A 60,793-nucleotide genomic window follows, 5' to 3' on the forward strand; every position below is an offset into this window, starting at 1 on the left:
TACAGAAGATGATATAGACTGTAGGGGAAGAAATGTTTTCCTTTCTACCCTTCTAGGTTCTGTGGCTGGTCCAATAATTAAATTGACATAGATAGATACAAAGAAGAAAAAACATACATTTGATTAGTACATACACATGGGAATTTCACAAAGATAGGAGACTTCCAAAGACAGCCAGATAATCGAGACTTCTATACCATCCTGAGCTAAGGGATGTGTTCGGGTTTGGGAATTCTAGGCGAGGGAGAAGGCAATTGAATGAATGTGGGGGGTAGAAAAATGGTAAACAGAGGTTGCCTTGCTATGTAGATGAAGTCACTCAGGTGAAAAAAAAGATGTCATCTCTGGGAGTTGCTCTCCCTGGAACAGGTACAATTTCTAAGAGAAATTCCCTTTATAAATGTAGATTTCCCTCAAATATGGGGACATTTATACTTTCTTTTAGGCTGTTAAGGGGGAGATAAGAGCTTTTCCTTAGTCATCTGGGTGTTGGTTGCCCTCAACTCAAAATAATCCACATAACAAAGTAATAAATTTGGGCGTAGCATATTCTGAATCCCTTCAAGGTAAAGTGTTTTAGTACAGTACTGGAACATGGCATGTATTCAATACACAAAAACTATGGCTTTATTTATTCTTGACACGCACTCTGATTTCTCACCATTTTTAGTCAGTCTGAGAATCACCACCATTATAGAATTGAAGATAATGTAAAACAAAAAGTCAATATGCTCTCAAACTGTAAAATTTTATGGAAGAGAAAAAAAAAAGAATCCCATGGAAGTCTAAATATTTATTTACAGCAGATTTATTAATCTCATAGTATTACCTACAGGCTCACATGCATCTAAACCTACTTCTGCACATGTATGCTTCCTGCACAAGAATGTCATGGTTACACTATCCATCCAAAGGGGCTTTGACATAGGTCTCTGCAGAGAATTTCATTGTAAGATCTCTAACCCTAGATCCTCTTGATATCTCTTTTAGGAATACAAGAAGTTTTCTTAGCTCTTTCCATGTAACTTATTTACCATTCTATAGATGATGACTTTTTAAAATTTTTTAAATGTTTATTTATTTTTGACAGAGAGAGAGAGAGAGAGAGAGAGAGACAGAGCATGAGTGGGGGAGGGGTAGAGAGAGAGGGAGACACAGAATCCAAAGCAGGCTCCAGGCTCTGAGCTGTCAGCACAGAACCCGACGTGGGGCTTGAACCCACAGACCACGAGATCATGACCTGAGCCTAAGTCGGATGCTCAACCGACTGAACTACCCAGGCGACCCTATAGATGATGATTTTACCATCTGACATTCAACAGTGTCAGAGTCTGTTCATTCTTGCTTGAATCTATTAACCAACGCTTGGCCAGTGCTGGGATATGACTGAACTCTGGGAATTTCCTGAGCCTTGTTCAAGCTGGTCCCAAGTTTGTCATTCATTCTTTTCTAGTCAGATTTCAATGTCAAGAATTGATATGCTAAATCATGTTTCCAGGTGGTCTCTGAAAAACCATTAATTCTTTCCCCAAACTTCCATGATTGACTGTTAGTATAAGTACAGTTGTTAAATTACAATTTCCTAATCATTACTGATAATTGGTAATGTGTTTATAGAGGTAATTGTTATTCTTAACTTTGCTCTGATTTATGATCAATAATTGTTTACCATTGCATTTATAAAATTAATAGTAAAATGGCCCTTGAAACAGTTTGATCTAGATGTACCAGTCATTTCTTCTTCAATGTAGTCTTCCTGGTAGAAGCTCTAACGAATCAAGTGTGACCTTTGTAGGAGAAGACACATAGGATAGTGTTTCATTGATTTAAAATTTCATTTTAAGCCCCTAAACCTCTCTTTCAAACTGATTAACTGCTTATGAAACAGCTGTTTTATTTCCTTTCCTCACATGTGCCCAAACTCCATGAAGCCATCTTTGGGTAGTGACATAGTCTTGAATGGGACCCACAAAAGTAATAGAGAGGAGTCTTTCTCCAAAATTGTTAGGCCTTATATTTGGTGTCAGAACTCTTCAGCATATAACCTTGTATAAATCACTTGACCACTCTAGGCTTCATCAATAAACAAGTACGAGAACACTTCTTCATCCAATCATCTGAGATTTATGGAAGCTCTTCTTTGCTAAATGTAAGTTTTATAAACTGCAAGGGCCTTATACAACTTTAAGTTGTTATTAGCCAACTTTCTTTTTAATCAATACATCGGGAATTTAAATTACATACACACACACACACACACACACACACACACACACACACACCATTGTAATCTCTACATGTTTTTTATTAGTTCCTTTACTAAATACCTGTGTTGCCTTCTGGTACAGATACAAATGAACTAATAGAACACATACACACATGGGATTCTCCCCAGTAGAGCTTCCCAACAAAGCTTAACTACAAAGAAATTCAGAGAAGAAGGTGAACCTGCTCTATAATACTCTTTGTGTCTATTCTAGATTTTTGATTAGCGCATTGCCTTATGTCAGTTATTTTTACCCCAGTTTCTGGATGCCTTAAGTCTAACCTCTTAGATTTTTCCCTACTATTAGTCTTCCAAATGCAGTCACTTTTTTGGTATGATATTGCCTGTGAATTAAGAACAAGATGATGCTCAATATTATCAACAATTATTTAATTTCTTGTATTTTTTACATTCATCTTTCCTCATGTGCTTTATCTCTTTATACCCCTTCTCTTTCTAGCACCTCATATTTGGCTAATGCTTAGCACATTCTCTCTGGAATAGAGTATTATGGAACTGGAACCTCAAAACAATAATTTAATGAGGTATGAAATTCAGGAACAGCTATTAGCAATTTTTTGTATGAATAAAGAATCTTAGTTTTGCCTCCTTTTGCTTTCCCCACACTGGCAGAATGGAGATTGGAATCCCCTTTGTTAACCTCAAAATTATGTTTTTAGCTAGATACAACTTTGGGCTAAGATACTTTACCTCTCCTTGTTTTGTTTTCCTAATTTATGAAAATAAGGGGGTAGATTTGATGACCTAGAAGGCCCTTTTAGTGCCTTTATCTTAAAGTTGGGTTCTAAGTCATAAAATATTTACTGTACCCCTGTGTGTAGTGCTTCTAACTCTAAAGACACAAAGAGTCATAAAGTACCCTCCCTAATCTACCAAAACTTCATAATCCAGCTGGAGGGTTAGCAAATGCTAATGTGAGGATAAAGAAAGATTCAGCGTCAAACTTGCTAACTCCTCCATGACTCACACACAAAAATGAGTGTGGGTTATGGGTGTGGACAGAAAGTCACTGTGTCTCCAAAGTATTGACAAATGGATTGACATCCAGACCTCACAATTTCAAAGTAAGGAAGATGTCCCTCAATTTAATAATGGCTACAGGACAATATTAAGAGGAAAAGAACAAAAGTTGTTTCTACTGATGGAAGGGAAAAGCTCATATTAAAAAAGTCAATTAAAAGGAAGAAAAATATCAGTGGTAGAGGTGGTACTCATTCAGTTTAAAACTAATGTTGAGTGTATCATGAAAATCTATAGTAAAACATTTCAAACTTTTTTCACTTGTTTCAGGGTTCTGTATTCATTGAACATGGAATGAAAATAAAAATCAAAGCAAAGCTTTAAAAGGACAGAGATATGTAGGCTAATGGACAATTTGTCCGAGGGAATGGCTTTTAGGGCTGAAATTTCTCTGTGTGTATTTTTCCTCAGGATTTAATGTTTTTAAAGATGGTGCCCTGTGAGTTACCATGACAACCTGTAGATATCATCTTTAGAAGGCTAAGGCTACAGATCTCAGCTCAAAGTATTATATCCACACACTTTTAGAAAAAGCCTGTGGATGCACTTTGGATGGGCTGAACAACAAACACATGGAGTGCTTGCTGCTCTAACGGCTCATTTCTCTGAAATATTTTAACATGGCTGAAGCTACTTCTATAGTGTTGATGGACACCCTCCCTCTCATTTCATCATTACCTTTAAAGTCTGAAGCACACTTCATTTTCAGCTCTTTGTTGAACTTCTACCAAGACAGGCAAATGTCAAGGCTAAAGCTCATTTCCTGTTTTACATGCTTCCTTCCAAAGACAGTAAAGATTCAAGTGTTGTTGGTCCTACTGCGATTTTAGAGCTGTTCTTTGTCATTGGGCCGTGTTTTCTCAGGATAGTATCCTTAGTCATAAAGCTGGGCAAAAAGCTGACAACTAATTTGCAGTTGCAAAGGAAAGGACTGGAGGGTACAGATGAGGTAAAAGTTCCCCAGGGCTTGGCTGGTTTCTGCCACCTTTGTAGTCCAAGGTGGCTGCCTGGGGCAGCAATGATTATGGATGCTGCTAAACAGTCACCTTCTTAGATAATCAAGTTCAGCAAATTCCCCCAGATGGAATAATGATTGTGATCATATGTTGTCTATGTGTTTTTCACTGATTAACCATGGGATGGGACACGAAGATACTTAGTTGAGTAATTGAAAACAAATATCTTCAACTAGTTTAGGTAAATGAAACATTTTTTTTTTTAGAACCCTCTATTTAAAAAGATACTGATAATGCTCATTGCTTGGTGGAATTATTTTGTAAGCAGTCTGAAACTCACACTGTCAGCTGCACTGAGGAGTGGCTAGGTGACACAGCGTTCAGTGACATGAATTTGATTTTTTTCCCCAAAGTTTCATTGGGTACCCTCGCTTTGGCTAATAGGGCATTTCTTTGCATTTACGAGGACAGATTTGTAGTTTGAATATCACATGGGTAGCTGAACCTTCCCAGACCAGAAGCACCATATGGCTGTGTTCAAAATCATTTGATGGAATGTGATACTTTGAAGTTCTCTCAGAGACTTAGTGTTTTGTAGTTTATGGCCATGGTAATCTCAGGCCTTAAGGATGTCAAATTATTTGATGAGTATGAAATAATTTACCCTAATTTTCAGTGATTTTTTTTGGTTATGATTATGATTATGATTTTGTAGTGAAGACTGAATTATATAAACATTGAATACCCAATGTTTTATTTGTAAGAATAATCTTTATATATCACATGATTGCTCTGAAAGAACTTAATGAGAATAACAGAACGGCCATAATTTAGTGTAATTAATGAAGCGAGAGTTCTTGTTAGGTCATTCAACTAATGTGACTGTTGAAGTAATTGGGCTGATTTTTATGGGCTTTGGTGTTGTCTTAGTATAAATGCATATTCCTAAGAGTTAATGGTAATTATGTTTTAAGCTTATGAGAATGCACTTAACAAATGATTTTCAAGGGTAAATTATCTTCATGAGGCAGAGGAAGATTGTGCTCACCAAATTCACTTAGGTAAGTGAAGAAAGGCTTAAAGGAAAGTCTGCATTACATTTCAAAAAGTATTGATACTGAAAAATGAACAATGAATAAGTTAGAAGAATATATTTGAAATGATTTTTAAGACTCATCCTAGTGAAAGTTGTGTTCCCAAATTGACAAACATTACCATCACCAAATAAGGCGGAGAAGAATTAGATGAGATGAAGCTAATACCTGGGTGTCTTTCTCCTTCTCTCTTATCTTTCTCTGTCTCTCTAATAACGCTGCAAAACAATACTGCAACATAATAGAGTAATTTTATATCAATTGGCCTGATGTAACAGAGGAAAAAGCATAGAATGAGATTATTGACAACACCAGTTTTTAATTCATCACTAAAAATTTTACTTTGAATTGTAACAGGAACCATGATTTTTACCTTATCACTCTTTATAAATATTCATGAGAAATACCATTTGCAGTTATAAAGTGTATAGGCAATACATTTGCCATTGGCAAACTGGACATTTCTATCCTGTGAAAATGTTAACAGACTGACAATTGTTACTAGTGAGAAAGGAGAACGGATTCAGAGTTCATGGAAAAGAGGAGCACTAGGGTTTGAAAAAAACTAAAGTCACATTTTTCCCCTTGTAGAAGGAATACAGCTTTGTATTCAGTATTTGTTGTTTGCCTCCCCTTCCCGACAGCAGCTTGGATTTTTCTCTGGGAATCTGTGTCTTCCTAATTTTCTTTCCACTTGGTATGAGTAGGGCTCCCAGAGAGACTAGGCCAGAGCACGTGACCAGCATCAATCAGTGCTTAGCATTCTCCCACATGCAATTAGTTTATTGTGAGCACATGACTTAAGGCAGACTGATCAGAATGGATCTTAGGAGTTTGGCTGTGCATGTGAACTTGAACCTAAAATATTCAGCCCCTAGAACCGGGACCTCAAGGGACAGCCTTTCTCAGAAGGAGTCAACACAGGAAGTATAATTTAGAAGAGAAATAGAATCCTGATAAACTACTTTGAGCCCCTGTATTTAGCCACCCTTGAGGCAATGCTTATCCCAGAACCACTGCATTATGAAAGCCAATAAATTTTCTTTATTTCTTAAGTTAGTTGGGCTGAGCTGTGACAAATAAATCCTAATACATACATTGCTCCCCACGGGAAAATTGGAAAACACAGAAAGGTGCAAAAAAATTATAATCACCTTTGATTCAATTTTAATATATTTTCTTTTCTTTCTCTTATTGCTACATAAACAGAGGCAACTTTGGTTACAATTTTCATGTATTTTTCCATTTTTTATCCCTGCATAGACATAAAAATTTTAATTTTTATCAATTCAAGTTATTTTTATGTATATGGATATATATTTTTAATATACAGAGATATATATCACAAAATTAGAGTTATGATATATTAATACTTTTATATTTGTTCTCATCTAACATTGTGTCATGAGCATTTCCCCATTTCATTAACACAATTTTTAATGGTGGAATGATATTCCATAATATACACAAAGTAACTAATTTAACTTTTCCATTATTTTTGGACATTTAGGTTATTTTCATTTTTTAAAAACCATGCTGTTTATGTTATTGGTAAGTAAATATTTGTCCAATTTTCTATTCTTTGGGTTGGTTTCCTTGCAGGGACATTATGGACCTTAAGTGGATGTATTTTTAAGGACTCTTGATATATATATCAAATTGGTTTTCAGAAAGTTTATACTAATTTATATTCCCAAGAATTTTGCCAAACTAGGGCATCATTATTTCTTATCATATTTACTAATTTAATAGGCTCTCATACTGTTATATTAGAATTTCTCTATTTTACTTTTGGGAGGTTGAATATTATTTTTTCATGTGCTATTGATCTTTACATTTCTGTAGTGAATCGATATTGCTGTCCCTTCCCTATTTTTTTTTTTAAGTTTATTTATTTATTTTGAGAGAGAAAAAGAGTGTGCGTGTTCAGGGAGGGGCAGAGACAAAGAATCCCAAGCAGCCTCCATGCTGTCATGGAGGAGCCAGACTCGGAGCTCAATCCCACAAACCCATGAAGATTATGACCTGAATCGAAGTCAAGAATTGGACGCTTAACTGACTGAGCCACCTAGGTGCCCTTTCCCCCTTTTCTTAGTTGTTGCATGTGAGTTGCTTTTATTTTTTTCTTAATGATTTTAGCCTCTTGTTTTTCAAAATCCGTGATTACAGTAAGTAATGTCGCACCATTAGCTATTTTGGTCCTTACTGGTCCCTCACAAATAGAGTCCTTGGGACCATCGACTGCCCTAATTCCAAACTAACCCTTGAATAGATGTTTCTTATCTAAAAGTAGCAACCAATTTGGCTTTCTCTAAAATGGAGGGTCAGGCAGTGAGTTTGGCACCAAAAGCTAAAACATGCAACTTCAGCATTGCCCATTGTTATTGATTTAACTGCACAAAGAAAATTTGTGTCCTGTTCATTATGCGGCATTGTAGCTCACAGATGTGATTTTTATTTAAGGCATTTGTTCGGTGTAAAATCCTGCTGGAGGGTTTGAAACAACTCTTTCTTCCCATAAACTGTCATCTACCTGCTTGCAACTTTATTTACTAGAAAGAACACATTCTGTTTTCTGAGGGTAGTGTTGATTTTTCTTCCAGAAGAGCAGCGCAACACCTTGTCAGTTCTTACTCAAAAGATTGTTTCCTCATATTTTGATGTTAGATCATTTCCCAGAGATGAGAGATAAGGAAACAACTTCTGAATACAAGTCTACAAAATCTCTGCTTTCAAAACCTGCTTTTATTGACTGAGTCAACTTGGCAGTGGATTTTATTACTATATAGTGCAGAAATCTCAATCTAAAGAAGGAGGAGGAGCCAGGTAGGGGGGAGGAAAAGGGGAGTGAAAAAGTTTACTCAGTTAAAACTTTTATGAAAAGCCAAAAAGTCTCAGTTCTGCTTTGCTTCTTCTGATGAAATCCTAATTGCTGACAAAGACTTGCTAATTTCACTATGAGAACCCATATCATGGGTAATGTATAATTTTGTAATAAAATATATCTCTTTTATTATTTTCTTGACCCCCACCTAATAATTAATCATCTAAAAGTGTTTAAAAAGTGACACAGAGTCATTTTAGTGCAATATTTAGTGCTGTTCCCCATATTTAGATACATTAATGGGGTTATAACATTGCTCTTCAGTGTGAATTACCACAAAACCTGAGCACTTCCCATTACATTTTCCTCACCATTTATTATCCAGCTTTGAATCTTGATTATATTTATTATAATATCTGCTAAAATTCCTTTCTGGCAAGTTAAAAGGCATATGTTAGGAAGAAGTACAAAATCTTTTCTTTCTCATGGTTTTAGCATATGTTTTGGTTCTGATCAGCCAAGATTGGATTTGATACCATTCTTTGTAATTTGTAAGTATAAGATAATATAAATATTATTATAACCATGTTTCAACTTAAAATTTCCTGAGAAGAAATAGGTAAGCGAGCCAACAATTTCAATACAGGGTGACAAATGATATTGATTCATTCAAGAAGAGGGGATTGAGATTTAGGAAGTCAAAAAAAAAAAAACCAAAAATGCTTATTTCCAGGGTTTCTCCTGCTGTGGCCTCAGAGCTGTTGGTTTTCTTCTGCCTCGTCCACTTCTCCAGGCAGAAGTACATCAGCGGTTGATTTCCCCAGAGCAAGAAAAGAAGCAGTAAAAGATTTGAAGGGATACGTGGTAGTGATACAGGGAAACGTGCCTCGAAGCTGCAGAACTGTGGGCTGGTGGGGACACCGCTTCATGACCAGGTAAGGAGAAAGAGGGAGGGAAATGGATGGGGAATCTGTTAGGAAGAGGGAGGAAACCTTAGAGAATTCAGAAAGGGAAGACTGGAGAGGCTCTGGCGAGGTGCTCCATAGAATGGAGTAAAGCCTGAGCAGAGATCGGTCCCAGGACCACTGCCTTAAGCCTATCTCCAGCAAGGAGCTTCTCTCCTTCTTCTCTCCCGCCGACTTACCATATTGCCAAACACCAGTGTGGTTCTGGCCTAGTCATGTCATTCCCGAATGACCTCCAGCCTCTCGCCCTCTGAGCTGTGATTCCTTCTGCACCAGAGGTCTCTTTCTTTCTTTCTTTTTTTTTTAATTTTTTTTTTTAACGTTTATTTATTTTTGAGACAGAGAGAGACAGAACATGAATGGGGGAGGGTCAGAGAGAGGGAGACACAGAATCTGAAACAGGCCCCAGGCTCTGAGCTGTCAGCACAGAGCCCGACGCGGGACTCGAACTCACGGACGTGAGATCATGACCTGAGCTGAAGTTGGCCGCTTGACCGACTGAGCCACCCAGGCGCCCCCAGAGGTCTCTTTCTGAAACACAGATCAGATCGTATCTCCTCTGATTTGAAAGCATTTTGAATGGGTGAAAGACGAGTGAAATGTCTCCAAAGAAATTGTATAGTAATTACATGGAAAGATGCTTACTGTTACAATAATTAGGGAAATGCAAATCAAAACGACAATGAGAGAGCACTTCACATTCATTAGGATGGCTATTATATATATTAAAAAAAAAAAACAAAACAAAACAGAAAATACCAAGTATTGGTGAGGATGTGGAGAAATTGAAACCCTGGTGCATTGGTGGTGGGAATGTAAAGTGCCTCAGCCACCGTGGAAAACAATAGCGAGGGTCGTCAAAAAAATTAAACAAGTAGTTCCCATTTGATCCAGCAATTCCACTTCTGGGTGTACGCCCCAAAGGACTGCAAGCAGGAGCTCAAAGATGTTGAGAGTCCCGTGTTCATGGCAGCATTCATTCACAATAGTCGAAAGACGGAAACAGCCTGTCTTTTGGTGGATGAATGAATAAACAAAATATGGTATACAAATACAACGGAATATTATTCAAACTTAAAAAGGAATGAAGTTCTGGCACATGCTATGACATATGTTGAACCTTGAAGACATTATGCTAAGTGAAATAAGCCAGTCCCGAAAGGACTAATATTGTGTGATTGCACTTCTATGAGGTACCTAGATAGGTAAACTCATAGAAACAGGAAGTCAAATGGCGGTTGCCAGAGGATGGGAGTGGGGGAGGGGGATGACTGTTTAATGACTAGAAAGTTTCAGTTTGGGAGATGTAAAAGGATCTGGAGACGGATGGTTGTGATGGTTGTACAACAATGGAAATGTACTTAATGCCACTGAACTGAACTCTGTCATTGAACCTGAAAGTGATTAAAATGGTAAATGTGATGTTGTGTGTATTTTAAAATAAAAAATCACTTTGTGGTCTCCCATTAATTTTGGGATAAAAACCCAGTTTATTAGCATGATATATCTATCTTTCAAGATACGATCCCCAGCTCATTTTTCCAGCGTGTCTAATGCTTGGCACTTCTTTGTCCTGTAAGAGTCAACTCAGCTTTTATCACCTTCTCTGGGAAATCTTCCCTGACCCACCTCGCACATCCCCCAGGAGTAGGCCCTACCCTCATCTTGCACGGGTGAGCCTCCTCTTATCTATCATAGCAGTCTGTGTACACTTTCATCTGTCATACTGAATTCAAAATTTTTAAATTTCTTCTTATCAGTAAGCCCCCATTAGGCTGTTAGCAACTTGAAGGTGGGGACTGTCTTTCATCTCTGTTGCTCCACTGCTTAGAACATGGCCTTATGCCCTGTAGATGCTTAATATACGTTTGCTATCTGAATGAAAGAATACAGCTGATTGGGGAAGAAAGGGAAATTCTGCAGCTTGAGCCAAGCATTCTGTCTGTAAAAAGGAATAATAACAGCACTCACCTCTCAGGATTTTTGGAGAATGATGTGACGTTGGTAACATTAGTAAAATATTTAGAAGAACACCTGACCCATAAGTACTCAATAAATGTTAGCGATTTTTCACTTTTATTGTTGCATGACCTACGAAACTTTTAAAATAAGATTCTCGTATTCCTGGTGCTTGGGTGGCTCAGTCGTGAAGCATCTGACTTCGGCTCAGGTCATGACCTCACGGTTTGTGAGTTCAAGTCCCACATCAGGTAATCTCGAGCCCTACTTCAGGTAAAATACAAGCCCCACTTTGGGTGAGCCCCCCTTCTGTCTCTCTCTCTCTCGCTTTCTCTTTCTCCCTCTGCCCCTCACTTGTGCCCTCTCTCTCTCTCTCTCAAAAAACAAAAAAGATTCTCATATTTCCTTTAGAGTAAGGATTGTCAAAGGGAAAGAGGGGGTAGAATTTAGCAAGGATATGCCAGAGACAGACACCAATCCCCCTGGATTCCAGGCTCTGCTGTGGTTTGCCTTCAGAATTGGTGAGAGGCATGCCTGCTTGGTCTGAGCAGATGGCTGGTGGTATGGAGGGCTCCTATTCCAAACCAGCCTTTCCTGATATGGTTGTGGCTTACACCACCCCCGAGCCTGTCAGCCTTGTTGATACTCAACCTCCTTCAGAGGTGGCACCTCCTTTGGGTGCACAGGGGACTTTCCTTAGGAGGAGGACCCTCAGGCCGCTTCCCACTTGAAGATCGCTAGTGTGCTTGACAGCCTGATCTCCCGCCCAACCTCACTCTCGTCGCCCAATACCACAGGTCCCACAAAGCAGGTGGCGTTTCCATTTGGGTTTCCTCTACTCCATCAGGGTAGTTTCTTGAGTCCAATTAAGAACAAGGAATGCGCTCAGACTGTATTTATTGCCAGATCCTTCCTGAATTTTCCAAGTTTATTTTTCTCATTTCTCCAAACTATGCAACTGTCTAAAGTGTGTATCAAAGAGGCATATGTCAAAGAACACTTCTAAAATTACACTATGATTTCTGCTGGTGGCCTTTTCTCCTTGCCCAGTTAGAGCTCAGGAAAAATCTGAGGAGATATCCAAAAGTATGTTTCATATGTGGGTCAGAGGTGTTTATTTTAGCTTAAAGGAAATAAGGGAAGATCCTGGATCCTGAAAGAAGAAATAGCTTTACCTGAGAGCACATAGAGGGGGCACTGAGAAAGCTCAAATGTTTGACCGGGCCTTTCTGCTTTTATAATAGAATGGAAGCAGGATCAACAGCCTGGAGACCAAGAAGATAAACATTCTGTAAGGTTTTGTGGCACAATGATTGTTTTTCTGAAGTGATTAGGACTAAAAGTCTGAAAACAGAAAGAGCCTGTGTGCTTGACTTTGGGGCCATAAGGAGGAAGGAAGCTGTGGGAATGTCAGCCCTTTGCACTGCTTGTTGTGTGTGTGTGTATGTGTGTGGTCACAAAGTGAAGAGTAAAGCAGACCAAGTCCTATAGCCATGACTAGGTGAAAGAAAGCAAATATAGGTGGCCCCAGGGCTTAACTCTGGAAAGACATACTTATGTGGTTTCCAAGTAAGCACTAATGGCAGTTGGCTCAAGAGCAGCCTTGAGCTCTACGAGAGGGAGAGAACGCTCTTGTGAATGTTTATGACATTTCTGGTGGTAAGTGCCTTTCATAGCTTGTCCCGTAAGCTGTGATTGGAAGGAAATGTGATCTCCTTTCCTCATAATTTTACACTCACTCTCTTTATGCTGGCAAAGGCCATGGCTGACTCTGCCATTCCCCTAATAAGACACCCTTGAGTGGCAGTGTGGTTCTGATGTTCCTTGAGCAGGCAGCTGGAGATTATGGTGAGGAGCAGGGGCATCTCTGTCCTCTGCAGGATGTGTGGAAGATGGGATTGAAAAGAAAATGATATAGAAGAGAACAATGGCATAAAAATTTAAATTTGGATGTGTCCAGGGCTATTCAGAAGGATGATATTTGGTCCAGGGCAGTGACCGCAGGGCTGGCACACATCCTACCCACTCACCTATTTCACTCTGACAGCTGTCATCTCCATTCAACCCGAGACAATTGAGAGAGCCAGGAATTACATGCTTTATTGCATTATCCAGGCCATTGTTCCCCTCTATTATTAAGGACATTGACCAGACTTACATCTCATGCTATATCTATTATGATTTGGACTCTGCCTACATGAATACTGAAGAATTGGGTCAGACTAAAATTTACTAAGTCCTGCAACCAAAATTTTAGCAAACTGTGTATATGTTAAAGGTCAGAAAATAGGTCAGTGAAATCTAAGATAATAGGATAATAGAAACTGTCTAAACTTCTGGTAGTCATACATTTTTTGAGTAAATAAATCAGAATGATAAATCCAATTGTTAGGAATATGGTTCTATATATTCAGTATTTATTTATATTGAAAATTTCAGATCCATATTGAAGCATTAATTTTAATACTTCAACACATCAAACTTATGTACATAATTGAAAGAGTAAATAACTACAGACTCCAGTGTTAAGAAACTTAAAAAACATTTTTTAATGTTTATTTATTTTTGAGAGAGAGACAGAGCATGAACATGAGCAGAAGGGCAGAGAGAGGGAGACACAGAATTCAATGCAGGCTCCGGGCTTTGAGCTGTCAGCACAGAACCTGATATAGACTCGAACCCACAAACTGTGAGATCATGACCTGAGCTGAAGTCAGACACTTAACCGACTGAGCCACTCAGGCACCCAAAGAAACTTTTTACTATGGTTGTTTTTATGTGATAAACAAGCTTTTTCCTTCTCTTTTCTCTAAATATTAGTGCTACCTTTAACTCATTGATTATAGTACACATAGTTTAATCTCTTAAAGAGCATGAGTATTGATATATTTATCTTTCTATATTCATGCACAGTCCTGAAACAAGAAAAGAGTCTTTACTCTATACAGCGAGATTTCACTGTGATGAACTCTTGTCATTTGATCTTTGTGAGAAAGAGGGTAAACAGTGTTAGGTCAGAGATTTTTATTTTCCATCTTCCTTTCCTGAAAAATAAAATAGTTGTGTATCCCTGGAGCTCTAAACAGTTCAGCAAATTGAAGAGTTAAATATGTGCTTAAGTGTGATTCCCAACCATCTGACATAGAGAAAAGGGACAATGTTTTGTGGTATTAGTTTAGATTCTGAATCTCTAACACTTGTATTTATAACTTAAATGATGCAAAATTTTCAAAAATGTTAAAGAAAATTCAGAATTGCCTACAGTTTTCATTTTAGAGGGTGTTTTATAAGAAATTCAAGAAGAAACAAAAAAAATTTAGCTGTACAACATTTTTATTTTTAATACTCAGTAGAAACCAGCATTAATTCAAAGGACAAAAAATAGACTGGGGGAAATATTTGCATTAGATATAGATGTGATAGATAACAGTATATCCAGAATATTTACTATTCAGCAGCAGAGAGATCTTTATAAATTAAACTATGTCAGTCTTTTGATGAAACTCTGACCGGCTCATTTTGCTGAGTAACAGCCAGCACAATTACTATGACTGAGGAGGTCCAGGGTAATCTGATGGACAGCTACTTCCTGCCTTCCTTACCTGCTTCCAGTGCCCCCCCTCCCCCCTGCCTTCCCCCCCACCGCCCACCCACCCCTGTCCTTGTCCACTCGGCCCCACCCACATTGGCTTTTTGCTGTTCCATGGATATACCACATCTGCTGTCATTTTAGAACCTTCCACTCTTGCTGATGCTTCCCTTTGGGATGCTCTTCTCTAGATATTCCCTTGGCTCCACCTGAAGATCTTTGCTCAGGTGTGCTGTTATCAGTTCCCTGAACAACTTACAAAAAAGAGCAGCCTCTCTCACCTGGGCTTTTCCTTTTCATTGTTTGTTTTCTCTTTGGTACTTTGACACATTCCTCCTACTTTTGTTTATTTGATTTTAGGCTATCTCTTTCCACTAGGCAGAGCATTTCATGAAGTCAGGGATTTTGTTTACTGCTCTATCCCTGCAAAAGTGCCCTGAATGAGAAAAAGATTAAATTCCATTGGAAAAATGGCTATAAAATTCACAGAAGAAATGTAAGTGGTCAATAAATATATGGCAAATGCTTAAATTTGCATAAGTAAAGAAAATATACAGTAAAGGAATAAGATACCATATATTTACCCATCAGACTGGCAAGAAGGTTGAAATCCAATGGCATCCAGTGCTGTCAGAAACATGAACCATTGGGCTCTCCCCTTGCTTGCTGGTAGATGCATGAATTGTTGCTACATTTGGGGAAAATGATCTGTCAGTATTTGTTAAAATGAAATGTGTACATCCTTAAGGAAGGTCTGGAATTCATGGAACCCAAAACTTAACATTTCATTACCTTCATTCATTTTTGCTTTTCGTTCACTATTCTTTAAGAAAAGTAATGGAAAGTTACAAGTACAAGACTAAGTCTAGACCATTTAAGGGGCCTGTACAACCAGGGCTCTGAAGCTGAAGCTTCATTGGCTTCCTAGCAAATCCTCCTCCATTATACGTACCCTCTGACTATAGCCCCATTTCTGGGAAGGAATCAAAATAAGAGCAATAAGGATTGAGAGTTTCGGTACATAAAAGATGTATGTATAAAGCTATTTACTACATTATTTTTAGTGGAATAGAAATTGGTGACAATCTTAATGTCTGTCAATAATGAGAAGTTCAAATAAATATAGTACATCTATTCTATTTATTTCTGTTAAGCTATTAAAAACAATATCTATGGTATATTTATGCAAAAAAACTGTAAAATAATGTGTTTAGTATAATCCAATGCTGATAAAATCAAGAGAGAAGTAAGAGAGAAAACAAAAGTAACACCACATCTGCCCATCTGTGTATATATTTACATAGATGTGTGTGTGTGTGTGTGTGTGTGTGTGTGTGTGTGTGTATGAACAATACAAAGATATAGAAAGACATACATTATTATCACTGGGTACTTCAGGTCAGGAGTGGGGGTGGTAAGGGATGGGGAAATAAATAGCAAATTTTTATTTATACATTATTGAATAATTTAACTAGTTTCAAAAAATACATTCATACTTTCACATTTCTTCCATAGCTTTATTGAGATATAATTGACATATAACATGTATAAGCTTAAGGTGTAAAACATTTAAGTTAAGCCACTTATGTATTGCAAAATGATTACCACCACAGCATTAGCTAACACCTCCATTCCATTCCATAATTACCACTGTGTGTGTGTGTGTGTGTGTGTGTGTGTGTGTGTGTGTGTGTGTTGAGAACATTTTTAAGATCTACTCTCATAAAAACTTTTAAGTACATAATACAGTATTATTAGCTATACTTACCATGCTATATATTAGATTCCCAGAACTTGTTAATCTTATAACTGGAAGTTTGTACCCTTTTACCACTACTTCCTAATTTCCCCCCTTCCTCAGCCTCTGGTAACCACTATTCTATTCTGTTTCTATGAATTCAGTATTTATTAGATTCCACATATGAGACCATACAGTATTTGTCTTTCTCTAACTTACTTCAGTTAGGATAATGGCTTCAAGTTCCATCCATGTTGTTGCAAATGGCAGGATTTCCTTCTTTCTTGTGGCTGGTTGTTTCCACATCTTGGTTATTGTGAATAGTGCTGCAATAAACATGGGGTTACAGATAGCTCTTTGAGATCCTGTTTTCACTTCCTTTGGATATATGCCCTGAACAGGAAATGCTGGATCATATGATTGTTCTATTTTTAATCTTTTTGAGAAACCTCCAAACTTTTTCCCATGGTAGTTGCACCAATTTACATTCCCACTAAGAGTGCATAAGGATTCTTTTCTCTCCACATCTTTGTCAGCACTTATCTCCTGTCTAATATATTCATACTTTCATAATTTAAAAAAGGAATACACATTTTAACAGAAAAAAAGAGACAGACCTGTCATTGAATGTAGTGTTGGTTTTACAGTGGAGATGGTTATACTGACAAAACATATTTGATTTGTTGCTCATTGGCATAGAGCTGGGTAACGTGCAGCACTTCTCTTAGAAAGCAGACAGAGACAAGAAAAATGTTAAGAAAATTAAAGGTTAGGGGTGTTCATTGAGGAAATGATAAGATGCAAGCTATGCTTAAAAAAAAGAATGGATGATGAACTAAAGGATAACATTACAGCAGAGAATTGGCATAATCAATAGCAAACAAACACTTTGAGAGGCAACTCTTAGGTCAGTGACCTCAAGAGGGGCAAACACCCAAGGGTCAAGATAGACACTGACCAGATACACTAATTATGATACAGTATCAAAATTAATGAAGGGATATCACATGCCAGGTGCTGTGTTGATTACTGTGGCCTAGCTGAGTTATAGTCAACCAATGAAGTGGACACTTTTACTACACCCATTTTATAGAAGGGACAATTGGTTCTGACAGGTTCACATGACTAGAAAATGGTGGAGCAAAGACCCAAGCATAGGCCTGTCTAATCCAAGCTCTTGTGCTTAATTGCTATGATAATTGGCCTCCTAGAAATATAATAAGTATATGCACTTTTTTGGATCTTATATCTATCAGGCAAGAGGTATTAAACAATTAATAAGAGGCCGAGTTGGCCTAAGAAAGTACTTTCTAGTAAGAACTTGCAGTGTTAGAGACATCGAATATGTAACTTCGTGTAGGAGTCGAGTCACATCTGAGCCACCATTTGTCCTGCACCAAGGGCTGGATGAATTCTAATAGCAGCACGTAGCATAGATTAAGAAATTGGTTTTATTGGGCAAAGGGCAACTTACAGAAGCCAAGGGTCAGTAAGAGAAGAGAAGGATCCTTGTGTCTATTTAATAACAGGCATCAGGGTCTGTGTGCTCTGGGCCAGTGGTGTGGGTCCACATATACCTATAAAGATGGCAGCCCGTTGACTTCCATTATTACAGATGAACATATGTATTGAGAGCCACATGTGTTGAGCATACAACATGGGTACAAAGAAGACTCTGGAACTTCCAACTTCAAAGAACTTAAAGTTTGGTTGGAAAGTCAGACAAGGAAGCAGATATTGTGATTGTGATGTAGGGGCTATGACAAAGGCAGGTTCTGGGTCCTTGGGGTGTGAAAGAAAGGCATCTGATCAAATTTTGTGCAGTTCAGGAAAGGCTTCTTAAGAGAAGTCTTTCTCAAGGAGAATCTTTACCTCAACTACTTCAAGTTAGGGGAATAGACTAAATGAGTACTTTAGCCCTTCCTTACACAGAGTTCTGCGACACTGAGCACAGAGGATGGAGTCTATGGAAAGGACTTCACCTCCACTTCTAGGCTTTCCTACTAAAGAGAAGAGAACAAAAGGGCTTTGAAGGACCATGAGAGAGAGATGGCTAGGGTGACCATCTCTTCAAGGGTTTTTTGGAGGCTTGCTGGATTTAAAAATTCTAAACTAAACAATGCTAATAAAATTGTTGACCGCTGCAGTAAATAACTGCTAAATTGTTGTGGGATCTCTGACTTTGTCAGAGCTTCTAGATTTGAGGAGGTAACTGTGTGCTGGTCTGAAGTGACACTTGATCTGGAGATGGGTATGGAAAATGAGGTCCTCCTACAATCCTCCCTGGACTTGAGATTTTCTATTCCACCTGCCACCTGTTTCTTTCTAGAGATTAGGAAAACAAGCAGCCTCTTGGACTATCAGACTGAGCTAATGGCTGTTTCAAAGCCATCGGCCAAGAAAATGAAATTGTTTATACATTCTTTCTGTGGTGTTGCCTTCAAATTTCTTGATTAAAAAAGAAGGGAAAAAAAAATAATGACCTAAGTGAACACAGGAGGAGGATGGAGGGATAGAACAGATGATATTTATGACTGACTGAGAATTTCAATCCCAGCAGCTAAAATGATGAACTAGGGATCACTGGAAATGGAAATAGTTGACTTAACAGATGGTAGGCGGCTCTTGTCAGAGAAGTCTGTTCTGAGCATGAGCCTAATTGAGTAGTTCATATCTGTATAAATTAACATTTTTTAAAGCTACAATATTCTCAGGAGAATTTTCAGGGTAAACATTTAGAGTTTTCCAGGTCTTTTCAGTGGAAAACGTGTCATTGGACAAAGGTTAATTTCACCAGTTCAAAAATTATACATTGGAAATTCAAATGGGCCATGATCTGTCTTAAAAATGATGCAAACATTTGAGAGCTGTAATGCACTTTTTTTCTGGCTCTCATGATGTTCTACTGTAAGTTCTGTTGTCTGAACAGCTCCTTGGGGCAAACATCTGCCTACTTGAAATCTTATTAGGAAAATAACTTCATTTAAATCTTTCCTCATAGCCCCTCTCATGCAAATTTCAGTGTATAGTCAGGCAGGCCAGGGAAAATTGAAGTAATTAAGTATGTCTAAATTAAACTATTTTGTTATTTTTATGTTTATTCTATAGTAATTTTTACACCCAACTACACATTTAACACTGAATATCCATCGTTTCTCTTTTTCTTTAGATTCCTTAAGATTGGTCCAGTAACACCTAGAGCTCATGCAATACTGTTTGGGGGCTTGTTGTTCCTAGAGACTGTAAAACTAGACACTGCTAATAAATTGACAGGTGTAAGTCCAAGTGTAGAACTCACACAGCAGCACGACACTTTTTTATTTCTAAGAGAAGAAAATCATGTAAGACAGGGAAGCAACAACACACAAAAAAATGCTAATCCCAGCTCATAAACACGAGAAGGAAGAGAAATTCATAGTAGATTGGTGATACTTGCGGTTTAACCAAGAATTCTTAGGGTCAGGGGTGCCTGGGTGGTTCAGTCAGGTAAGCGTCCAACTTTGGCTCAGGTCATGATCTTGTGGCTCATGAGTTCAAGCCTCACAATGGGCTCTATGCTGACAGCTCAGAGCCTGGATCCTGCTCGATTCTGTCCTCTCTCTCTCTTCTCCTCCCCTGCTCACACTCTCAAAAATAGGTAAACATAAAAAAATTTTTAAAAACGAATTCTTAGGAACAAAAAAAATTATTGGTAATGCTTGTCATCTAGGGCATTAAGTAAAATTCAAATGATCTCCTTTTCCATTTTAAAATTTTAACAGAAAATATTTATCCATGGTTAAAAAATATTCCAAAAGAATAGAAGGATGTAAAATAAAATAAAAACTTCTCTCCCAATCCTGAAAGTCTTCTACCTGACCCAAGCTTCATTCCTCCAAAGGCACAATTTTTTTACCTTGACCATTTTGATTCTCCCAGTGGCTACCTCTGTACCTCTAAATCACGGGATTACAGCAATACTTTTTTTTTTTGGGGGGGGGGGGTTTAAACAAATTAAAAGTACTCAGTAACATCCCATTGTGAAAGATGACACATTCAGCCTACTTCAGTTTCTCTCCACTTCTCCCACTTACTCCTTTTTGTTAATTATGTTATAAATTTTGGATTTTGTTTTGGTTACCTCTATACCTCTCTATAATGTACTCAATTCTTGTCATCCATCAACTTTAGACAGTCTCTCCAGACACCTATTAGGAGAGAAAATATGGCTTCATCCAATTATATTCCATTGCACTCTAATGAAGACAGCCTTAACAACCCACAGGCCAGTTTTCCCAGTCCTCCCTTGGTGGATTATAACTTTTTTAGAGAAGAGTTTCGCAGTTTTAGCTGTGAAATACCACCGTGGTTGGGGTTTGAGAAGTAGTGGTGGGGCAGACCTCCTGGCAGGGGACTCATAGATAGACCTTCAATTGCCACCAGATTTTTGCTTTCTCATTCTCCTCACTAAGTCCAACTTCAAGCTTCTCCTGAGCTTACCACAAAGAGTGTTTACCACTTCTGATGCTAATTAGGGACTTCCTGCATTCTTTTTTATCTACAAGGATGATCTCGGTAAATTTCCATCCTCTGAAAATTTGTCAAAATCTCTGGCTGGGCGGTATACTCACTCATTCTCAATGTTATTATGGATCTGTTGCTTTTGTGCTTCTTTGGGGGAGGGGGTGAAGTACATATGCAAGGGCCGCCTGCCATCTTGAATAGAAAGTCTTAATTTTTGCATTCCAATCTTTCCTCTTTAGTCAAAGCTTTTGACTTTCTTCTGCTTATGTAGAGATTGGAATGAATACAGTCACTCCCTCTTCAAATACATGGAATGTCTTCCCCTGTCTTCACCCCTTCCTTGTCCTTCAGCCCTCTCTGACTCAGTGCCAAACAGCTGAACTATAGCCTTGCTTCCCACTACTTTCTCACAGACCCTTTGCTCCCATCAAACTGAATTGTTCACAATTTCCTGAAAATAACTTTAATTTCCTGCTTTTATGTTTTTGTGCTGTTGTTGTCCTCCCCCCCACCTCCCAGAGTGCTTCCTCACCTCAATATCTGCCCCTTTCAACACTATGTAGCCTGCAGAAGTGCAAGTCAAAGACCAGCTACTTCGATGAGTTTCCTCTGACCTCAGCCAGTTGCCCTCTCTTGCTTCTCTGTGATCTCACAGCTTGTTGTAGAAGTTTGCATCTCTTTGTGGGATTTATCACATTCCTTTCAATTGTGGTTACTTGTGCAGTATCTCATCTTCCTTCACCCGTTGCCTCATGGAGGAGAGGGTGTATGTCTTAATAAAGTTTGGATTTTCTACAACTCCTAGAACAGTGGGAGCCTGACAAGGATTTGCAGGGTTCTCACTGGAGAAAATTGCCATATATTCTGCTCCTATATGTTTACCACAGATGTTTCTTAGGATTCTTTCTGCTTTCTCAACAATTTGTTTTAATAATTTTTAGTATGAATTCATTGCTACACTCGGAGGCATCTAGGTTAGATGTTCTATACAAAGGATGGATGGGAGTTTCAGCATGGGGTGCACTGCAGGTAATGGGAAGTGACTGAGAAATAAAAACAGCTTGTGAAGAAACTCTATTCTTTTACCACAATGGCATCCTCAACATTTGGAACCACCACTGGTATCATGGGAAGCTTGGAGTAGAATCTTTAGAGGTGGATGGGATCATAGCTGAAAAGTTGGCCACTTTCCCACTTACTCCAATGCTGGAAACTCCATGAGTTAGTCAGTTCTGCTTGGTGTGCCAGAGTTACAAATAACTCTTTGTGACTTACAACACACATTTAGTTTTAACTCACTTTGCATGCCAGGTGCAGGTCAGCCATATCTCTGCTCTATGTGTCTTCCTTGTGGGGTCTGGGCTGAAAGTCAGCCTGTCTGAGAAAGTTTGGCCTTGTGGCAATAGAAAAAGAGTCATGAAAACGTTCTGTGATGATTTTGTAAGTTTCCACCCAAAAGGGGCACAAAACACTATTACATTTCATTGGCTAAAAGAATTCACATGACCAAGCCTAATGTCAAAAGAAATACAATCTTCCGAAAAGGAGGGAAGAGAATAATTTAGAAAAATTACATAGGGGTGCCTAGGTGGCTCAGTCGGGTAAATGTCCAACTTGGGCTCAGGTCATGATCTCGCGGTTCCTGAGTTTGAGCCCTGCATCTGGCTCTGTGCTGACAGCTTAGAGCTTGAGGCATGCTTCAGAGTCTGTGTCTCCCTCTCTCTCTCCACCCTTACCCCACTTGCACTCTGTCTCTGTCTCTTTCGAAAATAAATAAACATTAAAAAAATTTAAAAAAAAGAAATCATATAAACTAGCTCACCCCAGAAAATAAGTATTAGTGACAATGACACCAGCAATAATAAATTCTAAGTGAATAATAAAAGCTACAAGTGGGAACCTCCATGGATGAAACATTAAGTCACATCATACTTTATTCTTTAACAGTGCTAACACCTAATGGTAGAAGACATACTTAGAAAGCTTAGTTTATTAGCCTAAGGCCACCTGGTTAGTTAGAGAACCAACCAAGTCTTCTGGCACCCAATGAGAAGGAAATAAATCCCATTATAATGCCAAGGTAAAGCTGTGGGGCTTTGCACAATTATCCCAGCAATGTGTAAAATGTGCCTCCAAAGCCCTGCATTATTCATAGCTTTGGTTCCAACTCTTCATCCGAAGCTGCCTTGGCAGTCTCCAACCTTATAGCTTCTGATCTCTTACCTTCCTTTGCATGAAACTTGGGGTTGTCAACATTGTTATCTGACACTGTCTTTTGAGAAGTGTGTTTTTTAGTTTTGTTGTTTTGTTTTGTTTTGTTTTTGCTCTACCATCTTCTGTTGCCCTGAGTAACCCTCCAGAGCCTATCCAGAAATCCTGGAATCTCCTTCCCATCCTGGTTATGGCACCAGCAAAGACTGAACCCCGTCAACCCTTACGTGACTCATTTTAAACGAGGTTTGGCAAAGTCAAGCTACTCTTAGTGACCCTTTATAAATATTCATAGGCAGGGATCTTTCTGATAATTTATTATGAATAGAAATTGTTCCTCCTTAGTTTCAAGTTGTCATCTGTTAGGCAGTCCTGGTATTTCATTTTAATGTAAAAAAGATCACTTAGTGATATACTCTGATAATTCCTGAAGTCTGTCACCTATCATAGGAGAATAATATTGGCGGTCCTCCAAAACTTACCCGAGGCAAAGCGCTATCGGTAAAGAAAGTAAATATTCTAGGAAAAGGAGGTTGGTTTTTATAGCGAACAACCCTGAATCATACATTGCAGAATGTTAATATAATTAGCAGCCTGTTTATCAACATATCTGCATCATGAGTGTGTGAAGCGTATTGACAATGAAAGGCCTTGCTTTTCTTCGTGATTTAAATTGCCTGTAAAATTCATGAGCGAAAAGCAAAGCAGGGACCAAGGCTGGGGCATGAGTTGGTTATACAAGTCATCGGTAATGAGTTTAAACGCATTCTTTTCTTCCAGCCGCTGGCCTGCCTGTGTGTCAGGCACACAGAGCCGGTTTGCTTAGAGTTCACTTTAACTTTGATTTTACATCAAAAGTGGAGCATCACTTTGTAATCATTAAGTGTTTTGCTTAGCTATTAAATATTAAAGTTCCTCTGATTGCTAAGCCCATAATTAAGAGAGGAAGGAAACCCGTAATGTTACAGATGTTTTCCTATTTGGTAATCACGTGGTGAAAGTAAGCAGGAATATAGATACAGTAGTTGTTTGGTATGAATGGGTACCGCTGAGGAGACTCGGAGATAATAAAGAAAAGCAACTGGGACGTGTGACTGTGATAGCAGAGGAAGGAGAAGGCCCATGTGCATGCAGGAATTTGGGTGACAGAGGAAAGGTAGTGGAGGGTTCTCTGGTTGGATATTAATAATCAGCAACCGTGGGCTGGATGCAGAAGTGGTTCAGGATTCCATTTTTTTTGGGGGGGGGGGGCCCTGAGCATACTGTTCAGAGCTTCACTTTTCTCACCTGTAAAATAAGAATAATAATGTCTTCCCTATAAGACTGAGAAGAGAATTCAAGGAGGAGGTGGGTATAAAGGCTTTAGCATTTGATGATTTTAGCTATCATTACTCACTTGTCTATAAACTCCATGAGAACACGGACTTTGTCCAATTCGCTGCTATGTTTTGGCCCAAAAGATATAATATATATATATTATATTTATATAAGTGAGGATGCCTGGGTGGCTCAGTTGGTTTAAGCATCTGACTCTTGGTTTGGCTCAGGTCATGATCTCACAGTTTGTGAGTTTGAGCCCCATGTGGGGCTCTGCGCTGACTGTGCAGAGCCTGCTTGGGATTTTCTCTTGCCATCTCTCTGCCCCTCCCCCTCTCATGTGTGCGCACTCTCTCTTTCTCAAAATAAGTAAATAAACGTAAATATATATATATATATATATATATATATATATGAATAAAAAGATATCTGGCTTATAATAGACTTTCAACAAACATGCATTGAAATAATGAGTACAAGAAGGGTAATAAGTGAAAGAAATGAGAAACTTAAAACAGTATATTGAAAAGACTGGTTTATGAGAAAAAAAATTAAGAAAATTCTGGTTAGGTAACAAGAAACATGTATGTGAAAAGGTAAACTCCAGGACAAGGCAGACATGTTCCAAATAATCGTATAGAATTAGCAGAAATAATAGTCTTGAAGGAAAGTGTTATTTTGGGAAATCCTTTTAACATTACACTTTATTAGTCTGGAGAACGATGTTCCTCAGTGAAGGTAAGGGGCTGTTCTCATTAGAGCACGGTTAATGTTGTGGGGATACGTAACCCCGCCACTGCACTTTGCTTGACAAAATGACTCCACCAGATGGTTTTCTGCCTCTGCCTCTAGTTCTCTGATAATCTATAGGCAAAAAAAAAAAAGGGGGTTAAGTGCTTCTCCCAAGAACCCTAGAGATATGGAGTCTGAAACAAGGTGTTTGACCCTGTACCTACACGTGTTTGCTTGAAAGCATGACATAACCAGGTCCCATGATGATGTGTTTGTACACTCATAGTTGGCTGCTTTCGGAATAATCCCCAGCATTTTGCTACTGAGTCTGCATTCTGACCATTTAAGGTCCCCTGCACAATAATGCATTGTGATTGGACGATTCTAGTCTTTTAAGACAATGTGTTAGGTTTTTAGCAGAATGATAGTATTTACCTCAAAACAAACCTAAAGTCAAGTCATGGCATTTTAAGATATTGTAAACCAAATATGAGATGTAAAAGGCATTATTGAAGGTATTCGGGTGGGTCAGTGCTGTGCCTTTGAGTAGGATTCTAGGATGAAAATTTTCATAAGACCAAGATTTCAGTACGAGGGCTAATGTGTAATTATGATCAAAGTCAAAATGATACAATATTCTGGGATATCTGCAGGCTGCTTTTTGCTGGGGTACACATAGTATTACTCAGTGCACATTAAATAATAGGTTATATAGTGCTTAAGGCAAAGCAAAGTGAAATTATTTGCTTTTTGTTGAAAAATGAGTCACTAAAGACTCCAGAAATTGGAGTCTAGACAGAGTGAGTGAATAAACCAGGCAACAGATGAGCCAATCACTGCAACTGATCCCGACAGCTTTGCCTGCATCAATCTGCACTGCTCAGAGAGGCCATCGAAATGACTAGATCAGAAGGGCAGCTTCCCTTGTGTCTCCAGGTGGGTCCTTAGGTTCGTGTACCTGCAGTAAAACCACTGAATGAGGAAATAGAGCATAAACAGCACAGCAGCGCTTTGACATAACAGCACCTTGAACAATGATGCTCCTGAGGAGCAGGATTGAGGGTGGATGTCAGTTGGCTCCAGAATTTCTGTTTGGTGACTTTTTATGGGAATTGATCTGCCCACAGATCAACTGGCATTATTCACTTCGCGGTTAACCCAAACTCACTGGGGACCCATTGTTTCTCTTCTAGTGTAAAAGCGGCTCTCCTTTCCCAAGCAACTCATGCCTTGTCTCAAAGGAGGGCAAAGTCTTTACTCAGAAGTATAATATTCCCGTACAGGAGAGGAGAAAAATGCGGTTCCCAAGTTTCCAACAATTAGGAGGCATCTCCCTTCAAATCTGGAGGCAAAGGCTGTCTCTGGATTTGCTCACTGGGCCTCTCTGCATAGTCCAAAGCCCTGCACCTAACAGTGATGTTGACTTAATCACATTGACATTCTCTATAACAGGTATTCTTTGGAGAAGGTGGTTTCTTAAACAAAGCTAAGTTTTGCCTAAAGTGATTTCATTCGGCCATTTTTAGGAGCCAATGCCAAATTCAGTGCTTCTCCTGCTTTAACTTTATAAGGTTTGTTTTCTTTCTGTGTGAGTTTCTTCATCAATAAAAAGAAGATATAAACACTACTTCTAATCTTGTGATTGCATATCAAAGACACAAGAAGGCAAAAAATCCACAGCAGAATAATAGACCATGCAGGGGGCTGTGAGGTTGGGTGCTTTGTTTATCAGACAAATCCAGCTGCTCCCAGGCTTGGTTCTACCAAGAACGCGCGGGTGGGGAGGCACTGCTGATCTGGGCTGGAGCCCTGGGTGTGCTTTCCTCTTGAGCATCTCACTGTGGATCTGGCTGTTATTGACCAGGCTCTGGTTGAGGTCTCCCAACCTGTACCTCACCCCACTTTTCTCACTGAGACCCCTTTCCTCAAGGCTTGAACAAATACTGAGAGCAGGACTGAAGAGAAACAGAAGACAAGAGTGCTCAGTACACATTTAATAACAGTGCTTTTATTTTAATAGTAAATATATCCTCCACACATCCAGAGTGAGAGCCTGGAGGTTTGGGGAGGGTGTGGATATGGGTAGGTGGTACCTTCCATTCTACATAATGGAAGGGCAGACTTGGAGCATTCCAAAAGAACTTAGTTGCTGATTGAAAACTGAGGGCTCCTAGTGCATGATGACCTTCTCTCTGGGGCCTTACCTGCTATCTCCTGGGGCTTTACTGTCCTTAGCAGCTCAGTCCCTCTTCCCAGACTGTTCATAGCTGGTTACTCTGGCACCCAGAGTGCTCCTGTACCCATCCCAAGCTGCTGGTCCTGGGGCAAGCTCCTGGCTTCATCTGGGTCCTTTTATTCTCTTTTATTCCTCACCTTTCCTGCAGTGCTCTAAGATGCTGATTTATAGCATTCTAACCAAGTTGCCAGGAGAGTCCCTGCTTTTGTCACCCTCTTGCCCTTCCAGCCAGCTACCATTCTCTACCTCATTGTGTTGGGAGCCAGGAACTTCCTGGGTTTTGATTTATTTGTTTTTGGTCCAAAGACTGCCAGGTTAGACAGCTGATGAGCTGGAGGCATGGTTCTTGGTTCTGTTTCTTTTCTTTCCCATTACCAGGCTGAAAGAAAAAAGGCTGTGTCATTAGATATCTTCATCTGCTTCTTCCCACCCTTGGATACGTTTAATGGCTTTTAGAGGAACAAGTAGAAGTTTTAGCAAGTCGGAGTTCAATAAAGTTCACTTATTTTATCTTCAAAGCAGTGTTCTAGGTCATAGAGGTGGGTGGAGGCTGGCAGCGATTGGGAGGTTCCTATCCTCACTGGTTCCTGAGGTCACTGTGCTGATTTAGAGAAAGACTGACCACTAGTCCTTGAATCCAATGCAAAAGGTCAAGCATTTTTTATGATTTAAATATTTTTGTAAATAAAAATTTTCATGTTTTTGTCTAAAACAGAAATTACTCTCAGATGCCCAGATTTTTCTTTTGTGTACTTAATAATTAATCCCCAATTTGCCATTCACTCCCGTGCTCAGATGACAACTATCATCTAGATCTGCTGTTTGTCTCCTCTTTTTTATGGTGGAGTCCCTGGCAAATAGGAAGCAGGCAAACACATCAAAACTTGTTTTTTTTTAAAGACATCTATAATTTCTGAAATAAAGAAGCAACACATAGCAAATAAACATGAGAAGATGCTATTCATCATGTGTCATCAGGGAAATTTAAACAACAATGAGGTACCACTACCCACCTGTTAGAATGACCAAAATCTAGAACACTGACAACACCAAATGTTGGTGAGGATGTGGACCAATAGGAACCCTCATTCATTGCTGATAGGAATATAAAATAGTAACACTTGTACCACCACCTTGGAAGACAGCTTGGCAGTTTCTTACAAAACTAAACATACTATTACCATACCATCCAGCAATCTTGCTCTTTGATATTTACCAAAAGGAGTTGAAAACTTACATCCACACAAAAACCTGCACACAGATGTTTGTAGCAGCTTTATTCATAATTGCCAAAACTTGGAAGCAACCAAGATGTCCTTCAGTAAGTGAATGGATTCGTAAACTATAGGCCATTCTGCAAATAAAATGTTATTCAGTGGTGAAAGCTATTAAGCTATGAAAAGACATGAAGAAAATTACCTGCATATTGCTAAGTAAAATAAGTCAATCTGAAAGGACTACATACTGTGCCTCCAATTATATGAAATTCTGGAATAGGCAAAACTACAGAGATAATAAAAAGATCAATGGTTGCCAGGGGTGAGGGAGAGGGGGATAAATAGGCCGAACACAGGATTTTTAGGGCAGCGAAAATATTCTGTATTATACCATAACGGTAGATACATGTCATTATACATTTGTCCAAACCCATAGAATGTACACCAAAAGTGAGCTCTGATGTAAATTATGGACTTTGTGTGATTATGATGTGTCAATGTAGGTTCATCCTTGGTAAAAATGTATAATTCTGGAGAGTGATGTTGGTAATGGGAGAAGCTATACACGTGTGGGGTCAGGGAATATTTGAGCAATCTCTGTACCTTCCTCTCAATTTTATTATAAAACTAAAATTGCTCTTAAAAAATAGAAAATGTTATTTTAAAAAACATGAAAGTAGGATCATCTCTGGGGAGTTGACACAGAGGGACAGAGTCCTGGAAAATTAGTCTATATGAAACAGCCACCATTTGATACAGAATAAGGAGCTGGAGAAAGCCTTTGGTGTTCTGAAATCCCTACATCGTCGGAATGATGGGTATCCATGAAAGGGCTTGGTCTAGAGGAACCGATCACCACAGGTGCATCAGGGCCCACACGATTCCCTTAGGTGACCTGATATGTGCACAAATTCTCTTATATTAATGACCATTTATATGAAACTAAGCTATTTAAGCAGGTCTACACTTAAGGAAAGGTATTGATGATTGGCCAGTGACTGGCCAGTCCCACATTCATGTCAATTAGTCGGGTGGATGGTGTTCATCCCAATCATCTGAGAATAGCAGCGTGGAGCAGGTGTCCATCCTGTGGATCACAGACAGACCCTGGGGGGCACTGGCCTTGATGGAAAGGTGGGGGGCGTGGCGTGGAGTGATATGTGGGCTCCATGCTGATGAGGTCTTGAGGGGATGCTGAAAGGGAAGAAAGAGCTGAAGAAAAAGAAGTGAGATGAAGCCAAAGTCAAATATGTTCGTTTTCAAAAGTTGCTGCAGGATGGCCCTAAGCTGGGGAAACCAGGGGAAGTTCATTTTCTCACTTTGTTCTTCCCCCTTTCACCCAAATGGGCCTAGAAGTAGTATTCATCTGCATTATGGGTTAAATAAGCATTGAGATTTAATCACCATGTAGAATATTGTTCCCATGGGAAATATGTTCCAACTTCCAAATGACTGACTAAAGATGCCAGTCTTCAAAGGAGTGGGTTAGTTGCCCCTGAACTAACTTTTTTTGTGATCTTTATTGATTTTTGAGACAGAGAGAGGGCATGAGTGGAGGAGGGGCAGATAGAGAGAGGAGACACAGAATCTGAAGCAGGCTCCAGGCTCTGAGTTATCAGCACAGAGCCCGACGCGGGGCTCAAACTCACGAGCCCTGAAATCACGACCTGAGCTGAAGTCGGTTGCTTAGCTGACTGAGCCACCCAGGTGCCCTGCCCTGAACTACCTTTAATGGAACTCATAACTAAATATAAGCACTCAGATTGTGGCAGTTCATGACTGAGATTATTTCTAGACTCTTGACCTCCTTAAGTAAATTTTTTATCCCTTCTCATTTTGTGGTGCTAAGCTCTCTATATATTGTTTATGTTAACATTTCTAAGTTGATTTTTAAGAAATCTCTTTATTTTTCCCAAGTCATAAAGCATCTATAATTTGAAAAACAAATCTGAATGCCTTAATTATAGAGAACCAACAAATAATGTGGATTAACTTTTCACTAGAGGCAGAAATACAATTAAGCTAAAATCTTAATTACCAATGTGGTCTGATCTGAGGCACCCATCATACTTCAAGAGCCCACAAATCTCACCTGCCCTCTCTACCCACATTGCAGAAACCATCATTGCTACCCTTTCATTCTTAGCTTAGGGGTGCTTTATTGCCAAAGGATTCTTGTGTGGTATGGGAGGAGCTGAATTTACTCTTTAATGTAACATGGTCAACAGCACATGTCCTCCTAACCCAGGAGGAAATTAGATGATGTATATGAATAAGCATTGTATATTTTAAAGTATTTTTAAAACCCACACATCTTTGGAGAGCAAATAATTAAACAGCAAAATCAAGCAACTCTACATAGGGAAGATTTCTTATTCTATGACATGGGAACAGTGATAGTAACTTCCAGACAGTAGAACAGTTTTGATTATTGTTTTGTCTTTTCTTTTGTTTGTTTTACTTTTTTTGTAGCTCTCAGCCTAAAAGTTATCTTATGTCCTTTAAAAGCTATATTGGAACACATAACCAAATATAAGCACTCAGACGGCAAAAGTTTATGATTGAGATAATTTCTAGACTTTTGACCCTATTAAGTAAACTTTTGATCCCTTCTAGAAAACAGAGCTTAAAACAAAACTTACATGATGATACTTTATTGAGGAGTGAATCCCAGGAAACCAGGAGTGAGAAAGAAATGGAGTGAGGCTAGGAAGGAGGGTGAGCAAATACAAGGGAGTGTGTTTCAGAGATGCCTGCACTCCTGTACAAGAGATGAAGAAGGGCATTATGTAATAATTACAGGGTCTATCCATCAGGAAAAGCTAACAATTATAAATGTCTATGCACCGAATATGGGAGCCCCCAAATATATACAACAATTACTCATAAACATAAGCAACCTTATTGATAAGAATGTGGTAATTGCAGGGGACTTTAACACTCCACTTACAGAAATGGATAGATCATCTAGACACACGGTCAATAAAGAAACAAGGGCCCTGAATGATACATTGGATCAGATGGACTTGACAGATATATTTAGAACTCTGCATCCCAAAGCAACAGAATATACTTTCTTCTCGAGTGCACATGGAACATTCTCCAAGATAGATCACATACTGGATCACAAAACAGCCCTTCATAAGTATACAAGAATTGAAATTATACCATGCATACTTTCAGACCACAATGCCATGAAGCTTGAAATCAACCACAGGAAAAAGTCTGGAAAACCTCCAAAAGCATGGAGGTTAAAGAACACCCTACTAATGAATGAGTGGGTCAACGAGGCAATTAGAGAAGAAATTAAAAAATATATGGAAACAAACGAAAATGAAAATACAACAATCCAAACGCTTTGGGACGCAGCGAAGGCAGTCCTGAGAGGAAAATACATTGCAATCCAGGCCTATCTCAAGAAACAAGAAAAATCCCAAATACAAAATCTAACAGCACACCTAAAGGAAATAGAAGCAGAACAGCAAAGACAGCCTAAACCCAGCAGAAGAAGAGAAATAATAAAGATCAGAGCAGAAATAAAAAATATAGAATCTAAAAAAACTGTAGAGCAGATCAACAAAACCAAGAGTTGGTTTTTTGAAAAAATAAACAAAATTGACAAACCTCTAGCCAGGCTTCTCAAAAAGAAAAGGGAGATGACCCAAATAGATAAAATCATGAATGAAAATGGAATTATTACAACCAATCCCTCAGAGATGCAAGCAATTATCAGAGAATACTATGAAAAATTATATTCCAACAAATTGGACAACCTGGAAGAAATGGACAAATTCCTAAACAGCCACACACTTCCAAAACTCAATCAGGAGGAAATAGAAAGCTTGAACAGACCCATAACTAGTGAAGAAATTGAATAAGTGATCAAAAATCTCCCAACAAATGAGTCCAGGACCAGATGGCTTCCCAGGGGAGTTCTACCAGACGTTTAAAGCAGAGATAATACCTATCCTTCTCAAGCTATTCCAAAAAATAGAAAGGGAAGGAAAACTGCCAGACTCATTCTATGAAGCCAGTATTACTTTGATTCCTAAACCAGACAGAGACCCAGTAAAAAAAGAGAACTACAGGCCAATATCCCTGATGAATATGGATGCAAAAATTCTCAATAAGATACTAGCAAATCGAATTCAACAGCATATAAAAAGAATTATTCACCATGATCAAGTGGGATTCATTCCTGGGATGCAGGGCTGGTTCAACATTCACAAATCAATCAATGTGATACATCACATTAATAAAAGAAAAGATAAGAAGCATATGATCCTGTCAATCAATGCAGAAAAGGCATTTGACAAAATTCAGCACCCTTTCTTAATAAAAACCCTCGAGAAAGTCGGGATAGAAGGAATATACTTAAACATCATAAAAGCCATTTATGAAAAGCCCACAGCTAACATCATCCTCCATGGGGAAAAACTGAGAGCTTTTTCCCTGAGATCAGGAACATGACAGGGATGTCCACTCTCACCACTGTTGTTTAACATAGTGTTGGAAGTTCTAGCATCAGCAGTCAGACAACAAAAGGAAATCAAAGGCATCAAAATTGGCAAAGATGAAGTCAAACTTTCACTTTTTGCAGATGACATGATATTATACATGGAAAATCCGATAGACTCCACCAAAGGTCTGCTAGAACTGATACATGAATTCAGCAAAGTTCCAGGATACAAAATCAAGGTACAGAAATCAGTTGCATTCTTATACACTAAAAATGAAGCAACAGAAAGACAAATAAAGAAAGTGATCCCATTCACAATTGCACCAAGAAACATAAAATACCTAGGGATAAATCTAACCAAAGATGTAAAAGATCTGTATGCTGAAAACTATAGAAAGCTTATGAAGGAAATTAAAGAAGATACAAAGAAATGGAAAAATATTCCATGCTCATGGATTGGAAGAATAAATATTGTCAAAATGTCAATACTACCCAAAGCTATCTACACATTCAATGCAATCCCAATCAAAATTGCCCCAGCATTCTTCTCGAAACTAGAACAAGCCATCCTAAAATTCATATGGAACCACAAAAGGCCCCGAATAGCCAAAGTAATTTTGAAGAAGACCAAAGCAGGAGGCATCACAATCCCAGACTTTGGCCTCTACTACAAAGCTGTCATCACCAAGACAGCATGGTATTGGCACAAAAACAGACACATAGACCAATGGACTAGAAAGAAACCCCAGAACTAGACCCACAAACGTATGGCCAACTCATCTTTGCCAAAGCAGGAAAGAATATCCAATGGAAAAAAGACAGTCTCTGTAACAAATGGTGCTGGGAGAACTGGACAGCAACATGCAGAAGATTGAAACTAGACCACTTTCTCACACCATTCACAAAAATAAACTCAAAATGGATAAAGGACCTGAATGTGAGACAGGAAACCATCAAAACCCTAGAGGAGAAAGCAGGAAAAGACCTCTCTGACCTCAGCCGTAGCAATCTCTTACTTGACACATCCCTTGACACAAAGGCAAGGGAATTAAAAGCAAAAATGAACTACTGGGACCTTATGAAGATAAAAAGCTTCTGCACAGCAAAGGAAACAACCAACAAAACTAAAAGGCAACCAACAGAATGGGAAAAGATATTTGCAAATGACATATCAGACAAAGGGCTAGTATCCAATATCTAGAAAGAGCTCACCAAACTCCACACCCGAAAAACAAATAACCCAGTGAAGAAATGGGCAGAAAACATGAATAGACACTTCTCTAAAGAAGACATCTGGATGGGCAACAGGCACATGAAAAGATGCTCAACATCGCTCCTCATCAGGGAAATGCAAATCAAAACCATACTCAGATATCACCTCACGCCAGTCAGAGTGGCCAAAATGAGCAAATCAGGAGACTATAGATGCTGGAGAGGATGTGGAGAAACGGGAACCCTCTTGCACTGTTGGTGGGAATGCAAATTGGTGCAGCCACTCTGGAAAACAGTGTGGATGTTCCTCAAAAAATTAAAAATAGACCTACCCTATGACCCAGCAATAGCACTGCTAGGAATTTACCCAAGGGATACAGGAGTACTGATGCATAGGGGCACTTGTACCCCAATGTTTATAGCAGCACTCTTAACAATAGCCAAATTATGGAAAGAGCCTAAATGTCCATCAACTGACGAATGGATAAAGAAATGTGGTTTATATACACAATGGAGTACTACGTGGCAATGAGAAAGAATGAAATATGGCCCTTTGTAGCAATGTGGATGGAACTGGAGAGTGTGATGCTAAGTGAAATAAGCCATACAGAGAAAGACAGATACCATATGGTTTCACTCTTATGTGGATTCTGAGAAACTTAACAGAAACCCACGGGGGAGGGGAAGGAGAAAAAAAAAAAAGAGGTTAGAGTGGGAGAGAGCCAAAGCATAAGAGACTCTTAAAAACTGAGAACAAACTGAGGGTTGATGGGGGGTGGGAGGGAGGGGAGGGTGGGTGATGGGCATTGAGGAGGGCACCTTTTGGGATGAGCACTGGGTGTTGTATGGAAACCAATTTGACAATAAATTTCATATATTGAAAAAAATTTTTTTTTAATTAAAAAAAAAAAGAGATGCCTGCACTCTATGATGAATTGATTTCTCGGTGCCATAGGAAGCTCTGGAAAGTACACACAATGCCACTAGATCTGTCAACAATCATTCCAAGGGGAGAAAGGGAGAAGGATTATTCCACTGGCTCCCAACTCCTATTGATCTTAACTTGCATCTGTAGTATGTTGATGCCCTTATATCCTTTACTTTTTGGATGCACATCTGTTTGCACTTTGCAGCAACAGGGGAGCATTAGAGAATTTGTAAGGTGAGGCACCCACACAACACCAGGGATGTGACTCAGAGCCCTGGGTCTACAGAAGAAGGAGCAGCAGCAACCAAGCTCCATGACTCTAAGCAACACCAAGGCAAGTGTGTGGGTCTGGGGTGATGCCCAAACCATACACAAGAAAAGAGAGCATAGAAGAAAGGCAGCCACTTTAGATCATTTCTGCTGCTACTCTTGCTGACTGCACTTTTGAGAAGGGAGGAAATTTCTTGTTCTCAGACTGCAGAGAGTTGTATAGAGGCCATTAGTGATGGAGATAATTAGAGGTATAGAGTTGATCAAAACTTGACCTATAATGACCACTTTGAGAAGCTGCCACAGAGACAGTAAGATTTTTCTGCAAAGCAGTATTTCAGATATACAAGGGAGCAACTTGTATATCAGTGTAACAGGGAAACAGGGAAAAGAATGCAGGAAAGACGTTCTAGTGGTACAAAAAGAAAGATCCCGAAGAGCAAAATAAAATGGTTCTAGTGCTGACCAAGCTTCATCAGTCCTTATAACCACATTTGATTGAAATGTTGGATTTATTTTTTGGTATCTATATGTAACATACATATTTATTCATGCAGTACATATTTATTGAGAACTGACTGAAGACCAGGTTCTGTTCTAGGCTTCGGTCGCACAGCTGTTTCTATGCTCTGGGCACTTGGATTCCATTGTAGGAAGACAGACAAGAGCATGTCAGAGGGTGGTTAAGTGTCATGAAGGACAATACAGCAGGACAAGGGAGAGAGAGTGCGTGTGAAAGAAGGTCAGGAATGCTATTTACACAGGCAGTCAAGGAAAACCTCTGTGATAGGGCAACACTTGAGCAGAGCCCTAAAGAAGAGAAAGGAGTGAGCTTGGTATCTGGAGGAGAGAAGGCAGAAGCCCAAGGAGAGGCCACAGGTGTCGTTGAGGAGACAGACATTCATGCGATGAATACATGCACAGGCACATATCTTTCCAAAGTGAACAAATTGGTAAACTGCATAGAGTTTATTTAATATTCTCACCAGATATTCTCAATTTTATTGGCACCATAAATGTTAGAACTGAAAAAAAACCCTTTATGCTATTATTCAAAAGAGTTGCCTGAGAATGGGAAACCCCATTGACAATTGCAGTCAAGATCCTGGCATCCAGGGCCCAGTAGCCCTGACTATGCAGATAGGATCATCTGGGAAGGTAGGAAGAACGTGTCTATGGATGGATGCGACACACACCTAGGTGTACATGGCAGATGGGTCCTGGAGGGACAGGATACCAGACCAGTATAGTTTAAGGATGAGTTGGGAGGAAAGAAAAGTTCTGTCTGTGGTTGACAGCTGTATGCCTGAGGCCTTGTTTTGAGGATGCTTTGTTTGGCCTAAGGATAATAACAGTTAATACACTGTTGAATGTTTTTAAAAAAATGAGTTCGAATGCCTTTAGGTCATGTGTCTCTTGTTTTTGTAGTCAGCTGGAGTGGGGCTACAGACTCCTGGCACACCAGCATGGTGTTGATATCATGCCAGACCCACATCTCTCAATGTAAGAATGAATGGTAAACATGAGGACATAAGACACAAGGCAGAAATTCAGATAATTCACACATGTGGGGTACACACGTTCATGGATCCAAAACGGGGTACTGTTGGTGTGTCAGAACGACTGCAGTTCATCTGTATTTGCTTGGAGGTCTAGGCTATTTTTCAAGGTTTAAATCTTGGCTATAAAAATGTATTGGTGACATTTTAAGTCCCAGCCTGAGAACAAAGTTTGATTTTTAAATTCAAACTTATCATTCCAAAACTCATTCTGGCACCTTTTTAGGGCTTGATGAATTGTTTCAAAGATGTTTATTGCTTTTAAGTCCCTATTTTATTGCCAAGCTTGTAATACACAAACTGCTTTGAATTTTGTTAAGATAGTGAGTGATTAGACAGTGATATGACTTTAAAACAGAAAACAACAAAGAGATTTAACTGGATTAAGAGAGAAGGATAGTACATTTTATGTAGTTACTCTGTTTCTAAGAATTAAAATATGCTTCCTCTGGATATGTATTTGCATCATATAACATAATAAGGGAGCTCCAAAAATATCACTGTGTTCTTTGCAAGAAAGGACAACAATTTGTTCTGTATCAACAGCAACATTGTCTATTTCAAACAGCTTTCAGCTGGGATCTCTAAGTTCCGTACAAATATTATCCAAACCAACTAATACCGGATGGATGTTGCCATGGTTGATCATTGATTAGAGCAGTAGGTTGACAGCTAGTTACTCTTGAAGTTGGCTCAATTTCTTTTGACCCAAAGTCAAGTGGCTTAGCATATCCAGGTGCCTCTCAGGCCAAGAGCTCTAAACGGTCAAACTCAGTGTCAAGTATCTGAAGACCTTAAATAATCAGCCCTGGGTGAGACTTGATAGGTCCTATCCAACTATACAATTTGATACATCCTAAGATTTTAGGATCCATCCTGATTGCAAGTTATAAAAATCAACTGAGATAAAGTAAAAATGGACGATTTATTGTGCAGAGCCAGGGACCTCATGGAACACAAAGACAGGAATGCAGCCAGGCCTCAGGAAGTATGAGGAACTAGGAAGCCCCTGGGAACCTAGAGGTATACTCACTCAGATTCTGGTCTCTGCTTCTCTTTGCGTCTATCCTTAATTGTTTTTCTCTTAAGAGACATTTCTCTGCTCCTTTATTTACATGGCATCATGTTGCCACCCTCAAATGCCATATTTATATGTTTTAAGTTTTGCTTCCCCAAAGGTCATGACATCTGTCCCTTTGTATTAGTTATCTATTGCTGTATAACACATTACCCTAAGGCTTAGTAACTTAAAGCAACAAACATTTACTATCTTACAGTTTTTGTGCCAGCAGGAAATAAGGTGTGGCTTAGCTGGGTGCCTCTTCCTCAAAATCTCACACAAGGCTGCAATTGAAATGCTGACTAGAGCTGCAGTTTTATTGAAAGGTTTCACTGAAGGAGGATTTGCTCCTAAATTCACTCATATGGCTGTTGGCAAGATTCAGTTCCTTGGAGGTTGTTGAGCACACTGGCTATTGACTTCTCATAATTCCTTGCAACATGGGCCTTTCCATAGGGCAACTCACAATATGGCAGCTGGTTTCTAGCAGACTGAGCATGAAAGGGAGAGCAAGATGGAAGTTGCTGTCTTTTTATAACCCAATCTCAGAGTTGACATACCATCACCTTTTCTTATTCTACTTGTTAGAAGTGAGACACTAGGTTCAGTCCACACTCAAGAGAGCATACATTCCAGTATATAGAGATCACTGGGGGTCTTTTAAGAGGGTACCTATTACTATTACATGCTCTCTGTCTCCTAATTCCACATTCCCCGGCAAAGCACCCCCCAAGCTGGGTCAGGTGACTGTTGTTCTTCCAATCAGCCATAGAGGGGCTGTAGACTCATAGTATATATGGCATGCATGCTGCTGGTCATAGTAGTAAAAGACACAGGGGGAACCATCACGGACAAGGACAGCAGTTAAAGAGTTTGGACCTGAGTAAAATACTCCAAACTATAACCACAATCAACTTACTTAACCTTTTTTTTCTTAATGGGAATAAAATTGCCTAGCAGATTATTCATCTCCCAAAAGACTAGGTCTCTGCATACAGATTTGCTGAATAATTCAGATTCTTGAAGCCCTTACTCCTAAATTATATATGTAACTAAGAATAAAGCGCTTTTTAAATAATTCACAATATGTGCCATTATCCTTTTTAATTTGTTTTTTGTTTAGGAAATTGTGGTAAAATATACGTAACATGCAATTTACCATTTTAACCATTCTGAGTCATACAGTTCAGTGGTGTTGGGTCCATTCACAATGTTGTACAACCATTACCACCATGCATCTCCAAAACTTCTTTCATCTTCTAAAAGTGAAACTTTATATCCATTACACATGCTAACTGGGTTTCCCTTGCCCCTTGCATCTGGAAATCACCATTCTACTTTCTGTCTCTATCAATTTGACTACTCTACGAAATTCATAGGAGTGGAATCATACAGTATTTGTCCTTTCATGACTGGCTTATTTTACTTGTCATAATGTCTTCAACGTTCATCCATTTGGTAGCATGTGTCAGAATTTTCTTCCTCTTTATGGCTTAATAATCTTCCATGGTATCTGTATACCACACTGTCTTTATTATCCATCCATCTACTAATGGACACATGGGTTGCTCTACCTTTCGGCTATTGGGAATTATCCTACTATGAACACTGGTATACGAATATCTGTCCAAGTCCCTGCTTTCAGTTCCTTTGGATATATGCTTAGAAGTGGAATTACTGAATCAGAGTAATTCTATTTTTAACTTTTTGAGGAGCTGCCATACTGGTTCCCATAGAAGCTGCACCATTTTACATTCCCACCAGGAAAGCACAAAGATTCTGATTTCTCTATATCCTTACCAATACTTTTTTTCCGGTTTTTGTTTTTGCTTGGTAATAGCCATCCTAATGGGTGAAAAGTGGTATCTCATTGTGGTTTTGATATTCATTTCTCTAGCGATGAATTATGTAGAGCATCTTTTCATGTATTTATTGGCCATTTGTGGAGAAATGTCTATTCAACTCCTTTGTCCATTTTAATCTGTCTGGATTTGTTGTTGTTGTTGTTGTTGTTGAGTTGTAAGAGTTCTTTATATATTCTAGATACTAACCCTTTATTAGATGTATGACCTGCAAATATTCTGTGGGGTTGCCTTTTTCACTGTGTTGATGGTCTCCATTTTAAATTTTTATATAATCCAGTTTATCTATTTTTTATTTTGCTGCTTATGTTTTTGGTGTCATGGAGAAGAAATCATTATCAAATCCAATGCCATTAAGCAGCTTTTCCCCTATTTTTTTCTTTTTTTATTAAAAATTTTTTTTAAGGTTTATTCATTTTTCAGAGACAGAGATACAGAGCATGAGCGGGGGAGGGGCAGAGAGAGAGGGAGACACAGAATCCAAAACAGGCTCCAGGCTCTGAGCTGTCAGCACAGAGCCCCACGTGGGGGCCGAACTCACAGAGGGCAAGATCGTGACCTGAGCTGAAGTTGGATGCTTAACCAACTGAGCCACCCAGGCGCCCCACCCCCATTTTTTTCTTAAGAGTTGTATGGTCTGTGCTCTTGGATTTAGATCTTTGAGCCACTATCCTTTGTCGGCATAACCCGAGGAGCCTAGAAAGTTGGTATTAAATTATGACTGACATCTCTGTTTGTGGTTAAGTGGGCACCCACCATTTTCTTTTCTAAGGCATAGAAAAAAGAAAGCATTTTCCACACTTCTATCCTCATTATGATATCTGAGAATCACAAAGATTTGCAAAAACGTAACAAACGTTACTGAGTTCTCCAATTATCTCCCTAGGTGACTCAGACAGTGTTTAGGAGCCTATTATGTTATATCAGAAAATCTGAACTCTGACATGATCTAACAGATGCACTTAAAAGTTTTTGAAAAGGCCGAGTAAAGTTATGTGTTATTTTCAGGACATCATTCCTAAATGTTTGTGATATTTTAAGTGTGTTTAATGGTCTTGATTTAACATGATAGTTTTAGTGCTCTCTCTGACATACAGTAGGTATCTAAAATCTTTGGTGGATCATTGTTTATTTATTTTGCCTTCCCTTTGCTAACTCTAAGTTTGCATTTAGGATGCAAATGTTCTCATCTGCACCATAGGTGTTTATCACCACACCTAAATATCACACATCTGTTCTTTCTACAGTCACCAGTAAGAAAGGAGAAACATGTTCCTGTAAAACAAAGTGCTTGCTCCACGGGTTAACCCTGGCAGCCTCTGGTGAAACCCCTTTATTTAAATAACCTTCCCTAAGCACCTGGTGGCTCTGTTGCTACAGGAATCACTAGAAACTCCATAGGTAAGTGGATTAGTTATGAAACTTCTGGCTTTTATGATACATTTGAGGCACTAGAAAATCCCAGTTTGGTCCAAACTAATTCAAGTGATTATTTGGCTAGAGTCAAAGATTTGGGAAAGGCCCCCCAAAAGGCTTTGGGATCCAAACCTTCTAGCAGCTCACCCAAACTGGAGGAACTTGTTCCTTTGGCCTCTCCAGTTCCATTCCCCAAGCTTGGCTGGGGCTGGGAGGAGCAGTGTCATGGCGGGTGACAGTAGTCAACGGTAGAAGGGTTGCCTAGACTGTTGCACCTCATCCAGCTTACTATCCCAGATCTTTCCCTCCCCGTCCATACTATTAACATATGTATTAGGTAGGGTAGGCTAAATTGCTGTGAGAAAGAGACTCAAAGTATAACAGCTCAACACAAGAGTCTTTCCCCCCACCTCTCTTATGAGCCCAGGTTCATCCCAAATGAAAACATGTTCCGTCTTCCAGAATATTTTCTTGAGAACCTAGAGATCACTTATCATTGATATGAAGTCAGTAGAAGCAAATTCCCTTGGCAATGGCTGAAGTTATTTTTTCGTCAAGGGATATGGGGCAGAGGTCTGGGTTTTGGTATGACAACTCAAATTGGGCCAATACATGGAAGAGGTATCTTCACTTAATATTCGTTTTACCATTTTCTAGTTTTTAAATCGTATTTATATCCATAAATTCATTTGTATAAGCTCCTACTATAGTAATGAAAATATTTAAGCTTCTCAGCCTAAATAGCTCATTAGGATTTCAGCCTGCAACATTTTCACAGACAACTCATTATTTCTGATGATTTCACACTGTTCAGTACAGCTGTGTCATGACAATGTGGAGCAGTGAAATATTAGGGGTAAGCTGGGCCATCCATTATGAATCCCTGTTTTAGCTGCTTATTGATGCTCCTCCCCCCCAAAGAAATGAATAAACCCCTGACATTCCATTGTTTGACATCATACTCAAAATTCTTCTTTGAAGAAAGTAAAAAAGCTGCTCAGTTCTGCTTAGCTACAATTATTTCTCCCCTCAGAGTGGTGGATTGGTGGAAAAGAGTTCAGTGAGGGATGTGAGGGCTCTAGAGAACACTCATCTTTGCTGTGAATTCACATTAATCAAATTGCCTGAAGTACAAGTCCTCTCTTTAGGTCTTGACTGAGAATGCCTTAATTCCAGAGGCAGTAAGAACAGGGAGTCAAGACGAGGGTGAAGAAAAGACTTGTGGCTGATCACTTTGCGTCTTCACAGGGGATGGAAAGCTTTCTCCAGGGCCCAGCGACAGACAAGATTAAGAAGGAGGCTATGAAAATATTTAGGATGGGACTAAGATTCTGAAGATTCAGATTACCAGTGTGACTCTGAAATTAAATTGAAATTTTTCTACTTTGGTTTCTTACCAGGATGTAGGAAAACATGACCTCCTTGAAATTAGAGCAAATGGTCACAAGGAGTCATCTGGACGAGAAGAAATGATGGGTGCCTAATATGCCCTCTGAGACAAGTGGAAGTTGGAGGCACCAGACCCAGGCAGAGGTTCCAGGATGCCAGGTCACATTCGAGGTCTGGGAGGAGTAGTACCAGCTACAGAGCATGAGGTAGAGAGATCCAACAAGAGCTCAGTAAGTCTGCCCTAAGAGGTCAGCCCGAGAGGCTGGGGAGGAGGGCAGATTCCAGGACCCAGGGCTCAGGAGGAATCCCAGGAGGAGCCTGAGCTGAGGCACTCTGTGCTGACGCTTCCTCAGCGCTTGATGGGAGGCCATCTGACCTCGTAGGCTGTAGGAAGCCTGCAAGACTCTGAGCTGGTTCACAGAAGGACAGAAACACAGGGTGAAATGACAAGGAAAGAATAAATAGGGATTTGAAAGGTGTAACCACAGAATCAACTAATTCCATGTTAGATATAGCAGAAAGACAAGTCTAGTGCTCTAGCCGTTCATCAGCTGTGGCTTTTTGAGAAATCAACTTATTCTTTCTGATCCTTAGTTTCTTCATCTATAATATGGGCTCAGAATTTAGTGACAGTCCTCATATGTGACACAATTAGGGCCCGTACTTGGTCGGTTAATAAAAATCAAGCAAACAAACAAATAAAACAGCTCAGGTGTGCAATTTTGAGCAATGATAGGCATTATACTGGCAATATTTTTTTAAAATACAGGAGAGTGCATTTATTACCCAACATTTTGGTGCAGGGTTGAAGCATTTTTCTGAATAAAGCTGGAGTCCTTCCTTTCTTGCAAAAGCGACGCCCGTGATGAATTGTCACCTCTCTTGTACTTTTGTTATTAAAGGTATTGAAGACTTATACTTCAGTTTAAGTAAACAATCATTCCAGATCTTTATTCCCACTCACATTATCTCCACCCTTTGTTTATTTTTTTTACTTTTTTACAACAGTGTGGCCCGTGACAAATTTGATTACAGCTTTTCGTTTGTTTGTTTTAGCTGACTTGCCTTTAAAACAAGTCCTTTTAGGTCACTCAACTCAGTTTTCATAGAAACCACAGCTTTCTTTCATTTTCACTTTTTCATTGATATGTTAACTATCGCATTAGATTACCTAATTATAATTGCAAGTGGTTTGAAAGGTGATGCAACTGGTGTTTGGCAGGCAAACAACTCAAATGGTGAGAGCAGAAGCCAGTGAGCGCACAGAACAGCCTCCCCGCTGGCTGCAGACATCCCTTGGCACATGGAGAGGCTGAAGAAAATCAGTCATTTCAATGTCCGGTGAGTGAAGATGTTGTGAGTGCATCTAACGAACCTCATAAAATTATCGCAGGGATGAAAGAGCAAGTTGATGTCGAAGGCTTGTCCAATGGCTTATGCTCGGTAGAAGTTGATTTCCTTCCTTTCCTTCAGAGGCCCCCAGAGCACAGTGCCTTGCAGAATGACAATACCTATGCGGGGAAGTCAACTCAGTAATTAGATACTCAAGACCTTGGTTTGAAATTTCAGTGCCTGGGCGCCTGAGAGGCTCAGTCAGTTAAGCATCCGACTTCGGCTCAGGTCATGATCTCACGGTCTGTGAGTTCGAGCCCCGCGTCGGGCTCTGTGCTGACAGCTCAGAGCCTGGAGCCTGCTTCAGATTCTGTGTCTCCCTCTCTCTGCCCCTCCCGGCCATGCTCTCTCTCTCTCTCTCTCTCTCTCTCTCTCAAAAATAAAACATTAAAAAAAAACAACTTTTTAAAAATTTCAATTCCTTCCTGCCTCCTCCTCCATTGCTGTAAGCACATCAGTGTCTCCCATAGTTTTGGGTCATCTTTTTTCCCCATGCCCCAGGACCATCTTGTTCAAAACTGATATCCGTGACTTTGGCAATTCACAACTGTCTGTTCAGGCTGAACTGTTGGAGTGCTAACATCAGGCTTCTAAAGCAAATTGCTGGGCAGGTTGCTCTTTAAAGATTAATGGCATTTGGAGTTCCACGTGATTTTGTTCAAGGCCTGTGGGATATTTATAACTGCCTTTGATGTTCTATCATGTTTGACAGTACAGTTTCCAAAAAGTCAAGTAGGGTCCACTCATGAGTTAGGTGTCAAAGATTATATTGGGGAGAAGTATTGTACTTCGTTTGTAAATCATTTTGCTTTCAGAGGCACTTCCCGTGTTAGTACAACAAAAGAAAGCCAATGTGAGGTGGGCGAGCGTGCTTCCTATTTCTGAGGAGTGTAATTTTCCTTTCTCTGGCTCAGCAGGATAGGGGCTGCACATGCTCCTAGAGACCCCCTCCATTCTTCCAAGGCACCTCCTGTGATATGTTTATGTCTGGACAGAGGGGAAGGGGGGCCGCATTCAGCTGCCCACCACTTGTCTAGGTACTTAGAGAAAGGGTAAAGTCTACCAGTCAAGTGAGTGGTATTAGAGAACTTGGCATGCCTTAGAACACTCCCTCTATTTTTCAGCATCTTTTCTTGGTCACGCATTGAGGGCTATTGTTTCTCTGGTTGTTTGCACAGGAGATCTGGCTGCTCTGGAAAAGGCCTAAAACTTTGTGTGAGGTCCTTCTAACGGCTCACCACAGCCATAGAGAGATTCATTACACGTAACAGAGGAGAAGCCGGTGAGTGCCTATTCTTCCTCTTCTAAGCCATTAAAGGGTATTAGTAAGGAGCATAAATAAAGAGTAAAGGAGTGTCTTTCAAATATGTCACTTCCAGAGGTATCAGCAGAGTTTGATATATTTCCACTCAGGACAGAAGCAAGCTCTCACTGCAGAAGACTTCACAAACATTTCTGGAAAAACATTAAAATGGCTGAGTAGGAAAAGGAAAGAAAAGGAAATAGGCCACTTAGGCCCCAAGTGCAAACTTTATTTCTGACATCATTTTGCATGTATCTGGCTGGCGGCAAGTTTGGAAACTGGGAGGATGAGGTCATACATTCAACCCCACTGCTTCTCTCCATAGTTTTGACTATGAGCTCACAGACTGATGCTTTGGGTCACAGGATGGAATCCCTATAGTACCACATAGCACTTTGTAAAATTTATGGCATCTAAAACATATAGCAAAGACATGTGATAATTTGGTGAAGAATGGCTTCTGAGTAAGAAAACAGGATCTTTGGAGTCATGCTGAACCTCAACAGTAGAAAACCCATTATTCCTTGACTCAAGTTTATTTATTTATGTTTTTTAGTTGCCAGTACACAGCTCTTGGGAAATAGATCACTTTAACCTAAAGAGGGCCCTTTGAATAATGAAATCAAGCAAGAAATAAAGGATTGCTCAAAAAGAAATAAAAATTTTAAGGATCCAGGGGAAACTACTGTTGTCTGAGCTTTACATGGCCTCGGGCATTCATGGATATGTGCTGTTCCCTGAAACCCATGTAACAAGAGACATAGCAACAAATCTGATGACCTCAAAATGGGCTCCGTTTAAAAACACATCAGTTGTTAATTTCAGTAAACTCACTTTTGTTCTCTTTTACCTTAAGCTAGTGAATAGATTTAGTGTTGTAATAATGGTACGTGTTGTGTCCTGCATGCTCACGATACTGACTTAAACAATTTTAAGTGAAGAATTATGATGTTTTGGATCATAAAAGCTGCTGGGTAACTGCAATTGTAACATCTTGGAGAGGAACTGGCAAAAAGGATCTTTGTACTACAGATCTATCTCCCTGTATGAACCTTGAGTTATGCAGAAAATCTCCAGCCCCATTTTTAACAAAACCTATAGCCAATCTGAAACATGTCTAATTTTGGATAACTAAAACTACTAGATGGTTAATACTTCTGTTCTCAACCTGCTATCCTAAAATAAGGGTTCTTTTATTTCAAAAGATTATTTTAAAATTAGTTCTTGGCATTCTGAGATTTGCCATTTCTGAGTTTGTAGTTTTTAAGTAACTGCGACTTCTTTTTTCAAACTTTTCCTGCAATAAAATAAGATGCAATCAGGGGGCAACTGGAACTCCTCTCATTTTCCATCAGGAAAAGGCCATGGTATTAATAGCTTTATTGTTCAATTTTATGTAAAATCTGGAAGCCTTTTTGGCGTCTTTAGTACTAAATCATTATATAAACCTTAAACAGAGTGACTAGACATCCTATAATCACACGTTGGAATCTGGTGCCCTGCCTTCTGTCTAGCATTCACTATGAATTTATCATTTTCAAATATGGTATTACTAGTTATAGTTGTATTAGAATAAAGCTGGATGGGTTTGATAAACCTTCACTGTGTCTTTCCAGCTGGTGTCTTCTTGTAGCGTGTGGGATGTATATGCAGTGAACAGAATTCTCACTTTAACACACTGTTAAATTGGGAACATGATCCATGTTCTTTCTCAATCCCTTCCAGATGTACTCAATTAACCCCTCCCTTTTGCAAACCGCAAGTGAGGCTCTTACTGAGAAAATGAAGTGTTCTGGACATTGGTAATGGCGTAGATGGTGGTGGGAGAAGCAAGGTATGCTGCGGCCTGTGAGGTGCATGAAGACACAAGTCAGCAGCCAGTCGGTAGAGTCAGTTGGAGTCCATTGGAAACATGGGAAATTATAATTTAGGTGTTCATGAAATATGTCAGGGAAATAAAGGCTGAAGTTGTGCAGTAGGGTATATCAATAACAATCTGAACACCCTTGCTTCGCTGGTTTTGTCAATAATTTTAAGGCATACTTCTATAAACTGTTTCTTCTTATTTCATAATATATTTTCCCCCCAGTAAACCTTTTTGACAGCAACAAGCTAAATGAGAAATGAAAGTCCATGTTTAGTTAAAATTAAGTACTGATTTTCTGTTTCCCAAGAAAGTGATAATAACTGTGTGATTTGCACAAAATATTTGTAAACATTTATCATCCATTATGAGTGTTGTCATGATTATCACTAACTGCAAGAGAACCGGAAGACACAAATCTGCTACCGAACAACAATGTACACTTCAAAAATTGGTAGTTATTAAAAAGAAATGCCCAAGGATGACAACTTAACATGAGTAGTAGCAGGACATGTGCTTTATTTTTATTACATGATTATTCATTTAGACCAAATGGTTGCTCTTCTAAATTTATTTTACACAGTTTAGACCCAGTGGTTTCCTGTGCAGGCATGAAAAATGAAAGATAGCTGTTAGTTAAGTTGGGCCTGTTATTAGAAGAATTTGGCAAACAATCGAAGGATACGACTTTTACATCAGTGTCATTAAATGTCTCAAATAGAAAAATCAGTCAAATTAATTCCAATCGTAGGTCAATATTTTCAATTTCTGTAATCAAAATAAAGCTTCACATATTCATTAAAAAGAAGTTGAAATATCTGCAATTATTGCAAATTTTATCATAAATTTTAAAAATTTATTCTAAGTTTTCTTAAAATTTTCAACATTGGAGATAAAATTATTTGAATATAAATGTTGGTGTAGTGCTATATCATGATATAAAGAAAAAAACTGACTAAATTAAGAGACTGATCGAGATGAATCGTATTTGGAATTGATTGATTGTACATAACTCACAGAAACCAGTATAATCTTTGATACCCTACCGATCGAAGTTGAAATCAAGACTTGTCAAAATTTACGAAAATTTGTATATATTACATGGGTAGAATAAATGAACTACAACATATTTGTGAAGAAGCTAACGTTGAATTTAGGAGAGGCACTTTAACGTGATGGCGCATGCTTTCTCTCCCTACTGCCCATCATCAGTTCAATTGCAGAAATGTTGAATTTGAAGAACTACTTTATAAACTTATCACAACCTCAGTGTGCCCCCAGAATCGAAAACAAAAATAAAAACAAAACAAAACAAAAAAACCTTCCATTGTGTTCAAAATTATTTCGGGGGTCCAATTCTTGGTTCTCTGGTTCGTGCCCCGTGTCGGGCTTTGCTCTGACAGTGTGGAGCCTGCTTCGGATTTTGTTTCCCTCGCTCTCTGCCCCTCCCCCATTTGTGCTCTCTCTCTCTCTCTCTCAAAAATAAACATTAATTTTTTTTTTTCCTAATAACTCGGAAACCTTTGATCAAAGCATTTAACATACCAAATACTGAAAAAAATTAATCTTTTGAGACTTTTGGCTAATTGCAATTCTTGAAAACATGGATCAGAAACAAGAGGATGGTTACAATTACTACCACAGAAGCAGAGGAAGAACTGCATGTATCAAACAATGGAAGGTGAAAAAAATGTTTCAATTTTCAAAGTAAACAATTTCAAGTTAAACCACGGTTATTTTGAATTTCTTGACTTACACGAAGATTTTTTTGTTAGCATTCCTGTCTTTAATTGGATAAATTTATATTCTAGGCCACGATGCAATAGAATTGAAGATGACTATGGTTTTGTAGCCGTATGCCTGGCAAAACATTGAAAAGAATAAAATTTTGTTTTATAAAAATATCAGAGAAAGGCCTTTTGGATGGAACAAAAAGACAGAATGTGTGAAAGTACTTTGGCTAAAATATTTACATGTTTCAAGATAAAAAAATAGAATTGAGAGTGTCTTTTATCAGCAGAATTTGCTCTGAGCTTTCCAGATACCTCAACATTTGTGGGTCTCTTATTTTCTCTGTTAAATTCTAACATTTAAAATAGAAGAAATCTAAATTAGGAGTGGAAGTTTGATGTCCATCGGGTATTCTCATTTCCTTGTTGGTCCTCTATTTCTCTCTGAAATATTTTTGAATTTCCTCTTTGTCTGTGATATTCTTTTTTTTTTTTTTTTTTTTAAGTTTATTTATTTACTTTGAAACAGAGAGAGAGAGAGAGCCCACAAAGCCGGGGAGGGACAGGGAGAAAGAGAGACAGAATCCCAAGTGGGCAGAGCCAGATGTGGGGCTTAAGGTCATGAACTGTGAGATCATGACCTGAGTGGAGATCAAAAATTGGGGGTGGGGGTGGGGCTTAACCCACTGCACCACCCAGGCGCCCGTCTTTGTCTTTGATACGCTTAAACTTCGCCATAATGTTTCCACAAGTTGTTTTTTTCCTGTTTGGCACTCGATAAACCCTTTCAACCTGATGTTTTTCACCTTCCTTTGATTTTAGGAAATTTACTTTCATTATTTGTCAGATATTTCCTGCAATCTTTTTATTTTTCTTTCCTTTAAAGAATCTATCTTGTGGATATTGACACTTTTGTTTCTATATTCTATATCTCCTAGCTTCCCCTTTTGTTTTAGCTCTTTATCATTTCCTTGTGATTTGGGGGATAGTACTATACCTTCTGATTCAATATTCTTTTTTTTTTTCATGGAATTTATGTGACTATCAAACTCATTTATTGTATCACTTATTTCAACTGTTATTTTGTTCATGTTTAATGTTTTCTCTCAACTTTTAAATATTTGCTGTGCATATAAAGGTGAATAGTATAGGGGCGCCTGGGTGGCTCCATCGGCTAAACGCCGACTTCTGCTCAAGTCATTATCTCCCCATTTGCGAGTTCTAGCCCCGCGTCGGGGCTCTGTGCTGACAGCTCAGAGCCTGGAGCCTGCTTGGGATTCTGTGTCTCCCTCTCTCTCTGCTCCTTCCCCACTCGTGCTCTGTGTCTCTCTGTCTCTCCAAAATAAATAAACACGAAAAAATTAAAGGTGAACAGTATATACTACTTTTCTAAAAGATTATATGCTTAGATTAAAGCCAGTTTTCAAGAAACACACAGAGGTCTGATTTAGTACTTTAATCCCTAATTCTTAATTCACTTTGTTTTATCTATTACTCCTCCAATATTTCAGGCTTGAATGAAATCCTTCTTTTACTAGGTGCAGGGGTTTGAATTATGTCCCCCCAAAAGATGCATTCAAGTGTTAGTCCCTCGTACCTGTGATTGAGGCCTTATTTGGAAATAAGGTCTTTTCTGATGTGTTAGGGGAGGCCATCCAGAGAACATGACCTCCAGTTGACCCGTGAGCTGGAACCTGGCGATCAGAGGCTGTGAAATGTGCATTTTGCTGGGCTTCCCTGCTGCCAGAAGCCGTTTCAAAGACACAGCCTTGAGATAGCAATGTGGGGTTGAGATCATCTGGACAGTTTATGTTAAGGCCTCTGTATAAACTTTTAAGATTTGGTGGGTGGGTACAGAGATCTCATCTCGCAGCTGCCCAAGGCAAGCTTCATATACAAATTCTCTTGCTTATTAAACCCAGCCCTAGCAGTCTGGAGTGGCCTGCCTCTTTCTTTGGTCTCTCTCTGACCTCAGGATATGGGGCCTGGTTTCAGATTATACCTGAAAAGCTTCTGAGGAGGTTTTGAACCAACAATATGTGATCAAGTTAAGCTCATCCCGGATTAGCATAGTGCCTAAAACTGAGGACTGATATCTTCATAGGAGAAGAGGAAGGGAGATTTGGATGCAGAGACACAAAGGAATGAGGCCATGGGGACATGGAGGCAGACATTGGAATGAGACACCTACAAGCCAGGGATTGCCATAAACCACCAGAAACTAGGAAGAAGGAGGCAAGATTCTTCCCTAAACCCTTCAGTGGGAATACAATCCTACCAACGCCTACCAATCCTACTTCTAGCTCCAGAGCTCTGAGAGAACAAATGTTTGTTGTTTTAAGCCACCCATTTTGTTGTAATTTGTTATGGCAGCCTTAGAGAACTGATACACTATGGAAGGTGTTTCCAAGATTTTATTTTTAAGTGATCTCTACACCCAACGTGGGGCTCGAACTCACAACCCCAAGATTAAGAGTTGTATGCCTGACAGACTGGGCCAGCCAGGCCGCTCTGGAAGATATTTTTAATAGTTTGAAGCCCTTCCAAGCCATACACAGTTCGTGAATCTCAGCAGCGTTTCAGATAACATTACTCCCCCAGACTGTTCATTTCTCTATGGAGAGGAACTTGACAACCTGCTTAAATCTGACCAAAATACAGACTTTGGTTTACATTAAAATTCCCTTCACACCCCAAATTTCTCCCAGATTAGTGCTTATTTTGGTTTTAAGTGTCCTCTGACTTTCATAACTTTGCTGACACTGTATCTAAAGGAAGAAGTAGAAAGAAGCTAGTAAGCTTTTTGGGCAAAACACGGGCAGTGGGAGGAACCGCCCTGAGTGTTGATTCCTGTGGATGCCCTTAGCATCCAGCTCTCCTGTACAGGTGGTAAAAAGCCATAGTTTGAATTGAATTTAAAGTCAGTAGGAGGACGCCTGGGTGGCTCAGGAGGTTAAGCATCCGACTTGGGCTCAGGTCATGATTTCACGGTTTGTGAGTTCAAGCCCCACATCAGCTCTATACTGAGAGCTCAGAGCCTGGAGCCTGCTTCAGATTCTGTTACCTCCTCTCCCTGCCCCTCTTCCCTACACTCTCTCTCACAAAAATAAACAAACATTTACAAATTTTTTTAAATGAAGTCAGTAGGGAGTCTTTATATTCATGAGAGTGTAAAATTAGATGAGTGTCTTTTGTAAGTACCTGAGAATGGTTTTCCACTTTCAAACTTCATTCTGCAATAAGGATTTGTGTTCTTCATAATGCTTACCACATAGCCCCTTCGCCATCCGCAAACCAGATTGGATCCATCTTTCTTTTTGCTGCACTATGGAGATAGTTGCACAATCATCAGCTGTAATAGCAGCACTTCATAATAACTTGAGTGATTTCATGATTTGCCATGATTTTTCACACATTATCACTTGCTCTCTGAAATAATCATGGGCTATTTATCATATTCTATTATTACTTACCCCTGTCTACGTGTGGAAACCAAGACTCGGCAAGATTTAGATATTTAACCAGTCACAGAACCCAGTTTCGAGGCCCTCTCCAGTAGAGTCTTTCAACAACATTTTAAGAACTGTGAGATACTGAGAATGTCGTCTTCAGCCTTTTGCCACATTTCAGGTATGCGCCACGTGCCCTGGTTAATGCAGAGAATATTTTGTCTTTCAGGCTCAAAGCCTATCCTTTTTGTTTTGTATTGTGGAGAAGAGGAGAGTACACTGTCAGTGGGCTAACTGAGGAAACTCGGAGTGGGTCATGAGGCAGGGAATGTTTTGCAGAAAATGGAAAGTAATATGTTCAAATTTCTTTGGTGGGACAATCTCTTTGGCAGTGAAGGATGAGAGAGATTTAAAAGATGTCTTATTTTAGTGACATTCTTGATAATTTAGATGAGCTGCTTATGTAACTTTAAAGAAATTCAAGAGATAAGAAAGAGCAGTGGGTAGAAATGTGGGTTCAGCCCTTATTTTTTTTATTAGTGTTTATTTTTGAGAGAGAGAGAGAGAGAGAGACAGAGCATAAGTGGGGGAGGGGAAGAGAGAGAGGGAGACACAGAATCTGAAGCAGGTTCCAGGCTCTGAGCTGTCAGCACACAGTCCGACGCAGGGCTTGAACCCACAAACCATAAGATCATGACCTGAGCTGCAGTTGGATGCTTAACTGACTGAGCCAACCAGGCGCCCCAGCCCTTATTTTGAAAAATGTTCTCCATTGAGATAAATGCCCACACTCCCATCCCATTGAAAACACCAGCTACACATTGGAGCCCAACTGTTTGGACTTCTTAAGATTATGGCATGGTTCTGAAATACTTTGCTATATCCTAGGAAAATTCAGTTAAAAAATGGCTTTCCATTTGAATTTTATATGGATTAAAAATACTTTCATACTTCCAATTTTTTTAGATGTTCTGTTCCAAATAATTTTCTTATGCTAAAATTCGCACCTAAAACCTTGCTATTATCATCTTTTTTAGTCATGTTCAGACCGGTAATGAGGAAAATGACAAAAACAGCATCAATATCACATGAACTGCTGTAATGAGAATGTGCATGATAGATGAACCAGAGGGAGGGGATCTGGCAATATTTTACTTTCTGTGGATCTCACCAACCTTGCATACTATAGCCCAGAATATGTCTGCTCACTGGATTATTTTGTATTTGTGTCCATTCTGCATAACTTTTCATGTCAATGCATTTTTATTATGTGCCTTATAGAATAATTTTCAATGAGATTGAATTTGCTAAGGCCTACTGTCACTTTTCCTGAACAACATATATATACTTGGAACTGTGAAAGTGTTAACCGAGCCCTTGCTGTTAGAGCACATTGCCAGTCATATACCTATGTAATGAGATCTGGCCAGGATTGCCATTCCAGGATTATATTGTAACCAAAAAGGAAGATGATGAAATAGGTGGGAGTTTTTGTCTATATCACACTGAGGACTTCATTCAGGGAAAAGTCCAAAATCTTCATCTTATTTTAGATTCAGAAAAGATCAAGTTGTTAGGCTGTCACATCAGACACATTAATTTGCTGCTTATGTGAAGTTTGATAAGGAAGAGAATGTAGCAGAAAAGACTTGTGTAAAAAGATATCTTTAGATATGGTACATGTGTTTGATAAACTCAAAAAAATGTATAGAACAAAACATTTATTTTTCATTAACATCGTCTGCCAAATGGCATTACTTTGATGCAAACAGATTTAATTTTTTTTCATTCAATGACCATTATTTAGTGACTAGTCTTATCTATTGACAAGTTTAATTTTATTTATATATAATGCACTGCAAACTAGGAAGATGGGCTCATTTTTCATAGCTGCCCCTACCTGAATTCCCTGCAAATCACTAAGAAAAATGCAATTTAAAACATTCTCTCGTGTTTTAATGGTTAAATATACAAGTATCTTAAGCTGGTAATAAAAAAAAAATCTACTTGAGTTGATTTAGTAAATATGAAATATTTATGAAATAAATGTGTTCCTGACATTGGTCAAATAATATGTTATCTCTTAAAAAATACTAAAAATATCTGTTCATTGGATAATATTCATAGGTAAATACCATTGTCGATGTTCAAAGGGAAATTTTAATGAAGTTTCTTTATAAATACCCCTTTATTTTTATAATTCATTATTTTTATAGAACAATTTTATAACTAATGTACATTTTATAAACAATGTATTAAAGACTATAATTCTGTCCACTTTGACCTGAGGAAAACGTACTGTATAAATTTGTATTTTCTTCAATCTTACTCTCCTAACTATCCCCAGAATTTCTTCAGTTCTGGGCTTGCATGAGCCTTGGAGAGAGGGTCTGGATTCTGGGTATTGCCTTACCACACACAACCAATTTGCAGAATGGCAGAGAAAAAGGAAGCCATGATCTCTGCAAGCACTCATCAAGAGCAACATGAGAGGTCTGGAAAGAACTCACCTCAGGACCATTTGTGTCTTTATTAGAATTGTATAGAAAAAAAAATTAGAGGTGAACATCAGACTCTATAAAAGCTATTCTCCCCTTGGTATTAGTTATGACATTTCATTTCCAGGAGGCTCTATACAGTGTAGTGGTTAAGAGCATGAACTTTGGGAACAGATAGCTCAGGGTGTGGATCCGACACTTACAGGTGTTTGACTCTGGGGGGATCTGCTTAACTTCCCTTTAGCCTTCATTTCCTCACCTGTACTAGTGCCCTGTAATAATACCTACCTTCTAGAGTTGTTCTGAGAGTGAATAATACACTAAATGCTAAAACTTCTGGCACCATATCATAAGAACTGAGTAAGAGTGTTGGGTTGCTGTTGCTTTGTTACCATTATCATCCATGGTAAAATATAGGAGAAACCATAGGAAAATATAGGAGAAAACAGAGTCCTTACCCTGCCAGGACTAGAAAACTTTGATCACTGGCAGAGAAGGGCATTTCACCATTTGTTACGAATTACAGTCCCTTGTTACGCAAATATATGCTACTTATGTAATTCATATTACATAGTATAAGACACAGTATTGGAGCAATGAAAAGTCTAGAGGGGAGTCAACCTGCCTGAAGCATACAGTTTTCAAATTTTCCACATCAGTTCAAAGTAGCACATGTCAGAGTGAGCAATATTCAGATGCATGGAGGTGGTTATTGGCTTGTGTTAAGAAACTTGTTTCTGTAGGTTTCTATAGAGTGAATTATTTCTAAGAAGACACCTTTACCATTTAGGTGGTCTTCCTCTAGTCTAAATTTTCAGGGTATCTGATTTATTTTTGATCAGCAGATACAGTGCTTCACTTTATTTTAGCTTTTTATTGCATTTTTAAGAATCAGTATAATGGGGAAAAAACTGGAGAGAGTCTGTTAAAAATATTTTAGATATTCATAAACCCTAATCATTCAATATCCATATCCTATTATGATTTGAGTATCTCCATATGAGGTCATTTTGGCTAATGATTTTATGTCCCAAGTTTCATCATCTCTACTCTGGTAAGGTGATGAAAAGGTCAAGGAAAAATATATAACTTTTGAGGAATAGGGGGATTTAAGATAAAGGGTCTCTATTAAATGGTGACTTTAAAAAATATGGCTCAGGAAAAAATAGATCTGCTCTTGCTATTCAGCAATTCCAATTTCATTTTTGAGAAAAGAAGAAAGGTTATTGAAAAGTACTGTACATGACATTATATTTTTTTGTATTATGCTCACTGTCTTAATGCTTTACCATTAGGTGATTTAGATTTCTTAGGAAAACTATCTGGTTTTGCCTAATATTCATTGGTGTAATTGATTTAATATAAAAGATCTGCGTTCTTTCCTTGTGTTCTTTCCGGAATTATTTTTATAGAAATAATCTTCAGGACTGCTGTTCTTATGCCCATCACAAGACTGTATGATGAGCAATGAGAGTTGGAAGATTCATCTTTGAGATTAAGTGTTTTTGTTTAATAAGAAGGGTTTTGTGTGTCTAGAAATCTGGCTGAAAACCCAATGCAGGATTTGAAGTGTGTCTGATAGGGTTTACCTGGTCTTTCTGGTCCACTGTTTATCATATCTGTTACATACGTTATTCAAATCTCTTTTGAAGGAGAACATTGATTAATTTTTTCTTAACTTCCATCATTATCATGGCACTGGTTGTCAAAATCATAGATTCAGTGAATGGACATAAGTCACTTTCCAAGTATACAAGTAAGCAGTTATATGTTCATATTGGATGAAGGTTTTAAAGTTAGGCCATTGGCACTGAATTGTCTAAAAATAACAGCACTTTCAGAAATATGCATGCGAATACAAATATGCATTCATAAATATGTATATGAATTTTGTTTGCTTTTTAAACTGAAGTATTGTACATGGTAATTTCTGGCATAGTGCTCTGTCTTCTAGATCAGTAGTGTTCAAATGTTTTGGAAATGCATTTCGTTGGTAAACTTTTTAAAGCAAATATCCTTTCTCTTCACATTTATTTTGTCAATTACACTACTACAGTAGTGTGTATATTATCAACTATACAGAAAAATAAAAACTTAACAAAATTTATTTCATTTTATTGACACTCCATAAAACTCTCACTTTTTGCTCTGGGTGATCTGAAAATTTAGAAAAATCTCAGTTTTATACTTTATGATAAAATGTTTCAAAAGTCTGGATCTCAGCTCAATTTATTTTGATACTTGCCTTTAATGGCTTTTATACTAATAGCTAATGATCTACTTTTATTCTCTCTTCTTTCAAATCTCCCCTCAGTGCTTCTAGTCAGCACAAAGGTATGTGACTAGTATTCCAAACCTTAACCTCAAAGTAATATGGAGAATGTAATTCTTTGCTTATTGGGTTTTTCAGTACAATTCAATACATTTGAGAAATAATCTTGGGGGTATTGGACACTGCAGCTCACTGTGAGACAGTGTTGGGCCAAAACTCTACCTTTTTTTGTTTCCAGCTAGTTTCAATGATGCTTATACAAAATCAGTTTGAGTTACCAGAAATTCCTCAGATAATGAAAAGGAAGAATCCAAAAGCTTAGGCAGATAAGAATTTTTAATTGAGTTTTGCTCAATTTTTAATTGAGTTTAAATGAGTTTGACTTTCACCTTCTGCTTTACCATGTACCCAGAAAGGGCCCCAAGGACACTTCCCTAACCAAGGACTAAAATATGTATTAGCTATGTAAAAACAAATATTTTTGTAAAATTCTCGGACATTTTGACAAACATCTCCGATAGGCTCAAGTACAAGCTTCAGAAGATCCTGGCTTTGAAACAAGTTCTCTGACTTAAAGTTTGATGGCATTTCCATGTGGCAGAGTACCAGCCACAGTAATTAATCACCAGGAAATGGTTGTCTGTTACTGAAAGAAATAGTAGGTAGGCTAGTACAGTAATCACAATAGTTTGGCCTGTAAAGATCTTTGTTGGTGGTTAATTGATCATGGGATCCCTGGGACTCTAAAACATGTGTAGGCTTGTAAAGCCTTGCTTGATTTATGAGACCCCAAACAAACAAACAAACAAACAAATGTAAAACTAGAAATGAAGGTGTGATTTGGGGCATATTAGTGATGGTCATGGTCACTTGATACCCAGATATGAATTAATTCACAAATGCTTGTGGACAGATCCTAAGACTTGGAAATAATTATATATTGTATAAGTTTTCTTTTATGCATTCTCAAAGAGATCTATAGCTACTTGCTAAAAAAGAAAAGAAAAAGAGAAAAGAAAAGTAAAGAAAAGAAAAAAACCCTCTGAATTGGGGAAATAAATATGAAGAAACTGTGGGGATTATTGATCACTGATTTTGAATTATGTGAATCCTTTAAGACACAGAAAGCCACCAGGGAGGCTTTTAGTGGGTCAGGGGTTAAGTGGAGTTTGGACCAAAGCCTGTCTCACAGTGGGTCCCAATGTCCATGTACATTGTTATTCCATAGTTATTTCTTTGGTTCCTGAAGGAATCGTTGTAAAGACAAACTTGGCTGCTGGCAAATTCCCCACCATAACTCTGACAAAAGGATCGAAGGCAACTGGGGGGCAGAGGGCAAACATAAGACTATTATAAATGTCTAATATAAGCAGTACTGCATCCCAAGGTGAACTTCAACAGACATTACCACCCCATCCAAAGATGTAAAATACTCAGAGATGTCTATTTTATTTCCAAACAAGTCACCTCTTTCTCCATGGAGAAGATGAAAGGTTCTAGGAGATTATTATAAACCAATCAGGTGGTGATTGAAATTATACCTATTGTTCTAGATGAAGTCTTTCTGGTAAACTAAATCATCACTACCCAATATCTGCTATGCAACTATTTTTCTGGAAAATGGTTTTCTGAAACTATTCTAATAAACAGAGAATTTCAGAAGTAATCCACTTTCACCCGGAAGGCATAGCAGTACACGTTGGCCATTTTACCTCAGAACAATGCAACTCTTCCACTGACTACTGTAATTTAAGCCATGATCATCTCATCAGTCCACCCTACTCTGGTCCCCTATATTAATAATATCTTGAATTAGTACATGCCCTTGATATCTGGCTTGGAAGATTGTATTTTCCCAAAAAGTCTGCAGCAATATCTCCAGCCCCACCTACTTTTCTTCCAATGGGATTCTGACACTCTTCCCACTTAAAGATGGGATCTATGTTCCCTTCCCTGAAGCTGGGTGGGATTTTCTAGCTGCTTCAACCAGAAGTGGTGCCAGGTGTCCTATTAGGCTAGGTCATAAAATATGAAATGATTTCCATTCTACTCAGTAGAATAAAATACCTTCACCTTCAATATAACCTGAAGACCTCTGTGCTATAAGGAAATGGAGAGATAATACAGACAGTGGGCTGCATGAAGAGAGAGCTGCCTGGCCCTCCTCCAGCTGCTTCACTACCCAATCTGTTCCAATTCTAGCCAGAATCAAACTGCAACTACATGAGAGATCCTGAGCCAGAACTGCCCAGCCAAACTTTTCTCACATTTGTGACTCACCAAAAGCTTGAAAAATAATGAAATGATTGTTGTTGTTTGAAGTCACAAAGTTTTGGAGTGATTTGTTACATAACAATAGGCTCTAACGCCTGGGAAGATATATTCCTGTCCAGGGTGGAATATAAACCCAATGAAAATTTATGTGCCTGTCATCTCAGAGAAATTTCTGGTTACTCCTGTAGTACATGTAGGACATGTTAGGATATTACATCCAAAGTGAAAGACAAGTTTGCAAAACTCCCACCACTTAAGGAAGGAACTTTGGGGATTTTGAAAGCAACAATTTATCACATTTGGGAGCAACTCAACCAGGCTGCGTTGTAAGCAGCTTTACTCCTTGGATGCTATATCATAGCGAATCTAACATTGTTCGAAATTCACTATGATAGATTGGGATACTCTAGGGATCTTATGGGAAGACCCATTAGGAGAATCACAGTGCAAGTCCCTTGAGTTTTGGAGCAGAACTGTACTTTTCTAAGAAAATATTTGTTCTTTTTTACAGAAGAAAATTCTTCGTTTGCTGTTGGGCCCTAGAGATACCAAGTGACCATGCAAATTGAGTTTCTATCATAAGCAAGGTATTATATGACCCACTGAGCCATAAATGTGGGTAGCTGATCATCATCAATTGTAAAATTAAGTTTGAGTAGGTGTTGAGGGCACCAGTATGTTGCAAGATTCAATGGTTCATAGTGTTGGTGCCTCTATTTTTGCTTCATTACTCGCCTCTCCCTCACCCTAAACCTATGACCACATGGGAACTGAGGAGAATATTCAAGCCTGTTTTAGAGATAGTTCCATGCAATATGTTAAAATCAGTCCAAAGTGGGATACTGAAGTTTTTTTATTAAAAAAAATTTTTAATGTTTATTTACTTTTGAGAGAGAGACAGAGACAGAGACAGAAGCATGAGCCGGGGGCAGAGGCAGAAGAGAGATACAGAATCTGAAGCAGGCTTTGGGCTCTGAGCTGTCAGCACAGAGCCCAATGCAGGGCTCAAACTCACAGACCATGAGATCGTGACCTGAGCTGAAGTCAGAGGCTTAACCGACTGAACCACCCAGGTGCCCCAGGGATATTGCAGTTTTGTACCTTATTTGAGGGACATCCCCCAAGAATGACTAAGAAGGGAAATTCTCCCAGCGGTTGGAATTTCAAGTGATAACGTCTATTTGTCCACTTTGCTTAGAAAGGGAGAT

General features: G+C 38.9%; 1 long non-coding RNA gene across 1 annotated transcript; it reads left to right on the forward strand.

Annotated features, from left to right (window-relative positions):
* The first annotated feature begins 8,923 nt into the window (after nucleotides 1-8,923).
* On the forward strand, nucleotides 8,924-43,005 carry LOC132680305 (uncharacterized). Its single transcript, XR_009610625.2, has 3 exons — nucleotides 8,924-9,116; nucleotides 41,246-41,399; nucleotides 42,815-43,005. It is a non-coding gene; the product is annotated as an uncharacterized LOC132680305 (long non-coding RNA).
* Nucleotides 43,006-60,793: the final 17,788 nt, after the last annotated feature.

The sequence above is a fragment of the Panthera onca genome, chromosome A1, assembly GCF_046562875.1.
Source record: "Panthera onca isolate mPanOnc1 chromosome A1, mPanOnc1 haplotype 2, whole genome shotgun sequence".
In the NCBI taxonomy this organism is placed as follows: domain Eukaryota; kingdom Metazoa; phylum Chordata; class Mammalia; order Carnivora; family Felidae; genus Panthera; species Panthera onca.